A 72,089-nucleotide genomic window follows, 5' to 3' on the forward strand; every position below is an offset into this window, starting at 1 on the left:
TTTTTCACTAGGAGCTTTATTCATTGACTAGAGTGAACCAAAGCTAATACAGACCAATTAAAATATTTCCAAACACTCTTTTACCAGATGAAGCCCATGCTGGTCCCATAGGCAGAGGAAGCTTGATTTGGGATATACATAGTATCTGCTTAAAGAAAGAATCCAGCCTAGACTTTTCTGTTTTTCTTTCATAGGCATTCCCCAATGATCCCTGACAGATTCTGTGCCCAACAACAATCTGCTTCTGAATCAAGAGGAAAAAAGAAACACACAAACCTTGATTTTTGGTGTTTCCGTAATATATTTTATCATCTTCCAGAGGTTTAGCTGAAGGTCACAAAAAGGAAAACTCAAATACAACACACAGAATAGGCAAACAGCTGGGAAAGCCCTTGTCCTAGTTTTCATCCACACTTTTGGTACCAACCAATGGAGTACCAAGGCTTGATTTTTGACCAGAAACTTCTAGAGAATTTCTTTCTTAACTCTTAGCCAAGCCTTACCAGTTACTTGGCTAGAATGATTCCCAGAGGTTTTTTGGTTTTTTTCTTCCGGTTTGAATTTATTCTGTGACTATTATTTTATTGGGTAACATATACATAATATGAAATCTACCGTCTTAACCATTTTCAGTGTAGAGTTAAGTGGCATTAAGCACATTCATATTATTGTACAAACTTCCCCATCGTCCATCTCCAGAACTCTTTTCATCTTGTAAAACTGAAACTTAGCACAATGTCCTCAAGATTCACCCACGTTATAGCATATGTCCATATTTCCTTCCTATTTAAGGCTTTTAAAATTCCATTATATGTATATATGTATAAGGTTATGTGTATACATTTTGCTTATCCATTCATCGGTCAATGTACACTTGGATTATTTCTGAGCACTAGCTATTGTGAATAATGGTAGTATGAACATGGGTGTACAAATATCTTTTTGATACTCCACTTTCACTTCTCTTAGGTATATTCCCAGAAGTGGACTTTCTGGGTCATACGATAATTTCGTTTTTAATTTTCTAAGGAATGGCCATCCTGTTGTGCAGTGTCTGTACCAATTTACAGTCCCGCTAACAGTACACAAGGATCCCAATTTATCTACAAACGCTCCAACACTTTTTATTTTCTGTTTTTTGCTTGTTTTGTGTTTGTTTGTTTGTTTGTTTGTTTGTTTATAGTAGCCACCCTACTGAGTGTGAGTTGTTATTTCCTCATGGTTTTGATTTACATTTCTCTAATTATTAGTAACGTTGAGAATCTTCTCCTGTGCTTATTGGCCATTCATGTATCTTCTTTGGAGAAATGTCAATTCTTTTGCCCATTGTTGAATCAGGCTGTGGGTTTTTGTTGTTGAATTTTAGGAGTTCTTTATATATGTTCTGGATATTAATCTCTTATCAGACATAGTTTGCCAATATTTCCCCATTCCATAGGTAGCCTTTCACTCTGTTAATAGTGCCCTGTGATACAGAGTTTCATTTTCATGAAGTCTAAGTTGCCCGTTTTCTCTTTGTCTTTTGAAAGTTTGATAATAATGTGTTTCAGTGTGCATCTCTTTGAGTTCGTCTTACCTGGCATTTGTTGGGCTCCTTGGTTGTTTATGGTCACATCTTTTGTCAAGTTTGGTAAAGTTTTAGCCATTACTTCTTCATAGATTCTCTCTTCTTTTTCTCTCTCTTCTCCTCCTGGAACTCCAATAATGCATGTTGGTCTACTTGAATTTTAAAAGAATTACATTGGACAAAATTTTTCCAATCCTATTGTTGTTTAGGTGGGAAGACAAATTCCTACTTCCTAGGAGTAGGTGCTTCCTACTCCATCATCTTCCCAGAATCCTGTCCTCCAGTTGTCATTTTGAGCACACATATTTTATCTTCTACGTGTGTCTTCAGGAATCTGATTCAGATTTGCATAGAACTTATCAATCCTAATGATCCATTGCTAGAAAAGACCAAATGAGATGATATGTGTGTTTACAAAATATTTACAAAATAAATGAAGAATTTCTCGCTCACACTCTTTACAAGGAAACTATACACTTAGAAAGTGAAGAAGTAGCTATGGTAGAGGCATTCCCTTTGGTTTCTTGGGGTCATCTCTACCTTATCAGTTTGTATTAAAGGGATGGGGAGAGACTAAGAAGTTTCCTCAAAGAATAAAAACGTTTCTTAGACAGTTATGTCTCTTTTGAGGATACAGATTTTATTATATCCCAAGAACTTACAATCATATTATTCTGTGTGTTCCTAGAAGTCTGCCTTAAGTTTTTCTCTCACCTAAGAGAGAAGTGAATCAGTCTTGTTATAGTGTCGTAAGTTTCCGTATTATCAAGCACATTGATTACAGGAAGATGAATTTTTCTTTTAGCCACTATTTTGGCTACTCACAAATGTTTCTGAAACATGGTGCCAATTTATCAGACAAGCCTACATTCCTAACTCCACTCATGTCAGGAAACAGCTAGAACTACTTGTTTCTTTGTATTTATTGTTTTTATTTTGTAAAGATTGAAACATAGGCCACCTGGAACTTGCTTCTTTCTGTCTCTCCTTATCATTACATTCAGGTATATAATTTTTAGCCCTGATGTGTTCAGTGAATCATGATTAAAACGTTACTTAACAAGTTAAAATAAGCTAGTTTGCAAAACAATAGTACTAAATGAGTTACTCACAGATCTATTGTCATACACTATTAGAAATAAGTATTTCTTACTGGCATCACTGTCTTAATCTTTTAGCTAGTCTGTAGCGGCTTAGTGACATTGTGTTTAGCCTATTTCCCAAATGGCAGTTGGGAAACCGTCTCATGTCTTACTTAGTAAAGGTTTCGCTGTGAAATCTCCCTGGCTTGTCTACTCCTTGACTTCTGTCTCCACCTTTCCCCTGCCCTCCCCACACCTTTCTAGAAACCCTCCATCCCTAAGACCAATGCTTTTCAAACATTCCCTGTGTGTTTGTACAGTGCACAGTGAGGAAGAAATGATTAAGCAGCCAGATGTTTGAAGCCCAGCTAAATGCCTGGATTATCATCTGTTTAACTCTTTCTTATCTTGAACTGTGAAGGGCTTAATGGCTGGGACCTATTGTTCTCCGTTTCTTGACATTAATGAAGAAATCAGAGCACTCAGCTAGTTTCCTAAGGTGGCTGAGAGTGACCTGCTGAATTGACTTATTCATCCTCTGTTTTCCAGGACACTTCTAGCTAGACCAGAGCAATGGAGGATGCAGTGTTGTTAGAATAAATACACATGAGCATGTGTGCTTGCACACACAAATACAAGCACACCACCTCCATCCACACTCAAACCAGGGTGTATTTAGCCTCTAATAAAAGGATTGAAGGGGCTTGTAGATAGTCTGCTTAAGAGACATACCTCTAGGGGTGCCTGGGTGGCTCAGTCAGTTAAGCGTCCGACTTTGGCTCAGGTCATGATCTCGCGGTTTGTGAGTTCGAACCCCACATCAGGATCTGTGCTGACAGCTCAGAGCCTGGAACCTGCTTCCGATTCTGTGTCTCCGTCTCTCTGCCCCTCCCCTGCTCACGCTCTGTGTGTGTCTCTCTCTCCCTCTTTCTCAAAAATAAATAAACATTTTTAAAAATTAAAAAAAAAGAGATAGACGTCTAGTTTATGTTCTACTTTCTCAGTAATTAAGACTCCTTTCAGCAACAGCCTGCAGCTGCTCTGTGTAAAGCAGACTTTCCAGTTCAAACCTGTATATCATGGGCTTAGGTGTTGTTTGAAAACATACTTGATTATACTAGATCAGAAGGTTGTCTATTCCTCATGTTTAATAGTTAAAAGAATTCTATTAACTTTCATTTTACAAATTAAGAATAAAAACTCCATTTTCAGTCTTAGCAATATGGTGTGTGTCCCTCATTACCTTCTTTCACGATCATATGATTACAGAGAAGCGTAAAGATATATCGAACATTTTCTGTCATTGTTCTTGAAAAATTGGGTAATATTATATATCTTGCTTTTCTCAATAAATTGTGAGGTAACTCCTTCTAAAGCCACTATTACAGATCCTGCTTCTGTTTAATTTATGCCTGATATTCCCTGGCACAGCTGTACTACAGTGTATTCAACCATTCCCTGTCGACAGGCATTCATTTCGCTTGGTGTTTTTCCCACGAAAAAGAGCACAGCATTCTAAAAGAGGTAATAGTAACATGGATTCTGAAGTTGAAATGCTTGGATTCAAATCTTCTAAATCTACTTCACAAGTTTTTGATCTCTGGCAAGTTATGCAACCAACTGTCTGCCTCATCTTGCTTCTTTGCAAAAACGGTATTTTACCTCTCCCTGTTTCTTCTACAGCAGGGCTCACCACTTGCCTCACCTTAGGGCAAAATAATTCCACTCATCTGTTTAGCTATCTAGTTGGAAGGAGGAGTCAAGGTAGACCTTCGGGCTGTGTCCTTGGCAGGACTGGACGGGGCTTATCAAAAGATCCTGTATGAAGCCTCAGGACTTTAAGTTGTGTGCATTTGGGGCCTGATGGGGATTCCATCCGTGTTTCCCCAGGTCTCTTCATCCACGTCTTACCTTCAGACAGGCAGAGCCCCAAACCTCCCTCCCACCATCAAGGCCTGTCTCACCCAAGCAGTTGCTCCCTACTTAGATTTGGGTTGAGAAGGGAGGAGGGCAAAATGCTGTAATACATATTCTTGAAATCCTGTCCAGAAGATAACTATCTTTCTAGACTTGGCATCGCAGAAATATATTTTTCTGCTTAATAGATTGAAAGTGGAACATGTCTTGAATCTACTTTCAGTGCTGGATAATTGAACCAGAATTTATCTTGATAGCTATGTAATTGTGCTTGTTAGTTTTTGTAATGCTATGCAAGGCCTAGGATTGCTTGTGTATGTACTGGTATCATATGAATAGGTACTAAATTAAACAGGAAAAAGAGCAGGAAGATTTCTTATGTGGAATTCTGTCTCTTCTCCCCATCAGGTCTTTCTCGCTGGCATTATTGTTAATGTTACTGTATGTCTTTCTGTTACTTTTCATTTTCATTGTGTATTTGAGAGAATCTTCTTCTAGACAACATAAAGTCTCCCCCAAGCCTTACCCCCACTGGTCGTATTTTTTTCACATTGCTCAAAGCTTAGTATTTCTGGGAGGAACCGAATGAGTTAGTTGAAGAAGATTCTAAAATCTAAAAATATCTGAAGCATGTTTATCTCAAATAATGACTAAGAAAAAAGTCATTGCATTAGGAAATTACTATTTATTATATATTGTTCTTTTATGTCTATTATTTCAAATTATAGTTGTTTCCTAAAAATTTAAACAATACATGCTAATGGCAATGACTTTAGAAGTTATAGAAAAGTATAAACATTACAATAAGCTATTAGATGTGGCTATAAAGGAATAGCATGAGGGAAGTTCTTTGGCACAATGGAACCATGCTGTATGATTGTCATTGGGGGGGAGGGGGGTTACAGGAATCTATACTTGTGCTAAAATCCACAGAACTATATATCCTTCCCCCCAAAAAGTTCACTTTACTGGATAATTGAAAAAAAAGTTAAATACAAAATGAAACCCCCTATAATTCCTCCCCTAGTTTAATGATTTTGAACATTTTGGTGTATTTCCTCTAATATTTCTATAAATATAGCTACTGATGCAGTTCTCTTTTACAAAATTGCTATTATATGTTTATGGATATACTGATTTTTCTTGAACATTTTTTTGTATCATTAAATATTCTTGTAAACCATTTCTATATGGTTGGGTAATATCCCATCATAATTTATTTAACTGTTCTAATGGTAGTATATTTCCTCGCTGTAACTTCAAAAATTGAATGTGCTACAGAAGTTACTAATTTAAGAAAACTTTTATTCATACTAGAATTGTCCTCAGAAGAAAATTCAGGCTTCAGAATAAAAATGCTTTTCTTTTTTTTTAATAATTTTTTTTAACATTTATTTATTTTTGAGAGACAGAGAGAACAGAGCATGAGTAGAAGAGGAGCAGAGAGAGAGGAAGACACAGAATCTGAAGCAGGTGCCAGGCTCTGAGCTGTCAGCACAGATCCTGATGTGGGGCTCGAACTCACAAACCATGAGATCATGACCTGAGCCAAAGTCAGACACTTAACTGACTGAGCTTTCCAGGCACCCCTAAAAATACTTTTCTTATGTGGGCTATGAAGTCCTGCAACCCAAACTCAGGGCAGTCACCCAGCCACACCTGTGGCCCTTCAGTTCCCAGAACTCCCTGAAGGTGGCCTAAGTTTGGAGTGCTAGAGTGTCTCTCTTTCCATCCAGTCTTGCCTCCACCTCTGTCCTTTCCCTCCCTCCCATTCCACAAGACTGATAGCTTTAAGCTTCAGCTTAAAAGTCCCCCCTCTCTTCCCCCCATCTCAGTAATTATATTTTTACATTTACTTGTTTAATGTCAGATTCTGACACTTAATGCTAAGCTCTTTTGAGGGTAAAGACCATGTCAGTTTTGCTGAATACTGTATACCTTCTGGTTAGCTCAGTGCCTGCTACCTAGCTCTCTTAAGACATTGACTTAGTGATTACAAAAATATGTTTGGAGAAATTACATTCAGATTTTAATATTCTTAATCAAATTAACTGTAAGTGGCATTGAGATTAGTGACTATCATTGTATTTAATTTAATAAAAGGGGTTGAGACTCTCTTATTCTACACTGAAGTATTTTAAAATCTAAAGAAAGGCTTTTTCTTACTTTCAGTACATTTCTATGTTGGTTTTGTGCCCAGCTCCCCACCCCTATTGTCTCTCTCTTTCTCCCTCTCTCTCCACATACACACTCACACACACATACACACGCATGCATGCATGCATGCACTCACATACATTTGTTGGCCTATGTATGTCAATATCTATGTTTTTAAAAAAATTTTTTTTCAACGTTTATTTATTTTTGGGACAGAGAGAGACAGAGCATGAACGGGGGAGGGGCAGAGAGAGAGGGAGACATAGAATCGGAAACAGGCTCCAGGCTCTGAGCCATCAGCCCAGAGCCTGACGCGGGGCTCAAACTCCCGGACCGCGAGATCGTGACCTGGCGGAAGTTGGACGCTTAACTGACTGCGCCACCCAGGCGCCTCAATATCTATGTTTTTTAAGTTACTACTGGTTTTACAGTTCTCAATTTCTTTGGAAAAGAAAAGTTTTAAAGTCTTTTTTCTCCCACTACTTTCCCCTGTTTTTTTGTTCTTTACTTTAAAAAAAAAAAAAATTTTTTTTTTTTTTTTTTTTTGAGAGAGAGCATGCTAGCACCAGTGGGGGAGTGGTAGAGAGAAGGAGAGAAAGAATCCAAAGCAGGCTTCTTCCTATCGGCATGGACCCCGATGCAGGGCTTGATCTCACGATTGTGAGATTATGACCAATACTTAACCAACTGAGCCACCCAGGCGCCCCTCTCCTTTATTAAATTTTTACTGTTTTGGGGACTCCTGAGTGGCTCAGTCGGTTATACATCTGACTTCAGCTCAGGTCATGATCTCACAGTCTGTGGGTTTGAGCCCCATGTCAGGCTCTGTGCTGACAGCTCAGAGCCTGGAGCCTGCTTCGGATTCTGTGTCTCCCTCTCTCTCTGCCCCTCCCGTGTTCACACTCTGCCTCTCTCTCAAAAATAAATATACATTCAAAAAAAATTTTAATAAAATTTTTATTTTTAATTTTTAAAGGTTATTTATTTTGAGAGAGAGAGAGAGCAAGCACAAGAGTGGGGAAGGGCGGGGGGGGGGGGGGGGGGAAGAGAGAGAAAATCCCAAGCAGGCTCTGCACCACCAGCCCAGAGCCTGATGTGGGGCTCACACTCACAAACACAAGATCATTACCTGAGCCTAAGTCAAGAGTTGGCCATTTAACCAACTGAGCCACCCAGGTGCCCCTCCTTTTTTTTTAAAGTAGGCTCCATGCCCGGGGTGGAGCCCAACATGGGGTCTGAACTCACAACCTCAAGATAGATCAAGACCTGAGCTGAGATAAAGAGTTGGAGGCTTAACAGACTGAGCCGCCCAGGTGCCCCTGTTCTTGCCTTTTTTGTTGTTACCCTTTTTTTTTCTATTCTGTACTCTCCACCAAATTCTGTTGCTAACGTTCTATAAAGTTCGGCTGACAAGCCTCTAACTTCATTTCTCTTCCTTCAACTGTATAGAAGATTTTAAAGTTGTAATTAAGTAATTAAATTCAATACTAGGTAAAATTTGGCACTAAGTTATTGCATGTGGGTTCGCTTATTTTGTTGTTTTTGTTGTTGTTGTTATTGTGTGTTTGTTTAATAAATCACTTAGTATTTTTTGCCAAGAGAAGCCAAAGCCAAAACCATCACTGCAAAGCATAAAATAGATCCTCTCCAGGGCAAACATTTGGGTGTAGATGGAACAGTACAGACACCCTTTGTTTCATTGTACTTCACTCTGTTGAACTTCATAGATGTTGAATTTTTTTTTTTTCTGGTACTATTTTCCCAACAACACTTGCTCACTTCACATCTCTGTATCACATTTTGGTAATTCTCACAATATTTCAAACTTTTTCATGGTTATCATGTTTGTTATGGTGATCGGTATGATCAGTGATTATGATTCCCTGAAAGCTCAGATGGTGGTTGGCATTTTTTAACAATAAAGTTTTTTTTTTTTATTTAAAGTGTGCACATTGTATTTTTATTTTATTTTTTAAAGTTTATTTATTTATTTTGAGAGAGAAAGTGAGCAGCGGATGAGCAGAGAGAGAGAGAGAGAGAGAGAGAGAGAGAGAATTCCAGGCAGGCTGCACGCTGTCATGGGGCTCAATAACACGAACCATGAAACCATGACCTGAGCTGAAGAGTTGGACGCTTAACCGACAGAGCCACCCAAATACCCTTGCACATTGTGTCTTTAAATAAAGTGCTGTTGCACACTTAAAAGACTACAGTGTAGTGTAGACTAACTTTTATATGCACTGGAAAACCAAAAAATTTATTTGACTTGCTTTATTGCAATATTTGCTTTATTGCAATGGTGTGGTAGTGAGCCTGCAATGTCTCTGAGGTATGCCTGTACTGTTCAGTATCTGACATCAAATGATATAACCTGTTTCTATCCTTCAATTTCTTCAATTTTTTATTAATGCTTCCGAGAGATTCTTTATTGTCTGATCCAAAGTGGATCAAAGACCTAGTGCTAAAAGTTTTGGATTCCTGCTCCTTCCCATGCAGGTGAATGAATCATTCCTATTCTTTCATGATTGGTGAGCCCAGGTATAAGCTTGGAAGTCCCCAAAGACAAAGTTAAGTCAGGTTCCTTCTTGAAGCACATACTAGTTGCCTAGTAAGATCGCAGAAAGGAGGAAAGAACACTGATTTCTAGTGAGAACCAGGCGATAACAAAAAGGCAGTAACTATCAATTTTACTAAGGGCTTTTTTGCCCTGAAAATGGAAAAAAAAAAAAAAGGTGAATATATACACACACATCAGAGACCCCACTTTCCCTTTAAAGCAACTAGAAAGCCACATGGCCAGAAATGTTAAATCCAAGTTAACCCTTGAAGATAAGATAATTGGATAGATATATTATAAATGGAAAAAGTGGCCTTAGAATATATTTTTAAGTGATTAAAAAGTTTTTTACTTTTATCTTCCTGGCCAGTCTCTGTGGTTAGAAAATGTGATTTTTTGGGGGTGCCTGGGTGGCTCAGTCGATTGAGCATCTGACTTAGGCTCAGGTCATGATCTCGCGGTCTGTGACTTCGAGCCCCCTGTCGGGCTCTGCGCTGACAGCTTGGAGCCTAGAGCCTGGACCCTGCTTCGGATTCTGTGTCTCCCTCTCTCTGCCCCTCCCCTGCTCATGCTCTGTCTCTCTGTCTCTCAATAATAAATAAAAACGTTAAAAAATAAAAAAAAAATGTGATTCTCGGCTGCCTTATCAAGATTTCAGCCGAGTCAGGAACTATCCCATTAAAACACCATCATAATTATGACATCACTCAGGTGAGCAAGAATAACGGCATCAGCCCCCAGAGAAGTGGCTATTGCACAAGCTTCAGCAGGGAGATAGGGTGTCCGTAGGCTTCAAAACTTGCATTAAGGGTCGTAAGTCCACGCTTTTACTGCTTTCCCTACAATATGTGGTTAAAAGAAATTAGTTTCATGTTAGACTGTTTAAAAAAGCAAACAAACTTTATTTAGCATGGTAGGTTTTCTTCCTGGTGTCCAGAACTATGCCCTCATTTATTGTGGCTTATTCAAAACAGAGTATTTTAAAGCAATAATTACAGAATAGATGATCAACAAGGCTAAATATACGTGCCATGCTAATCTTTGTCCAATGTTCTGAGAAAATAATGTTCTTCTCTTTTTTTTAGCGGTTGAAAGTAAATATTCTTGGTAAAAGGCTTGTTGACATTCAAAGCACTTTTAGTCACAGGAACAATGGAGGGACAAAGGCTAAGTCTCCGTTGGCTTTTGTGTGGCCATCCTTGGTTGTCTCTAAAATGTAGTGGGTACAATACAGAGTGGTAAGAATCTATTTCCTTGTGCTTCAGTCTGAAGGGGGAACAGGGAAAGATTTAGAAGAATTTGGATTTTTAGAAGAATTTGGATTTTTTTTAATTTTTATTTTTTAAAGTTTATTTATTTTGAGAGAGCACATGCTCAAGTGGGAGAGGGGTAGAGAGAAAGAGAGAGAGAGAATCTCAAGCTGGCTCTGCATTGTCAGCATGAGCCCGATGTGGCCTTTGAACTCTCCAACCACAAGATCATGACCTGAGCTGAATTCGGACACTTAGCCAACTGAGCTACCCAGGCACCCCAAGACTTTGGATTTTTAAAACTCAAAATGAATGTAGTGTTTCCTTGGCAAAGGCCAAACAAAACCAATGTTTGTGTTGCAGACAAATGTTCCAAATAAGCGTCTCTTCTCGCCCAGCTGAGCTCACAAGACAGAAGCAGAGCCCACTTCAGACTCTCACGGGTGATTTTATTATAAAATACACTCTCACACCCGGTTCCATCAGTTGTCTCACATTTTTCACCTTGAGTGACACAAGAATGCCAAACAAAAACAAAAACTTACCATTGTTAGAGGAAGGGAAAGTATTAGTCCTGATGGTAGCAGATCTCCCTTAGAGAAGAAACACACACACGCACAGGCACACACCCTTGGTAGGATGCTAATCAGGCCTATTCAGAAAAGCCCTAATTAATGTAATTAAAAATGTGTCAGATCAAACTGAGTAGCCTGATGCTCAAGCCAGAGTAGAGGGAGTGGGGCTCCTGGGGAGGGGAGGCAGTCAAGTTGGGGTTAGCTTTCAGTAGAAGGAGGTGGTTGGTCTTCAAGGTGATCAAAGCAACTTGTCTTTCATTTCTCTGGAATAAGGACAGTGGGTTCTCAGCCGCAGATCTAGTTTCCTGCACCTCTAGTTCCTGGCATGTCCTGAGCCCTTCAGGTGGGAGAAGCAGGTCCTTTCTGGGCTGTGATGGAAGGCGCGGGAGAAGCTGCTTGTCTTCCCTTGATAGCTAGAATATGGATGAAGCATTTTCCATCCCCTGGCCATCCCCTGTCGCAGTCTTTGGCCATGACCACTGACACACCGGCAGGAAGGAGACAAAGGCCATGTCATGTGATTGTCCCGATAGAGCTGTTGACACAGGCCTCTTCTGCAGATCCGCATTCTAGGGTAGGAGAGCGGCAAGTGGCTTCTTCCCAGCCGCACTCTGCCTTGGGGGAGCCGGGAGAGCTTTGCTCCAGGGAGCCCTTCCAGAGCCCAGGGAAGAATTCCAGGCTGCTTGAGTGGAAAAGTGAGTATTACATCAACAGTGGGAGAGAGCCTTATTTGAGCCAAATTCAAAAGGAATGAAAGACAAATAAATTCAAGGTTAAGAAATTGTCTGAGCTTCTAATTGTACCCTGGAAAGATATTCTTTCTTTTGGAGGAAAAATGATGTTCTTCCTAATAGCAGCTATTCTGAAGTTTCAGATAAGATTGCCATAGGTATTTTTCAAGTTAGAAAAACAAGACTCCCTTAAGAGGTTGATGATCACTATATGAAGTGATTTATATGATCTCTCCTGGTTTTTAACAAACTAATAAATACATAGGACCAAGTGTCCCAGGTCTTCCTAATTCTTCAGGCACATCGGATCCATTTTGACTTCTCTGCCAACAGCTCTATCAGAAATATTAGGAAAGGAAAAAGCGTAACTGATGGAGGTGAGGGAAGAACTTGAAATCTTTTGTTTCCTTGATTGTAGGTACTACATGGAACCCACCCCTCATTTTTAGTCTGCTCAGCAACTGAAGTCTATGCAAGTTTGTTAGCTCTTGAGGGCAGTGAGAGAAGTTGTTAAGTTGGGTTTTATTGGCATAGTACAGTTGAAAAATGGTCTTTACCAGTGAGATAGGTCTTTGGAGGAAATGCTCATAGGGAGACAGACAGACACATGAACAGCTGGTCAAAAGACACGTTGAGAATTGCATATTTTCTTTTCATTGTGTGTGGATTAGCTAATCACACAAGAGTAAGATCTAAAGAGGTAAACCTTCGATAAAGGAAGTTGACTGGGACTTTCCAGGGGGGGAATGTGTATTAGGATCGCCACTGCAATTCTCCTGTCAGCCGTATCTTTAGAGGTACATTTTGCTGCAATATCTTTAATGGTTGCACCAAAGGAATAAGAATTACATTAACTTTCACTAAAATTTTAAAGACTAATAAGAAAATCACCATGGTAACTGGGAGATTAAGAGCCAGAAGTTGAGAACCCTGGATAGTTGTCAGTTTTCGCTGTTGATTAGGCAAGTGAGAGCACACCCTATACCTCGCTGATCCTTGGTTTCCTGTACGACTTCAGATTTGGTACCTCTTAAACAGCTAATGCCAGGGGCGCCTGGGTGGCTCAGTTAAGTGTCTGACTTCGGCTCAGGTCATGATCTCGTAGTTCGTGAGTTCGAGCCCTGCGTCAGGCTGTGTGCTGACAGCTCAGAACCTGGAGCCTGCTTCGGATTCTGTGTCTCCCTCTCTCTCTGCCCCTGCCCTGCTCATGCTCTGTCTCTCTCTTTCTCAAAAATAAGTAAACATTAAAAAAAAAAAAAAGTTGACACATTTCTACTTTCTTTAAAAAACAAAAAACAGCTTATGCCAGAAATTGTAAAACATAGTGGCATTAGCAAATGAGTGTTAGGCCTTCGTTTATATTTTATTTGGTATGAATGACTAGAATTTGGATAAATTCCTCTCTCTTTTCCAGACTTCTGATGGCACGGGCCCTGCATGTGTCAACAACAGTACCTCTGGAAGGAGCAGGGCGTGAGTGGGGACGGGCAGGACGTGGGTGCTCAGACCACACTGCATTATCGCCTTGTCAGCAGTTCAGCTGTGTCCACACCTGGACAGATCAGGCTAAGCCAAGCCTATATTTGACTTAGCCCCCTTTTCTCGAAATTTCACAATTTTATGGCTCTTCTGGTTGCACTGATATCCTTGAAAAAGACAGCTTAGTTCAGTTAGTGAACCTGCAGTAAAGGTTGCCTGGTCAGCACAGGGTCTTATCAGGAGAGAAATGTGTTTTATGGAATATTGAAGGCCAGGAAGGTAGGGGAAGACATTTCTTTCTTTTCCTCGGTGTTACTTTGGTCTTGTTTCAGAATTAACCTCTTCCATTCCTTAGTGTTTTTGAGCTCTCTTCTCTGACTAGCAGGGAAAGGCTTTCCAAGTTTATGTTAGCACTTTTGTAGGCAGCCAAGTTTGGAGAAAGGGGAGTGAAGTTGTAAAGAAAGTGACCCTAGAAAGCAAACTAGTTGTAGCCCCAAAAGCTGCCTCTGCTGCCTCTATAGTTTTTACTGAGTAGAGCTTGTCAACAAATGTTGACATGTATAGCTTCCTTTTACCAAGAACCCTTAGGTAGCTGACCTGATTTTAAACACCTTATTTCTATAAGGATGTGTTTTCCATTCATCCCTCGAGTAAATAAACATTTCCCTTCCCTCACCTTCGCCCAGTCCTTTGCCCCCAGTCGGAAGCCTCGGTCTTTACTTTGTCTCCTGGTGACCTCTCTTCTCCCTACTCCCAACCCCTTTCTCTTCACCACACCACAGAGTAGGTCAGCTTCAAAGTTCTGCCCAAAGTGACTTTTCCAGACGTACTTCCCACAATCGTGTGAGATTCCCAAATCCTTCGTTTTGGCCAGTGTGGATGGGAGAGAGAGGCCTGCATTCTTTCTCCCTTGCTCGTCCAGCTGCGGCCACTGGGATCCATGCTCGGTGCCTCCATCACTCACCATATTCTTGGAGGCTTGGCTCAGATGACACCTTCTCTGGCACCCTGCCCTGATTGCTCTTTCCTCTCTGCCTCTCTTGTGTCGCTTGTGTGGCATCTGTCACATCCTGCCTAGGACTGTATGCACATGCATGTACTGTGCCAAATTGGAACCTTGTGCCCAGAAACAGTGTCCTAATTTGTCTTGGCATCTTTCTCAGTACTTGGCACCATGTCTGTAATAACTTCACTGGGCGAATGAATATAGGAAAGAATGATGAGTGGCTGCCTTTACCCTTTATTTCAGTTTGGCTCTTCCTTTCCCTATTTCTCCATTTTTCTTTATTTCTCATCTCTTTGGCCTAAGAACCCAAATTCAGGTGATCAGGAATTTCAAACACACACTCGCCGCCCGCCCCCCATCTTTGTGCTGCTTTAGTTCTCCTACAAGTGCAAAGTAATAAATTATTTGAAATTCCTAAACATTAAGACTTGGTGGAGAGTAATGTAGGCACTGAGTAAGAAGCTAGCAGACCAGTCTCAACTCTGATGCTGGTCCACTGTGAATTTGGAGAAGTCACCTAACCTTACTGGGCCTCTGTTTCCACTTCTGTAAAATGAGGGGATCGGACTGACACACAGTGGTTCTCAAACTTGGGCCCTGGGATCGCCATGTTGCGTCCCCGCCAGATTTCTGCTTTTATCTATTTTATTTGTTCAGATTACTTAAGATTTCAGTAGATTTAATATAAGGGAGAAAAAAAAAGAAAAGACGATCGGTGGTGGTTCCACTAAAAGATGTTTGGATACTGTTATACTCTACTGCATTATCTCTAAGTTTCCATAGAACATTCTAAAATTGTGTCATCTTGAAAGAGCACCAGAAGAGCTCTACTAAAGTTAAAATGAAAGCCTAAAAGAGAAATATCGCACAAAGGGATTTTGTTTTTATCCAGAGTTTTGTGTAGTACGAGCTCTGTGTAGTACGTTAGGATTTGAAGTGTTGAGATTCTTTTTAAGTTTGATTGATTGATTGATTGCAAAAACAGATGAGATCATTTCATAATAATGTATATTCTTGAACTGTCAGGTTTCTGGGTGTGCTAGGTTTTCTCCCTCCATCCATTTTACTTACCAGGACAAAATTTCCTTCTCGACTAAATGTTCTCCATAGACTTGCTAGTTTTGTGCACTAGATGTCTTAGGTTATACCTTCAAAAACATATTTTGTCTGAGCCAGTAGATTTTGGCCATTCATCCTTTCTTTTTTCTTCCTTGAGGTAAAAGAAAGCAAACCAATATACTCATATCCGAGGGACTGAAAGAAACACTACTCAGAAGTTACAAGTAAAGGAGAACATTTTTTTTTTTTCAACGTTTATTTATTTTTGGGACAGAGAGAGACAGAGCATGAACGGGGTAGGGGCAGAGAGAGAGGGAGACACAGAGTCGGAAACAGGCTCCAGGCTCTGAGCCATCAGCCCAGAGCCTGACGCGGGGCTCGAACTCAGGGACCGCGAGATCGTGACCTGGCTGAAGTCGGACGCTTGACCGACTGCGCCACCCAGGCGCCCCAAGGAGAACATTTTTAAAAGTCATGTCATCAAAAAAAGAATTGTGTACTTTTTGTACTTATAATCTAATAACAAGTTGTACCTGGAGAAAATGTTATAAAAACATATTTGGAAGAAGTTCGCTCATAAAATCTTTACACCTGATTGGTTGATTTTGCTGCTATACCTTTGGGTTGTATCCGTTTCAAAAACAAAATTCTTTCTAGAAAAATCAGATTTCACCTGTCCTAAGTCCACAGTCTTAACCATTCAGTTTGCGTATTTTTCGCATTCAGATTCTGTGAGCCCAGCTGAAGAGAAGCTTAAGAAAGCTCAGAAAGCAAAAACATCTCCTTAATTATACCTAGGAGTGAAAAGCATGGCAACAAGAAAATGTGACATGTAATATGGCCCTTGTTAATCGTTAACTCTTTGAGTGGACCTGGCTCCTTAAACAAACATAACCACAGTGGAGTGGGTCTTCTTTTCCCTGTAGACCCAGGCTTATGGACTAAGCTGGAGGATTGAGGAGGCCTCTTCCCCAGACTTAGAGAGTGGACTCACAGCAGGAGGGCTTTCACTGTCTCTTCAAACAGGAAGAGAAGGAATCATGTTACTTCAACTGCTATTTTCACATAAAGAAGGCAGGGAAGGGGGACTGGTTCTGTAAATGTCTTTCAGATCATAGGGTAGCTGACCTGGCTTTCTCAGCTGTTATTTTGCTTGTTTAACTGACCCGTTGTCTGAACAGGTGTGTGGTGCAGCAAAGGGTTGCTTAGGATAGCTGGCATAACTTTCTTTTCCAGGCAAGAAGTAGATCACAACATGGCTTGTCCAGGAAGATTCTGAAGTCTGAGCCCTTCAAGGCGAATTGATGCTGAATCTTGAATTTTCTGTAGAGAAGGCAAAAATTATTTTTGAAAAGGTGAGTGGGTGGCTGATGATGGTTATGCTGTATTTTCAGAATGGTGTTGCCTTTTTACTTTCTGGGCTTAACAAGTTTGTTTTCTTTTTTCATATGTAAATTGGAGAAGTAAAATTTATATTTCTTTAAAGAAGTGACATGCTCAGTGAAATAAGCCAGACACAAAAGGGTAAATACTATATGATCCCACTCATATGTGGTACCTAAAATAGTCCAACTTAAAGAGACATTAAGTAGAATAGAAGTTACCAAAGACTAGGGATAGGAAGGAGTGGGGAGCTGTTTAATGAGTTTAAGGATGATGAAAAAGTTCCGGAAGGTAGAAAGTGTGATGGTCTCAAAACAATGTGAATGTACTTCATGCCACTGAACTGTATGAACACTTAAAAATGATTAAAATGGTAAACTTTCTGTTCTGTATATTTTACCACACTAAAAAAATCAGCCATTATAAATATTGTTCAAAGACATTTTTATTATAAGATATACCAAAGGAAACTTGTAAAAATTGGGTCCAGTGCATTGGAGGTTATTGTGATTAAGACATACTTTTTTGTTCGTTGAAATGAACTGAGTATTTTGGCAATATTTTTTACTCTATGGGAAAGTTTTTTACATCATCTGTGTTAGAGGTCTTCTTGAATTTCTAGGTGACAGATGCCTTTTGTATCTGTTACACTGTATATGCTTTACATTTAACTAACAATTCCAAAAATAATTATCAACTTTATTTAAATAACATATATTTTACCTCATCAGACTGTAGCATAGTAAAATATCCAACGTATTAAATTCAACATTATTTTGGATCCTTTGTTGGAAGAGCGACTATCTTCTTGTTAGCAATTGATGATGCATTTAGTGGGATGGCAGATTTACACCCAAGTACTTCTCTTTTTTTAACTTTATTTATTTATATTGAGAGAGAGAGAGCATGAGCAGGGGAGGGGCAGAGAGAGACGGAGAGGGAGGGAGAGAGAGAGAGAGAGAGAGAGAGAGAGAGAGAGAGAGAGAGAATCCCAAGCAGGCTCCATACTGTCAGCGCAGAGCTCAACAATGCCGGGCTTGAACTCACAAACCGTGAGATCATGACCTGAGCCCAGGTCGAGAGTCCGACGCTTAACCAACTGAGCCATCCAGGTGCCCATACACCCAAATACTTCTTAACTATGTGTGTCTACATTATATAACTTAAAAAACCCATGGTCATCCTTTGAGGTAGTTAAAACCTGAAAATTATAATATATTATTATTTTCTACAACTTTACTTTTTAATTTAAAGTAGTTTTTAGCATAAAATTTTATTTTAATTAAATATGAGTTTTAGAATACAGTTAGTCTTTTATTTTATTCACTTAACTCAATTTCACTTCCTGCTTCCCCTGATGATTTTATTTATACCAGTTTTTGGAGGATAGTCAGTGAGTTGACATTGGCCACCCCCTTCTTCTCTACTCTCCCTCTCTCCCCAAAAAAGAAAAAGCTTTTTGCAGTGTAGGATCAAAAAATTTAATTTGAATTTGTAATCAAAACATCTTTGAACCTGACAGAAGATCTCTTAATAAGATCTTAATGAAGATCTCTCCATGGGTTTTTAAAGCTATATAATCTCTTAATGAAAGCTAAAGCTCAATCAAAAATTAAAATTAAAACACTCAGAGGTGCCTGGGTGGCTCAGTCCGTTGGGCGTCCGACTTCGGCTCGGGTCATGATCTCTCAGTTCACAGGGTCAGGCCCTGAGTCGGGTTCTGTGCTGACAGCTCAGAGTCTGAAGCTTTCTTCGGATTCTGTGTGCCCCCCCTCTCTGCCCCTACCCCACTCATTCTCTGTCTCTGTCTCTGTCTCTGTCTCTCTCTCTCTCTCTCTCTCTTTCTCTCTCAGAAATAAACATCAAAAAAAAAATTGAAACATTCAAATTAGGATGAAGCAGAAATAATAAATAATAAGTAATCTCTTTTGAGTAACATTCTCCCCTTTACATGTTTTTATATGTTTCATTTACGATAAAAAAAAAGGGGAGAGAAAACACCATTGAGACCCAGACTATAAATACATAAATATACTACTCTATTGCATCCTGATTCTTTTAACTTTTAACTATACTTTTTATTAGCACCTAAGGATGCTGCAAAACTTTGAAATGCCAGAGTTCTAAAGTGGTTTGCTTGTCCTTGTTGGGACCTAGCTCTTGAGTAAACGGGTTGAAGTCGAAATTGAGTCCCTTGAACTGAGAGAGGCTCCTTGAATAAAAGTGTCGTGGCTAATGTCCTTTTTTATGGTTTATTTTAGCAGTAGCTCTGTGCCTCCCCCAAATGTTTACAATACTCTGGGTAGAAAGTTCATGCCTTCGAGCATCCTTAGCCCCTGGTTTACAGAGTGGTGAGGTAGTTTGAATGAGTGTCTAGAGTACAAAGGTTATGAACTACTTGTAACAACTTCCAGAATAAAAGCCCCTCTGGGGTTTCACTGCAGAGCTTGATCATTGGGTTGGTCTCTTTTTTTCATGGAATGAAATTCTTGGATCATAGGTCATTTGCTTGCAGCATCAGTCTGCCTACTGCTGGATGAAACGGCTGACCCCAAAACTGACAGCGCCCCAAGGTAGCTGTCATTAGTTGATTGTAGCAGACAAATAGAGAACAAGATCATCTAAAAGGTTTCACATAGTTACGGTATAAAGAAAACCGAAGGAAGGTATAAACTCTGATATTTTACAGAAGGGTTTTTCAGTGCCTTTTGACCTCAGGTAAATGATTCGCTTCTTTCTTCTTACAAGGATTTGTAAGTCTTTTGTGTGTACGCCTGGTTGTACTTCTGCTCTAAATTGCAAATCAAATTGCTACTTGTTCCCATCTGTCTGTATCTGTCACCTAAAACTAATTCTGAATTGTGTGTGTTTTGAGGATAGTGGGGGAGCAGGTCCTTGGTGGTATTTGGTTTTCTGTCAAGATTTTCTTTCAAAAAATGTGTCAAGTATTTAAAAGACCTTTTCATGGATAATAAGCATAGCTCTTCAACTAAAACAGTAAATGTTATGTGTTTTCTTTTGTGCTTTACAAATTAATCTATGGAAGACTTAAACATTTCAGCCTAAGAGGATCAGTGTCAGATTAATGTATAAGCTTTAAGATAAGGACCATGTGTATTTTAATTTCTTCAGGTAGAATTAAGGATAGCTACATGCAGCTTAATCAATTACTTTATGGTGAATGGTAATGAATCGTAGCTGTACTTTTTAAGGACAAAGGAGAAGGAAGCTTGATTTAATGCTTTTCAAACTTTTCTATGCCGAGAAAAGATATACATTTCTTTTATCTTTATGAGAATAGTGTGTATGTATTCTTTTATAAGCAAAAATGCCTTACTTACTGACCCTTTCACAAAGGGAACATATATTTTGAACTTATCGTAAAGGATATGGTTTTGACATTTTCATATACACCATTTTGTTGAAGACATCGCTATCGTGGATACTGGCACTTGGTTTGTACCTTTGGAACAAATGAATTGAAATGATCTATACTGCTAAAGGATTTATGACCTGGGTTTCATCAACTAACCAGCACTTCTTAGTGTGGTCGGTCCTGGATTCTCTGAGCCAGGGAAGGAAACCATTCCCTCTAAGCTTGGCTCCTCCATGAATTTCCCCACATTAATGGCTTAGGACTCATTTCACCACATCCGAACTGTTTACCTTCTCTGAGTGTTGGTGACTTTACAGAGGAGTTGTTGCAAAGGATGACCCTTCCCACTCAACACTTCTTCGTTCAAAACATGTCACAGAGTTATGCCCCAAGATCATTCAACAACTAAAAATCACTGCCAAGTGAAACTTTGTATACTCTGGCTGGTAGGAGACTGGGTGGGGATCTGAAATGTTTATCTGCTAAGACCCTACTTTGCAGTTTGGTGAAACAGAAAGACTTGACTTTTGGAGGAATATTGTTTTCATTGATTTAGTTAAAAAATTTTTTTAATATTTTATTTATTTTTGAGAGAGAGACACAGTGTGAATGGGAGAGGGACAGAGAGAGAGAGAGAGAGAGAGAGAGAGAGAGAGACAGAATCCGAAGCAGGCTCTGAGCTGTCAGCACAGAGCCTGACACAGGGTTTGAACTCACTAACCATGAGATCATGACCTGAGCCAAAGTCTGATGCTTAACCAACTGAGCCGCCCAGGCACCCCGATGTAGTTTTAAATGTAGGAAAAAATGCTGTTCTTACTCTGAGAGGATGCATACATGTCCTGCATTATTATGTATATGAAACATTTTATTAATCTGGTTGGGGCCCAGTGTGTGATTCACGTCCTGGTTCACTAGTACAACTAGTTGTCTGTGTGCTTCTTATGTTTTATTTACTTGTTAGAACATTTAAAATGGCAAATGTTTGCCATTTGAAGATCTGAAATCTTAAAAAAAAAAAAAAAAGAAGAAGAAGAAGAAGAATGGAATATGTGTCCCTTTGAAACGCCTGCAGATTAGATTATCGGCGCAGTTAATACTTCAGGGACCTTGTGTCTCCCTAACTTGCCAATATCTATTTGTTGAGTGTTGCAAGAGTTTGCTAATTAAACAATCCATACGGTGTTTTGAGCAGAACTTGTGGACATTCCACCAATTGAACGATTTATTGCCGCAGTTGAAAAAAGTTAGTTGGTGTTTATTAACTAACTTTCTTGCCATGTTTATGGAGAATCATGGGTGCAGTTCCTGGCTCCTAACTAGATTTTTTAAAGGGTTCACAGTCATTATTGACATGTTAGTTGCCAGTGTGCCTGTGGTTACTTCAAGACCCAGCCATCTCTTTGCTGAATTTGCAAGTTTAGAAGTAATAAGACTCTTTTGACTGAGAGGTCAAATAAAATTAAAGCTGTATGTATGGGAAAGGAATTGGGAGAGGGGTTCAGTCTTGAAAACAAACATCATATTTTTCACTCCAGGAAGAAACACATTGTTTCTGAGAAAGGTAAAAATTGAGGTATTCAAGATTAAAAGAAAACGCTTTGAAGTCAAGAACTTCTATATCATAATTCTTAACAGATGAAGCTACAAAGCAGTTTTATTTCATTAGTTAAGCGCAAACTTCCATCCCCAACCCTTTGTGGGTGCAGTCCAACAGGATCTGGGGTATCGGCCTTCCTAACTGATGTCCAGTGAGTGAGTCCTCCAGGTTTGGAGGAAGGAAGCACAGGGGAGTTTGGGCTGGGACCCCCCCCCCCCCACTCCGTCCCCTCAGGGGGTAAGGGGAGTTTCTGGTCTCTCCACCTTCCTGCCCCCTCTCCTGTGCAGGTGATCCGACTTCAACTAATTGGCCATTCCTAAAATGCAATTAGTAGAAATATTAATCTAGGCTTGCCAAGAGTGGAAAAACCATCTCGCTCACCAAACAGCATACCTTAATCCCCTCCGAGGTGTATGAACTGGCTTGGATTTTTAATCCCTCAGACCCAACAGCCCGTTTTATCAGCCACACACGAACCCCTCAGAAACAGCGAGAGAAGCTGCTGCAGAGGAAGTGGGTTTGAGTCTATTTGCCCTTTGTTGTGGTCAGTAAAGGAACTACTTGTGCTTTTTAATTAGAAGGGTGGGACCAGAGTTGTCTTAATTGCAATTTGAGCTATAACGTGAAGCATTTAAAGAAGAATGATTTTTTTTTTTAAGAAATTCACTCACATTCTAGCCATTCAATCCCTAGCTTTTTCTTTGAAATGACGTCTCATTTTTCACTTTTGACTGAACTCCTCCTTCAGAACGTACTCTGTTTTCTCAGTTCTGAATAAGGTTTTGAAGCCGCAACCCTGCTGGTGTGTAATTGAGGTTGTGAAGGTGCCCAAAGCAGGCAAGACCCTGGAGGATGGGAACGCAAGGACCCTGGGTGTGCCTTTTGTTTTTTGGAAGGGGGATTCAAAAGTGCCCACAAAATAAGACTTCAGCAGCGCATGTTCAGAACAGCCAGAGAGGGTTCGTCAGAAATTGCAGACAGCTGCTTGTGCTAAGTACGACTTATCCTTAGAACTAGACAAGGAAATTTGTATTTCCTGTTTTAATTAGAAGGGACTTTCACAACATAAGAATAAAAGGCACGGTTTGCCCCAAAGACACGCATCTGCTTTATATAAAAATAAATGCATTATAAGTGTGAGAAATTGCTTGAAGATGGCCATGATATTGAGAATATGCTGTGTATTTACTTTATAGTCATCTGAGGTTTTCTTTTCCAGTAAGGTTAAGAACCTCAAGAATTTTTATGAGTGGTTTAGGGAAAAGCATGTTCAAGCTCTCTTGTTAATGTTGTATTTGTACAGCAAGGTCAAAAGAAGCTTTTTTACCTCATACACCTGCCATATATATTTACATAAATGCAGCTTTTTCTTGTAGACCTTGAGGGGAGGCAATGTTTCAACTGTTGATTTGGGATTCATACTATATAGTGTATAAGTTGAAAGGAGTATATGTGTGTGTGTGTGTGTGTGTGTGTGTGTGTGTGTGTGTGTGTGTCCTCCTGAGTTTGTAGGATACTTTACTGGTGTATTGCCTAATACTGAATTTTTTTTTTCAATAAATCAACTTTACATATCTTTATGCTAAATTCACTGTATTTCAAAGGGAAGAATGTCAAAGAGCCATTTAAAATTATTTCGAGTGACAGGATTCCTACCAGAACCATAAATCCTCTTTTAAAATGATACTGGATGTGGGGTGCCTGGGTGGCTCAGTCAGTTAAGCATCCAACTCTTGATTTCTGCTCAGGCCCTGATCTCACAGTTCGTGGGGTCAAACCCTGCATCAGGCTCTACACTGGCAGCGTTCAGAGCCTGCTTGGGATTCTCTCTCTCTCTTTCCCTCTGTCTCTCTCCTCACTCACGCACATGTACACACACTCTCTCAAAGATAAATAAATAAAACATTAAAAAAAATAAAACGATACTGATGTAATAATCATTTGGTCCCTAGTCCTTACTCTATATAAACTCAGCTTACATTTCTGTACTGTTCTAACTCTAAGAAAATGGGTCTCAGATCATTTATGTTCTTTTTAATATTTAAATATAGATAATTCAGAAAATAAGGAGAGGTGTATTCTGAAATTCATGGTTTAACTATTGCTCTTAAAAGTAGGTAGCACTTATACTTACCTGGCAGGGGAGATACCATGATCACGAAGGTGGTTTTCCCAGGGCGAGGCTTATCCATTGCACTCCGGATGTGCTGACCCCTGCGATTTCCCCAAATGTGGGAAACTCGACTGCATAATTTGTGGTGACCCCCTGAAGAAGGGGAGGGGCTTGGGGAGCCCTACCTTATCATGTACCATCAATAAAGTATACTGTATCCAACCAAAAATAAATAAATAAATAAATAAAAGTAGGTAGTACATGATGCAAATTAATTTATAGTCTTTTTCCCTTGCCCCATGCCAGTTCCTCCTGACTTTCCCACTTGCGCAAGGGGCACCTCTCGGTTGTACAGATTTACGTTCTTGACGGGTTTTGTGACTCTTTCTCTCCTTGGCTTCTTCCTGCATTACATACCACCCTGCACCAAAATTTGGCAAGCGTTCTTTTTAACTCTCAGACACTTCTTGGATAGCCTCAGAACAAGTGATTCTGGCCTCCAATTGCTTCCATTTTCACTCTCTCACACAAGTTGCTGGTCTATTTCTTTAGCTCCTACTTCATGTCAGTGTTTCTGTTCAAGAAATCACTGTGCTCAATAATCACTCAGCAAACGAAACTTAAATTTGTAGCATTCACATTCTCCATCCATTTATTCATTTAATAATTCCTTCATCCAACAAATGTGTCTTGAGTACCTACAAGTACCAACCAGTTTTCTAAGTGCTAAGGATATGGTGTTAAAAAGACACACCCAAAAAGAAATGATATTCTGTAATGTAAGCCCAGTGGGGATTACATTCTTTCTACTGGGAGAGACAGATAAATCAATAAACAAACAAATTATTTAATACAAATTCAAATATTTTAAAATGTTTATTTTCAGAGGTGGGGGAGCATGCAAGTGCATGTGGAGGCCTGCACACCTGAATGGGGCAGAGGCAGAGAGAGAGAGAGGGAGAGAGAGAATCCCAAGCAGGCCCTGTGCCATCAGCATAGAGCCCATGGTGGGGGAGGGCGGGTTGGGGTTCAAACTCATGAACCGTGAGATCATGACCTGAGCTGAAATCAGTAGTCGGTCATTTAACTGACTGAGCCACCCGGGCACCCCACAAATTCAAATATTTGATAAGAGATAGTGATCATGGTAGTGGAATTAAAACAGGGTAAGTGTATGTAGCGAATGATGAGATAGGGGGCTATTTTAGATAAAGGTCAACAAGAAAGGTATCTCTGAGGAGGTGGCATTTAAGTATAGACCTTAATGACATGATCCATGTAAAGGTCTAGTGAGGGAATGGTACAGATACGAAAGTGAGAATAAGCTGGTTTGGTAGAGGAATAGCAAAATGACCAGTGTGACTAGAGTCTGAAGAGCCATTATGATAACAAAGAAGATGAGATAAAAATGAAAGGTCTCCTATACCATGGGCAAGTAAGTAACTTAATTTTATTCTGAGGATGATGGAAAGCCCTTGGCCGTTTTTCTCATTGGAGTAATGTGGTCTGATTTATGCTGTAACAGGATCTCTGGATGCTGGGTCAAGAGTAGATAGTAAAGGACAAGATGGAGAGAACACCTGCTAGTGGACTCAACAGTGCGGGCAAGAGATGATAGTGTCTTGGGCTAGGATAGTACTGGTAGAGATGGTGAGATATGGTTTGGTGATTTGGGATATATTTGGAAGGAAGAACCAGTAAGACTTGCTGAAAGGATTGGCTATAGGAGGAGGGGATAGAGAGAAATGGGAAATCATAAAGAATTGATGACTGCTAAGTTTGATCTTGTTAGATGGAGATACCATTCACTGAGATTGGAAGACAGGGAGAAGAGTAATTTGGAGAGGACAAAATCAATTCTATTTTGGACTATTAGGATGGAGATGTCCACAAAATGTCCAAATAAAGATGTCAAGTGGGGGATCTGGTTATAGATGTTCTGGGAGACTCAGGGGAGTTTTTTCCAGCTAGAAATCTAAAATTGGGAATTGACAGCATTTAGAAGGTTATTTAAATCCAAGCACTAGATGCTCAGCTAAGCCTTAGGTCACCTTATCTTTTTAAGGAGGAAGATGAGGATCCAACAAAGGAGACTGGAAGCAGTGGCCAGTGAGGTAGTAGGAAAACAGGAGGGTGTAGTGCTCAGAAGTCAAATGAAGGATTTTCTCAAGGAGAGCATGATTGTATCATGTACTGCTCAGAGACAAACAAGATGAGAACAGAAAATTGCCCATTCATTCGCCAAGATGGACGTCATTTGTGAACGGGAGATTTGATTTCAGTGCAATTGTGGGAATGAAAGCTTGTCTGCAGTGGACTGGGGAGAGTTTGGAATGAAAAAGAAGTAGAGTCTGTAGATAGAGACAACTCTGAGTACTGGGGATTGGGGTAAGTATGACAGAAGAGGGACCATGCAACTGAAAATTATATGCAAGAGAAGATAGATCATTGACTAGAAGTTGGTTGGTGAGGGGAGTCAGGATAAGGTAAATATCAGAAAGTGACAAGGTAGGGCAACTTGTCATTGAATTGGAAGATTTGATGTGACCTGAGGAATTTTTGGAGTCAGGATAGTAAAGACAATGTGGGAAGATTGGAGAGGAGGAGATTAGAGAGAGGCTTGGAGGAAGTATGCTTCTCGTGTGATTCCATTAAGTGGAATGGGAGTGGGTGGGAGGGGTGGAAGGTGAATGGGAAGAGGAGATCAAGTGATATCAGAGGTAATAAGAAGTAACAGGGAGCCAGATGCAAAAGTCTTCAGTCAATAAGGGGGATAGACCAGGAGTTCTGTGGACGATGGAGATGAGCTGAGGTTTAGCAGATGCATGATGTCTTGTTCCTCAGAAGAAGGATTGGAGGGGGAAAGAGATGATCTAGAAGCAGCACAAGAAGCAAGAACCCCAACCCCAACCCCTAATGCCATACTCCCTGTCCCTTTTTGGGGGGTTTAGCCAATGTCAGCCCAATGTTCAGCCCAAACAGTTAAACTAGTTCCAGTACCCTGGACTGAACATCTTCCAGCAATTCGTATCCTCTCTGTCCTTAAACATCTGGCTCAAGAGTTGTCACCCCATCCAGAATGTCCCTGGCTTTCCTTCTGACTGATTTTTCTGTGTTGGGCATGATAGTTATGTCTCATAACCCCAGTGTTATTTCAAGTATGTTATCTAGTTTGCAATTAGATTCTAAGTTCCTCCACTTCATTTCAGCTATCTCTAGCAACAACTACTGCGGTATAAGGGCACTCTACTTCTTGTTAAGTTTGAGGGTCTTAATAAGGAAATTGAGGCTCAGAGACATTGAGTGATGTGCTCAAAGCTTTCACCTAATTAGAGGCAGAGGTCTTCATGCATTTCAGAGGCAATAGGAGATGGTAATAATATCCAACAGGCAAATTCAGCCCTGGCCTATCCACAATCAGTTTCTACCTTATTATTTTATTTCATTTTTTTTGTTTTATTTTTTTTTGTTTTATTTTATTTTGTTTTATTTTATTTTATTTTATTTTATTTTATTTTATTTTATTTTATTTTATTTTATTTTATTTTAAGTAGGCTCCACACCCAGCATGGATCTTGAACTCACAACCCTGAGATTAAGAATTGTGTGCTCTACTGACTGAGCCAGCCAGGTGTCCCAATCAGTTTCTACTTTAGAGAAGGGACTTAGAGCATAAACCTGTCCAAGAAGCCTGGAAATGAAGTAGAGAGGTCCTAAAGCACACTTGCAAGATATATTCAGGAGAGGATCTATCCTGATATGAAACCAACCACCCCATACCATTTTGCTTGTTGGACTGTCAAAAGTAATGGCTGAAAGATGCCAGTATAGGCAAGAATGGGGGGAAAACGGCTGTTGATGAAGTTGTAAATAATACACTGATCAGTAGGACGTATCTATCAAAACAGAAAAACTCTTAGCCCCAATTCTCTACATATCTTGCTTTTTATAACTCTCTCGGGATATTGGTAAAGAAGTTTTTGATTATCTCAAATTTGAAACTAGCTGTAGAATCTTGAAAATACATTTTTGCTACATATGTTGGAACACATCATTGTTAAGTGTAGTTAGTATTTCTTTTTATTCTTTGAGATCTAATTTCCAAGGGGTAATTTTCTATGTCTTTGTTCTATAGAGTTCATTCTAACCCCTTCTTCCATGAGATTACTCCATAACTTGCAAACTCCTGTCTTGAAATTGACCTTTCCACTGACTTCTACTACAAAACAAGTTGAGATGCATTTCCTTAGTGCTCCAGACACCACTGCCAGTAGAGTTGCTGATGGGGGTGTGGGAAAGCAAAATCTCACCAGAGTAATTGAGGTGCAATGTATACAAAAAATATTGGCTGCTCCTGGCCATTTTCCAAGAGGGAAACAGCCTTGAAATGGAATTGTTCTGATGGGAGATATTCCTGTATAGAAAAGGTTATGAATCAATTTAGACCCTTTTACGTTTCCTTTGCCCTCCCCCAACACATACACTTTTTAAAATTGCAGCTTTTGACTAAGTTGTGGCTTGCTGCCGTTCACCTTGCAACAGCTGGTTAATAGGAGAGCTGCTAATGTGTTAGGCCAGGTTGATTCTCCGCTGGTTGCCCTGGGAGGATTTGGTGGGGGGCACTGTGGTTGAAATGAATAATCACTGCTGGCTTCTGTTTTTAAGAGCCAGAGGAAATGGCAGTCCCCTTTCCTTCCACCCCTAGCCCCCACCCCAAAAACAGCCTAATGAAGATGAATGGATTCCCTTCCCCCTAAAGGGTAAAGAGGATGCCCTCCGTCTGCGAAAAGAATGGCGGGGTGACTCTTGGGTCCCCGCAAATGCAGTCCTTTCCTCGTGATGTTTTCCCGGGGCTTTCTGACTGTGGTCACTGCTCGGCTCTTAAAACCTCTACCTCCAGGTCAGGCTGAGGTCAGTGTAAACTAACTCAACACCTCCTTTCCAGATCATTCTTCAAATGGCAAAAAAAAAAAATTGCCAGGGGAAATAATGCGCTTGGATTATCAAAAGCTGCCTTGTACAAGTATTTGCACCGCCAGTATTTTCACATCTTGGCTACAGAACAGGCAGTCTTGGCACCAACTAGTATGATCTAAAGTTGGTAGAGGTTTTCTGATCTTAATCTATACTCTGCCTCCAACTGTCTCCCACTCCACACTCAATAAATGAACAGACACATTTAAAAGCAAAGACACGAATTACTAATACGTCAGGCATGAGTTTTCTCCACATTTCCAGGTATTTAAGAATCAGGTGCGATTGCCTGCTCTGGGTGATACATTTTTTTTTCCCTCTAAGGCACGATTTCCTGTATAAAGATAACGAATCAATGTAGCAATTCCTGGTTCCTTGAAAAATAATTTCTAAAAATTAGAAAAATACAAAAGATAGGCATTATGATCAACCAAAAAATATTTATTGGTCAATTCTAGAAATTCCATTTTAAGTTTTCTACATGCTGAATCAAGTTCTTGATCAAAGCATTTGTTGTTCTGAGATTCAAAAGAATGGAGTGAGGATAAACTGAGAAATGGAGAGCAGGAAGCAGAAATGCGTCAAAAAGCTTTTTTGTCATTTTCATTAATTTCCCTCTTGTGCGCTAGTCCAATTTAAAGCGAATTATCTTCTGTCATTGTGTCAAGAGTATGGCTGGTGGGGATTTAGCCTATACTCTGTTTACTTCTGCATTTTAACAGAGCGAGCTTTGAATTTAAAACTGTCTCAGGGAACTCACTTTGCAAAGAGCGGTAATGCCCTTCTACTAAAATCTTACCCCAACGCCAGCATCTGGGATGGACCTGACTGGAAGAGGAAGTACATCTCTCATAGATGAAAGGGAGAAATCACGGTCCTGTCTAAAAATAGCATTGTGTTTCCACCAATGAATATCAGCTGGAGGCAGGATTAAACAGTAGTTGTCTAGGAGAAAGAGACGGTAATTCAGTTGTGACTATTCCTTTTGCGAGGCCAGCCCCGGTGGTGAAAGTTAAGTCTTGTCACGCAGATAAGGCCCGAGGGAGGTTTGCCTGAATGTCTATGTGGCTGTAGTACACTGTGTCCTCTCTGGGTGTTGAGCTGGAGACAGACAAAATCCAGGCCTGTTTGCAGGGCTGCAATGGCGATCGCTCTCACAGGTTGTCAGTGAAACGCTCCACTAGGAGGGAAGGGCTTGAGCTGTTGAAATGCAGGTGGAAGGTTTTGCAATGGGTCCAGGTATAGAGACTTGAAGAGTACTTGCCACACAGCTTGCATCTGATGTCTTGGGGAATATCTGAGTAATCGTACTCCTGTGTGAGACTGGAGGAAGAAAGTGCGAGAACGAGTGCGCGTTGTCTGAGCACGTGCAGGCGGTGCTGGGGGTATCCTGGCCTCTGTGCAGGAAAACCCTCTGTCCAGTTTTCCAGGCAGTGCAGGCATAAGTTGGGTCCTGCTGTTCCAGACGTTCCCATAGCTGGTTCTCCTTCGTGACAAGGAAAGAATGCTCACTTAGCCAGAGTTCTCACAGATGCAGAAATACAAGCTTGCGTGGATCAGGAATATTTCCACTGGGGTGGGGCGAGAGGAAGAGCAGGGGGAAAGGCTTTTGGTGCCGCAGAGGTCTGGGTAGGTTCTCACCCCAATCATTGAATTGTTCTTTGAGCTTGGAGCAATTGCTTACTTGAGTTGCTGTATCCTCACCTGTAGAAGAGAGATGAGGCTCCCTGCTATGTTTTTAGCTCGTCTTCAGCAGGACCTCTGCCAGCCAGAGCTGCTGTTAATGTGACTAACCTTGCATAGACCACAGGAATGATCAAGAACTCCCATCAAATGTAATCTTATCTCCAGAGTATTGGCAGGATGTCTACAGCTTTGAAGTCTTTTGGTTGAACTTATTTATTTTTTATTTCTTTTAATGTTTATTTATTCTTGAGGGGGAGAGAGAGAGAGAGAGACAGTGTGAGTGGGGGAGGGGCAGAGAGAGAGGGGGACAGAATCTGACCAGGCTCCAGGCTCCGATCTGTCAGCACAGAGACCGATGCAGGGCTGGAACCCATGAACTGTAAGATCATGACCTGAGCCGAAGTCGGACACTTAACCAACTGAGCCACCCAGGTGCTCCTAGTTGAACTTATTTATTCAAAAATAATTTGTGCTCCCACACAAATCAGTCTATAAGAACTAGACCCTAGATGACGGTACATTTTCCAAGAGCATCCTATAATCATGCCCCTTGTACAAAGCCTCGTGTTGTTAAGCTGCAATGAAACGTGACTGAAAGTCTTGAGGGAGGAGATCATAACCAGCAATTCAGTTTTCCTTCTGTGCATTGTTAGCATCATGTATCATCAGCAGTGCTCAGGTTACTGTGAACATGTATTAAGAGGGCTACACTTTTGTATGCAAATCGCTATCCAAAGTATGTTTTTGATGACTGCACAAAAGTTCATATGTGCCTAGGTTGCCTTCCCAGTAATGACATGTCAACATTGCAGAATATAATTACAGTGTCATCTGCAGTTTATCAGTTTATTTTCAATAAAAACTGGGTCAACAGGCCTGCAGATAAGAGGTTAGGATAAAAGAAGATTGAGACTTCATTGCTTCCATAGATCGAGCCTATGACTTCCAAAATCAGGGGCTGCTTGGTAATCCTAATGGATTGACTTCCAAAATTCCTTGGATTTGCCCTGCTGGACTTGTCTCTGTAGGGCTTAGCTGGATCCCTGCAGATAGATATTATGGTTTATATACAGTAATTCCACTTAGTCCCGCGGTAAATTTAAGTCTATTGTATTACTATAACATTGAAAAGCAGCCTCACTCACGGCCGTGGAAAGCTGAGCCTGTCTTTCAGATGTGTTTAGCAGAAAATCAAGGATTTTCAATTAGTTAGTTGAGAGGCCCTTGGAGAAACAGCCGTCCCACGTAACCACACATTGTCTATAGTTTCCACTTGCTCCTTCCAAATGGGACAAGTGAAGAGATTCTGTTCATGGTCATTAATGGGCAAGCTTTGGAGGGGGCTTTGTTCTTAAATGGGGGCTTTATCTTATCCCTGCTGGTTAAGCCCCTCCATGCACTCCTCACCTGTCATATCTGTCATACATTTAATTCATCACACTGCTGGACAGGAGCTAGCTGATCAAGTCAAAGGCGGGAGGGAGCCAGGAGGAGGGCTTAGTTAAGTCAGTCTTAGAACTTTACCATCAGAGATGATTACCGGATTTTAATAAAGATTTTTTTAAGAAGAAAATCTTTTTTTAAAATGTTTATCTTTGTTTTGAGAGAGAGAGAGTGAGCGGGGGAGGGATAGAGAGAGAGGGAGAAGGAGAATCCCAATCAGGCTCCATGCTGTCAGCACAGAGCTCAACTTGGGGTTCCTTCCCACAAACTGTGAGATCATGATCTGAGCTGAAATCAAGAGTCAGATGCTTAACCGACTGAGCTACCTAGGTGCAACTAATAAAGATTTTTAAATAAAATTTTAACCAAGTAGACAGTTTTGTAAAGGAGAATCTCCTGCTACATGATTCTCCCTCAAAGCATGTTACATTTTAGAATCTAGCATTTCTGGTGATAGAACAACAAAAACTCTCTAATTTTAGGAATCCAAATTAAAATGTGATAGGTGTTTAAAAAATAGCATTCTTCTGCTCCTCTCCTAATTTTTTAAAAAATTATAATTTATTTATTTTTGAAAAAGAGAGAGACAGAACATGAGTGGGGGAGGAGTAGAGAGAAGGGAGACACAGAATCCGAAGCAGGCTCTAGACTCTGAGCTGTCAGCACAGAGCCCGACGCAGGGCTCAAACTCACAAACTACGAAATCATGACCTGAGCTGAAGTTGGATGCTTAACTGACTGAGCCACCCAGGCACCCTTCCTCTCCTAATTTTTAACTTCTTTTCTGATTATAAAAGTAATGCTCATTCTTAAATATTTGAAAAAAATGCAGAAAAGAAAAAAATGAATAGTATTTCTACAGCCTAGTTATAATTGATTATTAAGATTTTGTATATATATTTCTAATGTTTTTCTGGATATACATATATGCATATAAACACACATATATACATACATATACACATACACACATTTTTACCAAAAATCATTATAATAATGTCAGCTGTAAATACAAGTATTTTCTCTGTTTTCACATATCTTCTGCAACACTGTTCCTTAGTATAAAATGAGGACATACTTACTGTAAAGTATTCTAACCCTATGTGCAGACATTTTTAAAGCACATTCCATGTGCCAGGCCCTTTTTTTTTTGGATGTATTAACTGATTTAGTCTGATAATCTCCCAATGAATTTACTGCAATTATTATCTCCATTTTGCTGGTGAGGACTTTGAGAAGTAGAGAAGGTAATTAACTTGCCTAAAGTCAGACACCACATAAATAGTAGAGACAGGATGACCTTGGAGCCAATTCTCTTAACCACTAACTCAAATAACCTCGTCCAATTTGTTTGTATAAATAATACATTTAATCTATTCTATACCATTAATCATTTGGTTTGTTTCTAATTTTTCAATATTAGAAACAGTGCTTATGATCAATAACCTAGTAAATAGTTCCCTGGGGGCATCCACAATTACTTCCCTAGACTAAATTCCTACAAGTGTAATTTCTGTTATACTGTATGTGAGTTTTCTTCCTCAAAAAGCCTGACAGAAAATTACCATGTAACCCAGCAATTCTACTCCTGGATAGACACCCACAAGAATTCCAAACAGGGACTCAAAAGGATCCTTGTATGCCAGTGTTCAAAGCATTATTCACAACAGCCAAAAGGTAGGAACAACTCAAGTGTCCATCAACAGATGAACAAACAAGTTGGTATATACAAATGGTATATGGATAGATGGATATGGCAGACAGATAAACCAAATGTGGTCTGTCTGTACAATGGAATATTAGCCATGGAAAGAATGAAGTTCTGACACATGCTACATGTGGATGAGCCCTGAAAACATTACAGTAAGTGAAATAAGCCAGACACAGAAGGACAAATTCTGTATTATCCATTCTTTTAGGAACCTAGAATGGGAAGGCAGAAAGTAGAATAGAGGCTATCAGAAGCTGGGGTAGGGAGGTGGAGGGGAATGGGAAGTTATTGTTTAACAGGTACAGAATTTCTGTTTCAAGTGATGAAAATGTTTTGGAAATAGATACTGGTGATGGCTTTACAACTGTATGAATGCAATCAATGCCACTGAACTGTATATTTAAAAATGATTAAAATGGCAGATTTCTTTTAGCTACACACAGAAAACTGATGGTTCTCAGAGGAGAGGTTGGCAGGGGATGGGTTGAATAGGTGATGAGGACTAAGGAGTATACTTGTGACAAGCACCAGGTGTTGTATGGAAGTGTTGAGTCACTTCTACACCTGAAACTAATATTACACTGTATGTTAACTAACTGTAATTTAAATAAAAACTTGAAAAGGTAAAAATAAAATGGTAAATTTTATGTTCTATATATTTTAGCACAACACAAAAGTGTGATAAGTTTGTCAGGTTGCCCTGAATCAACATTTAGCATATCTTGGGGCATGTGGATGGCTCAGTCGGTTGAGTGTCTGACTTGATTTCAGCTAGGGTCATGATCCCAGGGTTGTTGGATCGAAACCCTCGCGGGGCTCTGTGCCGCAGAGCCTTGCTGAAGATTCTCTCTCTCCCTCTGCCCCTTTCCCCAACTCCCATGTTCTCTCTCTAAAATATAAATAAATAAATGAATAAATAAATAAATAAATAGATAGATAGATAGATAAATAAATGATTTAGCACATCTTTAGCAACATTTTTTTTTTAATTTAAAGGAATTTATGTATAGTTTATCTAAGTTGTAATTAATTGCTTTTGCACAGGTAAATATATTCACATTACTCAAAATCTGAAAGTTGCCAAAAGGTGTACCATGAAAACCCAACACGCCCCCCCAGGACCCAGTTCTTTTTCTGAGGTGACACCTGTTTTCAGCTGTAGCTGGATGGCTTTCCATATGTACATATGTGTGCGATGTGTATATTCACCTTCCTTTTCACATAAGTCTTGCAATTCATTTAAGTTTAAACACAAGTTCAGTTAAATTTATATAAACCTCTCCCACTTCAACTCATGCATTTCTTTCTTTCTTTCTTTCTTTCTTTCTTTCTTTCTTTCTTTCTTTCTTTCTTTTTAATGTTTATTTATTTTTGACAGAGAGAGAAAGACACAGAGCATGAGCGGGGGAGGGGCAGAGAGAGAGGGAGACAGAATCTGAAGCAGGCTCCAGGCTCCAAGCTGTCAGCACAGAGCCCGACGCGGGGCTCGAAGCGGGGCTCGAACTCACAACCGCAAGATCATGACCTGAGCCGAAGTCGGACGGACGCTCAACCGACTGAGCCACCCAGGCACCCCATCATGTGCTTCTTTAAAGCACGACTGAGTGTTTTCTCTCCCATTCATGGTCATAGAATTGAATGCTGTTATCTAACAGGCTGTACTGAGCTGGGGGGTTTGGGCCATGAGATGGATATCCTGGCCTGGAAACACAGTGCAGTCTTGGGGTAAACTTTCCAACTCTAGATAGGACGATAGCCTCATGTCACCTCCTGCGAAGAGAAGACAGGCATTTTCTTTTCCTGCATGAAGAAATTCGCATTGTCCTCTCTAGTTTGTTTTCTAATGAAAATAGGCAGTTTCTTTAGGAATTTGTTCTTGGTGAACTTTCTCTATTTGGAGGCTGTGGTATGTCCCCACCTTCGGCCATTGTTATGTCGGCATAGACGGGGTCTTCCTCAACAGCAAGTGACTTCCGGTCACTCGCTGTTCTTTGTGCCTGATGGGTTGGCAGCTGGGGCTGCAGAGATCACACGGGCACACGGGGGTAAAGACTTCAAATCTGGCACCAGTTCTGCCTCTACCAGCTGCCACTTTTGGTGTGTTACTCAGCCTCTCTGAGAAAATGAAGGAGAAGATGATCTGTGGGGTCTCCTCCAGCACCTGGAGTCTACTAGGAGTTTAGTGGCTTAGCGTAGGTCCAACCCATGAAAACACTTGAAACATAAACAAATTCAGGGACTTGGTTATAAATAGAAGTTTCAATAGTGTTTGTTTAAAATAAAATAACGGCTCCTCGTAGGGCATAAATGAAGAGGCTGACACTGCCTTATGACGCAGAGCTTTGTTTTTCAGTCAAGGTTATCCAAGATTGTTTATAGACTTAAGCAACTCCAGAGTGGTGTGGAGAGGGGGAAAACTGGAAGCATCTTTAGCATGTAGGGAAGATTTCATAGGGTTTTTCTTCTGATAGTGATAGATAGCTAGAAGGTCCTTTTATAACTGTATCGGTCGTGAAAAGAAAGCAAACTGGAACCTGAGTAAAATGCCCAATTTGTAAATCCAGTTCCTGTGTATCTTAACCACGGACACAGTGACATTACTCTCCCTCAGTCGGGCAGCCCTCTCCACTGCTCGGGTACCCTGGAGAAAGAGAGACGAGCTTCTCAGATACTCCAAATGACGCGTGCCAAACACGAGGAAGGTAAATCCCCTAATTCAGTCCGTTCTTCCAGCATTCCCTGGCAGACAGCCAAGCTAAATATTTCTGCTGGATAAAAAAAAAAAATGCACTCTTGTGTGCTGCCCTCTTAACTGGTTGCCTGACTTCAGTGGAAGGGCTTGCCTCAGTGAGGAGAATGGGGAATCAGGAATTGGCTTCCAGAGCCCCGTGTGTGTTTTTTCACCTTAAACTTTTCTCTAAGCTATTTATGAGCTGTGATTGGATTAACTTCTGCTTGAAGGAAGGAGAAAAATGGGAAAACAGATTTAATGCAATTCTTCCGTCTCCTCTCCCCCCTCCTCCCCCCTCAATTTGTTTTTAATGATTATCTTTTCAGATTTCCTAGGTGGCTGTCATTTTGTGTCTGTTGCATGTTTTTTAGCTAAATCAGTTTTCAAAGGCTGTCACATTTGGTTGACTAAAGAGGCCCAACATATGGACCAGCGGGTGTGTGTCAGATGAGGATTATAGTTAATTGTAATTTATGACAACACTGTTGACTTCATTAAGACTAATTAGAGGAATAGAATTGGGAATCAACATTCAGATATTCCCTTCTAGTTGTTTGGAGTTTCTCTCTCACATAAAAAACAGGACATTTTTAGTAGTTGTAAAAAGAACACGAATGGAATCATGTCATAGTACCGTTTTGCATCCTGCCGTTTTCATCCAGTGGTTTATCACAGGCATTCTCTCATATCACACTTATTTAAAAACTTATAATGGGCCCGTAATACTCATATCATGTATCATGTGGCCGTATAATACTCTGTTTAGCAGCTTCTGTCAATATGAATATTCAGACTGTTTTTTTATTTTGTCATGATTGTACATAATATTGCAATTCATATGTTTATGTAACATTGCTCAAATTATTTTCTTGTCAGCATAGTCCCATAAGTATAATAATCTGATCAAAGGTTATGAATCTTTAAGTCTCTTGGTATATATTGCTAAATTTCTTTGCAGAAAAGTTATGCCAATGCAGTATAGTTTTTAAATACTGGCCATTTTGATTTAACTTACAATTTCAGACCTTACATATTTTAATATTTTTCTCTATGTAAATATTGGTGGCATCACTAATATTTGAAAAATTGCCTCAAGGCATAGTGCTTCTATCATTTGTTCATTTCATGAATATATTTGGGCCCTGGCTTATGTGCTAAGCACCATGCGATACCCCAAAGAGTAGCTTTTGCTATTTTCAAATATTTATTCTTCAAACAATCTTGCAGACCATTTCTTTAAAGAATCACGATTTCTACTGGTAGGTTTGATCTGTCTACATTAAGATCTGTCTACATTTGATCTGCATCTTGATATGACCATCCATGCATGTTGTAATTCAGAGAATGATCAGAATCCAGTCTGATAAGAGCAATAATATAAAGGCTGACAAAAAACTAATACACGTAGATGACCGTACTGACCCACTTTCAGTAGAATGTAGAATTGTGCATTGATTCTCTAGTATCGAGTATTGCTTTGTTGTTTACCCATCTACACTCTCGGTGGTAGTTTCTTTTCCTGGCCACAGTATTCATCCATAACTGGAATTAGGGACATAATCTGTAGCCATAGACCCAAGCTAGCCTAAGTTACCCCTGTGAGTACAGAACTCATGTCCTTGGCCTCATTGTCCCAGTTCTTTGCTAACTTCAGAAGAAGATTGTTACCCAGTGATCAACTGAAGTCATACATTCAGGTGATGTTCCTGTGAATGTTCCATGACCACAGTACATTTTCTTTGCCAGGGAAGGATTGGGGAAGGTGGTATTATAAGTGTATATATAATCTAAAAGACGGGCATCTGATTAGGTAAAGCAATTGGTTCCAAACTTGGCAGCACAATTGGAATCACCCAAGGATCTTTAAAAATTAGCACTGCCATGGGCGCCTGGGTGACTCAGTCAGCTGAGCATCTGACTTGAGCTCAGATCATGATGTCGGTGTTTGTGATTTCAAGCCCCACATCGGGCTCTGTGCTGACAACTCAGAGCCTGGAGCCTGCTTTGGTTTGGATTCTGTGTCTCCTCCTCTCTCTGCACCTCCCATGTTCATGCTCTGTCTCTCAGTAATAAACGTTAAAATTTTTTTTTTTTTTTAAATTAACACTTCCAGCTCCCACACCAGCATTCTGCTTTAATTGGTGTTAGGTCCTACCTGGGCATCAAAATATTTTATTTTATTTTATTTTATTTTATTTTATTTTATTTTATTTTATTCCACTTTATCGTAAAATGTTTATTTATTTATTTTGAAAGAGACAGAGACAACGCAAGTGGATGAGTGGCAGCAGCAGAGAGAGAATCCCAAGTAGCTCCATGCTGCCAGCACAGAGCCTGGCAAGGGTCTGATCTCGTGAATCATGAGATCATGACCTGAGATCCTGAGGCAAAACCAAGAGTCACACGCTTAACCGACTGACCCACCCAAGCACCCATGGGCATCAAAATATTTTAAAGTTCCCCCAGCCGTTCTAGTATACAGAAATGTTTGGGGACCACTGAAGGCTTTTGTGGAGCATATTGTCTTAATGACGTACTATCAGTGTGTTCCATTTGCCACTGCCCTTGCCTGGGCTTTTACATTTATGTGCACACCAAGGCCTAGACATTGATCTTTACCTCCTGTGAGGGGAGGCTCTCCTTCCTATTTCTAGCTATTTCTTTGGGGGCAGGAAGAGAGGAGACCAGGGAGGAGTAAATTCACATCCTAAAAGGTAGCTACACCTAATTTAACCTGGAAATTATTCTGCAGGAATATTTAGGGAGTAATATATGGGATTTCAGATAATAAATGAGATAGAACTTCTTGGTCCTCTCTGCACTAAAGCACAACACACAATTGGGTGTGTCTAACCTGCAGTTAAGGTATTTCACATTCCCCAAATACAACTCTTCTCTCCTTTGTATAGAATTTGAGTATTGGTTCAGTGCAGGGAGGAAGGGAAGAGGAAAAGAAAAAGAGAGAAAGAGAGAGGAGAGGAAGAGAGAAATCAATGTCCTCTTCTTTCCCTCAACTAGTCATGCGGCTACTCTTTTCTCTGTAACCCCGCTCTCCTAAAAGTCAAGACCAGATAACGAGATTTCAGTGTGTTCCATTTGGGAGCCTTTGTCCAGATGTGTGTGTGTGGCTTCTCCTGTGTCTGTGGTGCTGTCTGTGTGGGGGAGCTGCAGGACAACCTTCTAACCATTTATGTCGTGAGCCCTGGGTAAATGAGAACAGAAACACGGTGGGGTGGGTTTAGCTCTTCCCTGGAAAAGGGATGGTTTCAATACTCCTCAACCCACACAGACTTCCAGGGGATGCTTTGAAGGGAACCTTATGCCAGCAGGCCTTTGAGCTTCCCCGGAAGACGTGGCCTGTTTTTTTCGTGTGTAGATTTGACTGGTGGGCCGGGGAGGGGGAAGTGCAATGCTAAAGGGCGTGGTAGAGAGGATGAGAACTGTCTGCGGGCTCTCCTCCTCACCAAGCAGCAACCAGGAGGAGCAGACATCTAGACTCTCAGTGACAAATGAATGTGTGGGCCTGTGTGTATGTGTATCGTTCTCAACCCACTGTGTCTCTGCATTTTCTTTTGACTGCGTACGTTAAGGGCCATATGATATAATAGCATATCATGATATTTCTTCGATTTAAACAGTGATTGAGCTGTTTTACTGTCCTTGTCTTTCGGTCAGCTGAACAGTGTTAAGGAACTATGATTTTCACTTATTGCTTTGCCGAGATAACAGGTGGCTTAGTATCTTATTATTGTTTAAAACTTGTTATTTTCAAATTTATGTAAGAAGAGAAAATATTAAAACTTAGTAACTGACTTCAATGGATATGTTTGTTTGGGCCACAATCAGTCATGCACATGGCATTGCAGGCCCAGTGACCATCTGACGAAGGGGACCTTGCTCTAGAATTGTCCCCGATGCACATCCCACTTGCTTGTCTACATCCTTCGGGGCCCGATGTGATGTGATTAGGAATTCAGAAATTTTCAGATTTTAAAGAAGTAATATTGATGCAAATACACTCAGTGAGATGTTCTTAGTGAAACATTAGTGCTTCTGCCCCAGAAAACAACACAGAGTCAAACTAATTGAGGCAAGGATGACAGACAGTCTCTAGTGGGCAGTGATGAGAGCCATGCAAGGTTTTCGGGGAAGGAAGGACTGTGGGAAGGCCGTGACCTAGAGTTATTTATTTATTTTTTTCAATATATGAAATTTATTGTCAAATTGGTTTCCATACAATACCCAGTGCTCATCCCAAAAGGTGCCCTCCTCACTACCCATCACCCACCCTCCCCTCCCTCCCACCCCCCATCAACCCTCAGGAGTGACCTAGAGTTATAATTCTAGTGGCAGGGGTGTTGATGAAAATTGCAAAGGAGTGAAACTGGAATTGGAGAAAGTAATTAGAACACCATTGTAGTATCTTAGTGATGAGAGTGAATGCATCGTACTGGGAATAAAAAGTGAAGCAACTTTTACTTTCCAGAGCTTTTTGGATTTGGAGACTACAAATAAGATATCATGGGCCTGTACTAGTAACTAGGTGACCAAAAGAAAAATACTTTTTTCTGTCTGGGAGTCAGTTTCTTCCCTTATGAGATTAAGAAGTTCGATAAAGGGGCACCTGGGTGGCTCAGTCAGTTGAGCATCCGACTTCGGCTCAGGTCATGATCTCACGATCTGTGAGTTCGAGCGCTATGTTGGGCTCTGTGCTGACAGCTCAGAGCCTGGAGCCTGCTTCTGTTTCTGTGTCTCCCTCTCTCTCTGCCCCTCCCCCACTCATGCTCTGTCTCTCTCTCTCTGTCAAAAATAGACTTAAATATATATATATATTTATATTTATATTTATATATATATAAAAGTTGGATAAGATTTATAGGGATATATATTTATATGTATATATGTGTATATGTATATGTATATGTATATGTATATGTATATGTATATTTATATAAAAGTTGGATAAGATTTCTAGGGATTGTTCCCTTCCACAGACTGATGCCCCTGAATTTCAGACTCGAATTGCCGGTTACTCACAACATTCTGTATAATAGTTTTAAAATACAGTAATAGGGTGTATTTGATCATTGATTAAATAAAACATGGTTATGATGTATGCACTTTGGAATACTCTATAGCAATTAAAAACGATGCCGATATAGGAAGATGTTTGCAGTAGTAAGTAAAAACTGGGTTATAAGATACTTTATAATATGATTCCATCTAGAAAATGATACTTAGGAATCTACCCTAAAAGGTTAACAATGATTATTTTCTTGGGGTTCACTTGGTAGGAAGGAGTAACTTAAACCATCTCAGGTAGAAAGCCTTCTGTTGAATATTTATGAACAAGGCATATCAGATAATCCCATGGGGATCTAAAAGCAAATGCAATAAAGTTGCTGTGGTATTTTACGAAATATTCATTTCTTGGGGCACCTGGGTGGCTCCTTGGTTAAGTGCCCGACTCTTAGCTTCGGCTCAGGTCATGATCTCAACAGTTTGTGAGTTTGAGCCCCACATTGGGCTCTCCACTGATAGTGTGGAGACTGCTTGGGATTCTCTCTCTCTCTCTCTCTCTCTCTCCCCCTCACTCTCTCTCTCTCTCTGCCCCTCCCCAGATCTCTCCAAATAAATAAATAAATAAACTTTAAAAAAGAAATATTCATTTCTTCTTTATTTATGGAAATTTTACCATGAACACTGATTGCTCGTGAATTAAAATAAAACACTAATTTATTTTTAAATGTGGGTTTTTTAGAGCTAACTACTAGCTGAATATTTCCTTTATTGGCATCACTATTGATTCATTTCCAGGTAGAACCTTAAGAGACATCTTGCTTCTGATTTGAGCTCTTCTAGTAACTATTTGTTGTTAAATTTAAGAAACACATCTCAGATAACTCTACATATGAAAAAGTACATATTTTTGTATGATGCCCTCTTAATTAAATATAGATTTTACAGTTTTATTTTATATCCTTTCACCTTTTAGATCAGAATGTTTATTTTATGGATTCTATCTTTCAAGTTTACTAGTTATTAAAAATCATTTTTCATAGTTCAGAAGAACTGTGGATAAAAAGGAAAACTGAGTAATATTTTAAAATCACAGCTCCTTTTTGGTTCTTACATTATCAACTTCTTCAAAGCAATTTACTAACCCAAGTGGGGTGATTAAGAAGAATTCAGTTATTGGCTGATCACCTAGAAATGCTCTTAGCTAACCTCACTAAGCCAACTTGCCGTATGTTTTTACATTCTCCCTACCCTCTGTATAACCACGGACTTTTTAACCCCATGTCTCTCTAGCTGGCATCTCTCTAATATTTCTGAATATTTATGCTTTGTATTTTCTGACTTGTATACTTAGCAAGAATTGTTTGTATTTGTTCCCAAACTTGATGATGCTTAGTTGTAATTATGTAATCTAATTAGATATTGTATAAACCAATGAAATATAAGTATTAAGAGTTGACTCCATTAAAAATACTAGTTGAAGAATTCTATAATTGAAATAAATGTGGGTGAAACAATGATAAAATTTCAGAGGGGTGGGATATAAATCTAGGAGAATTTTGCACCCAGGTTACTTGGACTGAAAGGCAATACATTATGGGAAGGATTATGCAGAAAAGACACTGGAGATTGAAGAAGGAAGAGGTTCGTTCTCAGAGCCCCTGGCCCTGCATTAAAGACAGGGAAATGGAGATGCACTGATATATTGTTAATTTCAAATACAATGTTTAAGATTAGTATTTACCATTTTCATGAGTCTTATTTAACCATATAATTTTTATTATTTATTTATTTATTTTTATTTTAGAGAGTGAGCAAGCAGAGGAAAGGGGCAGAAGGAGAGAGAGAGAAAGAGACTCTCAAGCAGTCTCCATGCTCCAATGTAGAGCCCAACCAGGGGCTTGATCCTGGGATCATGACCTGAACTGAAATCAAGAGTTGGGATGCTCAACTGACTGAGCCACCCAGGTGCCCTCTGTTTGTATAATTTTAAAAATTTGGTCTCAATTGCATTGAATAAGAAAGCATCAACTATATTGATTATTGACCAAATGGGGGGGGGGGTATTTTTGACCTTAACAAGCTAATTTTGATCATAACAGAACTTGGTTTGTATCATTAAAATTTCTTAATGTATCAACATAGAAATTTTCTCCAAAACCAAATTTTTATTAATTGTGCTATTTAAAAAAATTTTTTTAAAGCAAAGACAGTTTGTTATTTAAAGGAATCCTTCAGTGGCTTCATTTTTAAAGCAAACAATTTTCAATACCACTCATTTCCTATACTAGATTAGATTTCTAGATATTAAAGTAATACTCTAGCCATGGTTTTCACTCTGGTTTTTCACCAGCTTTCTATATTTTGAGACAATTGGATTTTTATTTCCAGTGATCTCTGTCATTGAGAATTAAGACATAATACTAAGCAACAGTGACAAGCTTAATACAGCCTTATTCTATTAACCATTACCTGTCCCTGGATCTGATGAGCCTTTTCTCTGACCCTCAGGAACTATTGTGTTTGTTTTCCTGTGGATTATCCCAGTTTTAAGAACACTGAGAATCTTATTACTGTCAGATGCGGATTAGAATTTATAGAAGTGGAAAGGAGATCGTACATTTTAGATTGAATGTAGGCTTTCCCTTTTCAGGTAGAGTTGGAGGAAACTTGTTTTTCCTTCATTACCATGTTCTTATTCCACAAGTCAAGGGAGTTGGTATAAGACCATCATAAAAATCACTACAGGTAAACCAAAGTATATAAAAAACCAAATATATGCTAGAAATTTTATGTGGCAGTAGTTTTAAATAATTAGCAAAACATCGGAATTGTGCTACATTTTTGGGGTGTACAGAAAATATAATTTACAGTGATAGTGACTATGTACAAATTAGACTTGAAATCACAATATTTTTCTAGAAGGCATTCAGGAAATCAGGTGGTATTATGTTTTACATCAATCTTCCATTTAAAAAACACTGAAGAGATATTTACTTATTAGTAGAAAAATGAAGCACTTCTCTCTGAATCATTTAAAAGTCTTAACACTGGAATAACAATCCAAATTTGATTCATTAGATCTGAGTTAATAGTATATGAAGGGTGCTGGGTGGCCCAGTCAGTTAAGCATCTGACTCTTGATTTCAGCTCAGGTCATGATCTCATGGTTCATGAGATGGAGCCTTGTGTCTGCCTCCACACTGACAGTGCAGAGCCTGCTTGGGATTCTCTCTCTCTCTCTCTCTCTCTCTCTCTCTCTCTCTCTCTCTCCCCTCCACCCCTGCTCTCTCTCTCACTTTCAAAATAAATAACTTTTTTAAAAAAAATAGCATATGAAGAAGGCATTATGCTTAGCAAAATGTAGCTGAAATGTAATGGTAATTTTAGACTGCATTATTTAAGACATGAAACTGTGTTTCCCAGACACAAATGGATTATATGCAAATGGTTGCATAACGTATTTATCTTTGTTTTCAACTGCTATGCACATCCTAAAACAATTTTGCAATCAGAATTATCAGCCCACGAAGCAACATGGCGTTTGTTTTGTTAATTGCTCTTGTTAAATTTAATTACTATGGGGTGGAGTGTCTGTGTAGGGGAGGAAGGCCCAAAGATTGGCCCAAAGATTGGCAGGGAAAATTTTAGGAAGACGTCCAGTACTGGGACGTGCATATGTATGAGAGTGGGCACAGGCGGACCCCACAAGAACAATGTCAATCACTTATGCTTGGAAAACTGTTATGTTTCTTTTCAGTGGGCGAACTTCTTTTCAAGTGCTATTGTCAGAGGTAGGTTCCTCCTTTCCCACAAAAATATGTACATTTTTATGACTGTGACTTCTACCTGGGAACAGTTTTTTTTTTGTGTGTTTTTTTTTAATTCCTTGAGCAAGTGTTGAGCAGCAGTATACACTTTCTCTAGAAAAAAAGAAAGTTATCTCCAGAGCCTATGTGATGCCTCATTCACAGGTGGGACCTAAGAACCATTGCTAATCTGTTCATTCACCGCACATTAATCAACCATCCAATACAAGCCAGGCACTGCACTGAGTGCTGGCTTTTCAAAGTTGCCTGGAATTGTTCACAGGCCACTAGCAGACCACAGAGACAGGTCCTCATTGGGTGCATGGGTTCATTAGCAGAGCTTGAGGAAAAAGGGATACACACCAGCAAACAGAGCCCAGAGATCCATCCCGGACTGCAAGCCAGGTGTCTGTGGCCATGCCTACCACAGTGACCGTCTTCCAGCATCTAGCAAAGCATGTACTTCAATAACCCGATGTTGTATATTGACCATCATGCTGGTCTTTGCTGGTCGGACTTCTGAAATTAAGAATGTCTCAAAGAAGGCTCCAAATCGTGTGAATGAATGTGTACACTTAATATGCATGACCCTCTGAGGCATGATTTCTCACACTGTGGTTTCATTCCCAACAGGATTTTGGAAAACGTTCTCTCCTAAGAAATAGAAGAACAGTATCTTTTGAGAAAAACTTTCCTTCAATCGCACAGAATCTTTTCATGTTAGTGTAAACTAGTTGTTAATGAAATAGAAGTCTGTAGGGAAATAAAACTTTGATTTGTTTAAATATATTCTGGGTAGAGCATCAAGATGAATTGATGTCACTTGTCTGATGAGTGAAGAGCATTGGGTTTTGAACATCGAGTTAAGCAGTGAGGTACCTGTGATTAGTCCTTTCTTGCTGGGTAAATGTGTTTACTTTTTTCCACTGGTATTTATACCGGTTAATGTGTTGCACCAGATCAATCTCCTTCCTGAGTCCAGCTTTCAGCTTGTTCTCCTCTCTTTGGAGCTGACAAATGGTTGGAGTTTGACACAGTTTATCAGTTAAGCAGCCCTGCTGGGTGCCGCCAGCTGCTTGCTCGGACTACTGCAGAGGAAAAGGGAGTTATCTGCAATATTTTGATTCTACTCCCTCCGTCTAGAGGAGGATGTTTTGCTCAGGGACCAGTTCAGATGTCTGTAAGGAGTTTTACCTCCTGCAACACATATGTTTTCCACCCAAGACGGACTCCTAAGTCATTTCCTGGTATAGTCACTGTAAAATTTTATCAAATGAGACACAATTTTCAATTTTATGAAACTGGCAAAATTAAACCTATTTGGTGCCCATTGTCATGCCACTTATGCTAAGGGGCACTGCCCAGCACTGAAAAAACATGTCCCCTAAAATGAGTGTGATCCCAGAGATTGCTTCTTTTGACGAGGCAGGACCGGAGGCAGGTGCCATCTTCATTATATACTAATGCTTCTCAATTTAACATTTATTCACACTAATGAAAAGTGATAAGTTTGAGTTTCGCAGCATGAGAAGCTTGAGTGGGTCAGGCAGAACTTAATGTTTTATTTTTTAACCTTTTTATTAGAAAATGTTTTTAATACTAAGGACAATGGTATAATGCACCTTTATGACCCACTTCAACAATTATCAACTAAAGAACTGGGTTTTCATCTCTACCCCAACTTCCCTCCTCATGATTTTGAAGTAAATCCCAGAAAGCGTATAATTTCACCCGTAAATATTTCAGTATGTATATTTGAAATGTAGGGATTTCTTCTAAAAGCTACCAACAACACATTATTGTTGATTGTTGAAATTACTGTTAATTCCAAAGCTGTACTGCTTTTAAAGATAGTTTACTATATACCCTTTAGGCTACTGAGTGGGGAAGGGTTTGGAGAGGTGGCTTTATAAAGATTTTTCAACATTAAAAAATATACCCTAGGGGCGCCTGGGTGGCTCAGTCTGTTAAGCTTCAGACTTCGGCTGAGGTCATGATCTCATGGTTCTTGAGTTCGAGCCCCGCGTTGGGCTCTGTGCTGACAGCTCAGACCCTGGAGCCTGCTTCGGATTCTGTGTCTCCCTCTCTCTGGCCCTACCCTGTTCGCGCGCTCTTTCTCTCAAAAATAAATAAACACTAAAAATTTTTTTTTTTTAAGTATTCTCTAGAGGCCAAAATTGACTTGCAAAGATAATTTTGCTCCTTTTGTAGATTCTGGAAAGAGATTCTGCAAGGAGAGCACACACATGCAGGCAGGCACCAAACTGTCATTTAGAGCTCTGTTGTTTAGATAGAATTATATGCTTTGGGAGAATGAATGCTTTGCTCTGAGTAGCTGGTGGTGGCAGCATAATTAGTGAGACAGCTTCAAATAGAATCACTGAGGCATATACTCCGCGCGCGCATAAGCACATGCAGATTTGGCAGCTAGCACTGATATGACAGTTGGATCCACGTGTGCCCCTTGCCACTTGTGGAGCCTAATGCAAGGTGCAAGTGAGTCACGGGCGTGCCCGTGAGCACGATTAGCTGTTCCCAATTAGTAAACTGTCTGAGGCCCCAGAGTTAATACCTCAGATGCAGCCTTCTGTTCCAAACCCACCTCCCCCTCCACACCAACACCCTTCCTGCTCCTCCCCTCATGCTGTAAGGAAGAAGGGAAAAGTAGAAGAGGAAAGGGGGTCCAGATGGGAAGAAAAGAGTGCTGAAAAGATCCTTTAGGAAGTAGGTCAGGTATTTTGGAGATTAGAGTAGCGTGCTTCATCCCTGAATGCAGGAGCCAGGGACAAGTAGCATACAATTAGGAGGAATTAGAACAGCAACAAGTAGCTTGCATTTATCAGCTTTAATTGTCTATTGTCAGGACAGAGCTCTCCCCGGAGGATCATGGTGGCAGTCTACATCCTAATACTTTTAATGGACCTCCATTGTAGGATTATCTCTCCTAAAGACAGTGCCTGTTCTTTTAAAAGGAACTGTAGGAAAGCCAGCCCGAACAACCCCTGAGCTGGTGCTTTCTCTGTGATTGGTCCTATTCTAGGGTAATGCAGTGTTGCCCTTCTGTCCCCAGGGGCACACCTTCAGGGGGAAGATACCTATTGAACATTAAACCTTTCTGCTCCAGCTTCCTGTGGGCCTGCAGGAAACAATAGGCCGTAGATGGAGCCCAGATAAGCCAGGGCTGGTGGCTTCAGAATCTCCAGACTATCTTCTGGTTATAAGACGTTTCCTGGCTTCTTCCAAGTCAACATTAGAGAGGTTTTGAAAAGATAAAGTGCCTATTAAATGAGGTCTGTCATTGTATTACCGGTGCCTTCTCTTTCTTCCATTGCCTCTCAGCTCCTCAGATGGAGAAAAAGAGCATTTATGAGACCGAGTCACCATCCTCCGAACCCATGCACCGAGTTAGGTTGGTTTAATTTTATTAATGCCCCACCAGTTTAGCATTTAAAAGATTCTACAGCAGGTGCATCCCTTCCTCCCACGCCCACCCCCACTTTCTTGGCCGACTGTACCTTTACGCCCAGTAGGTCCTTACTAATATTTGAGGAGTCACGATAGACCTCTGGCCTCCTGGCTGGAAACCCCGAGAGCCAAGTCTGGTTTTGCCCTCTGCCTGAGCAGAGCGTGTCTATGGGCTGGCATCTACCAGGTTCCCAGTTGAACGTAAGATCCAAGTAGCAAAAGGAGGGCTAGGAGAGGTGACCTTTCTGCTTCCTGACCTCTGGCCCTCAGTTTCCTCAGCAGGAAATGAGGTGTTGGCTGGATCTGTGGTCCTCAAGTCCAGCCACCTACTAAATTCCCTTTGGAGCTGAACTAGAGCGTGGGGGGCATCTTTCTATCTTTAAACAAATTACAAAGGTCCTACCTTTCTTTTTCTTTTTTCTTTTTTCTCTTCAGTTGGGAGTTCAAATGATTTCACTACTAACCTTTATAAGTTTCTCTCTTCTAACTCACCCTGGAACATAAAAATCAAGCCTCTCCAGTCTTGAATCTTTCCTTAGAAAGGATGAGAGGAAATTGTCAGTCCCATTTTTAATAAGAAGTCCTTCTTCCTCGACCCTTTGCTTAACTTTGCGTGGCTTTGGAGAAGCACACAGTGGCAGGCCCAGCCATGGGGGCACTTTTCCTGTTCCGTGGGGACTGCCCTGCCTGGCTGGCACTGCGGTTCCTTCACCTCACTCCCTCCTCCTCCCTCTTCCTCTAGAAAACCATTCCTATCTACAACCTTTCCTTTTATTTTCACCAGGGGCCCTCCCTTTTCCAGCCACTATGAGGGCAGAGAAGCAAACTTTTGCCCGTGGTCTTCCTTCTCTTGTGTGAAAACTACTCTTCCTTTAACCGAAGCGAAGAGAAGGGTCAGAGAAACCCGAGTTTCAGACTGTACACCTTCCCTGTTGCTCTCTCCCTAATTTTACAGTTATATTCTGCTTTGTGTTAGTTTCATTCTATTCCTTTTCCCCACCGAAATGCAAGATTCCGAAACGTTTTCTGGGTTCAGAGAGGATCTTCCTTTTCAGTTTCCTTCCTCCTAGCCTTTTCAGAAATTTAAGTCCCTTTCTTGTCTGAATATTCACTAAAATAAAAACATAATTAGGAATAAAAACTAATATTGGAAAGCTACATTGGATTCCATGCATCATATGGAAAAGATAACTGCTTATTTATTAAGTTGGTGGATGTCAAACTCAATGGGTAACTTAAAAATAGATGAATGTTTCCATAAGAACACAACTGTCTGCCTGAAAGGAGTGTCTGCCTGAAGAGACGCTTAGGTGGAATGATCCACAGGTGGTTTTGTGAATACTGAGACCTCAGACCCCGTGCGGGTTTTATAAGGTCCTCTGGGTAGCGCTTACCAGATTTTTATTCCTAGTGAGGGCAGGGAGCTCGACTCTGGTTTTTCAGTTTACTTAATTTTTGTTTCCTTTATTTAGGAAGTCAAAACACTGACCTCATTTCAAAACATCCACGGCCTCCTAGGATCACCATCCCAAGGTTTAGGCCCTGAGTATGTTTGTCCAAAGTGCTGGGGCGGTGAGCCGTGTCATAAGAAGGAAGGCTTGTGCTATTTTTAAACTGATGCAACACATCATTGAAACATATCATACACATATCATACCAATGACACACAGGCCGCATTGTAACATAGCATGTGTCATACATACATTCTCTCTCACTCATACACATACTTGCTCTTCTTGTCCGGCTTTAAAAAAGGAAGGCAGCCAGAAAGCTGAGCCCAGTGAGTTGAGTTTGAAAAGGCTGTTAAAGTTTAAAAGCCAAGTGTCCCTCTAGTTCTTAGCCTGGCTTCGAGACATGTGGGAGGGCTTCAAAGCCGTGGCGCCCCTCTTTTAGAGCTCAGGCTTGCAGTTGGTCCCCAAATGTTTACCAGCATGAAGATGCCTAACTTACAGGAAGCGGGAAATGGGTGTGGGGGGTGAGGGTGGGTGGGTGGGTAGGGAGTGGGGAGAAGAGGGTGGGGGGTGTTCTCTTGATGTGGTTAGTCTGTCATTGACCTTGTTTGGGTATAGCAGGAGTTGAATTAGAAAATGAAAACACGTTTCATCTTGGGCACATTTCATCCCGTTTTTTACTTTCTTTAGGAAAAAAATCTTTTTTTTTTCCCCCAAGTGGAGTCAGGTCTCCAGATTTGGTACTCAGTTTCCCTTCATTCTATCACACCTTCCTCCCCTGACAGTCATCTGGCCACCTACACTGCAATTCCTAACTCCTCAGGGACTAGGCCTGGCCCAGTAGCTCAGACTGAAAGACTCGGGCTTGTTGAGCGGTTGTGATGAGACCATCAAAGGGAATAGGGGGGGGGTTTCCGAGAGCAGAGCTATCTGGATCGTTTATAATTGGCCGCCATTGTGAGCACTCTTAACGAGGGAATTCTGCCTGGCAAATGCTGACGAATAAAGGTAACTGAGGTTTGTTTGTTTGTTTTTGGTTTTGTTTTTGGCGTTCTAACGGAGAGAGAAATAATACAGTGACTAAAAATGCATCAAGTTGCTATTTAGAAACAAACATTCGAGACTTAAAATTCTAGACAGTGGCAGCCTTAGATATAGCTGTCTGTGCTCAGCTCTCTACCATCTCCCTGTTTTAGTCAGTATTCCAAATGTGATACTTGGGCCTTCTACAAGGGGTGAGTGGAGCTCAGAAGTTCACCCCTCTTCCTCCCCACCCCCCACCGTAACATCTTTGTGCTGGACCATACCTAAATATGACTATATGAAATGCTTGTTCTTATGGGGCATGCTTCCTTTATTCCTTCTTTCTTTTTTGCATCTTTGATTTTAAATTATATTTTTGCCTCTCCCTGACGGCTATCATCGCAATAAAAATGGTTTGATGGGGGTGGAGGGTGGGGTACTATTTGAGACCAGACACAAACAGTTGAAGGATTTTCTAGCCCAACACTGTGTTTCAAAATGTACTTTCCTTCAAGTTCCACTCGTGGTCTTCTCCAGTCCGGCTGGAGCACCTGGAACCAATTTTAGGGTTGCCTGGCTAAGCAGCACACTGGTATTTGAAGTTTGAGTCCTCCCCTAGACTCAAGCCCATTTCACCACCTCTGAAGGTGAGTGCAGGCTGATATTAATTAACAGTGAGTTGATTCACTGGCATCTTCCAGTCATTAAAGTAAATATTTGGCTTCAAATCGCCTCTTCCCACCTCAAACATCCAACTTTTTGCCTGTTCCCTTACTCCACCGTGGTTGACTCACCAGCACTTTCATGGTGTATGTGGCCCAAGAACAGAGTTGGACTCTGAAAGGGAAGTGAAATCCTCTTTAACATCTGCGGGCGAGACTGCTTGAACAGCAGGCCAGCCTTCAGTATGACTACATTGTTTTTCTGTCCATTGTGGCGCTGACTCAGCATCAGTTAATAAACCCTCTCGAGAAGGCTGGATTTCTCTTGTTTAATTATCATCTTAGAGCTTTCTGAGAACTCTTAGGAATTGTTCATTCAGTTTTATACCCTTAGCACATCTGCCGATTAAAAGCCCTGTTTCCTCTTGGTGCTAGCGTCCCCTCTGGCGTAACATGCAATAACAGTCCCCGGGCAGTCAAGCAGGGAGTGTGTGTTACTTATGTCCCCTAGTGGGAATGTAATTGTTCTGTACTACAGAGATTGTACAAGGACTTTAGACACAAAAAGCATTTCCTGGCAAATAATCTTTGCCTCCCACCTACCCACCACCCCCCCCCAAAAGAAATTCTAGAAAAGTTTCCTGAAAGAGAGAAAAGAAATGTTAAAGATAAACAGACATATTTTGATGATTGAGTTGGGCTTTTGTTTTGCTTTGTTTCTTCCCGTAAACAAATACTCAAATGTCCACTTCATTGTGTGACTAAGTTGGTATCATTAAGTTGGGACTGGGTGTGTATATGTGGGTGTGTGTGTGTTGGGACGTGGGTGTGTATGCACACGTGTATTTAAAATGTTAGAAAAGACATTGCAGCCTAAGGTTGAAGGAGAGATGATTTCAGAAACAACCACCTATATGAGGCAAGCAGGAAAAGTGGGAGACTGGTGTTTCAGTGATCTAAACAGTAATTGTAATGGGGTGCTTGCTATAAATGGACCCTTTGCATCATTGTTTCTCTGAATTAGAGGATTCCTTGCTGAAGGCACAAGACCATTGAAGGAAGTAAAGCATCTGGTTTGTTTTGTAATGAGAAGCAGGAATGCAAGGTCCACGCTCTTAATAATAAACAAACAGGACATTGTATGCCATCATCACAGGATGTCCTTCCTTCAACAGAGGACTGACTGGGGCTGGAGGAAAAGCCGGACAGGGAGTAGAACGAGCCCCACTAATTACTGCCTCCGTCTGCCCTCCACTTGCAGTGATCAGTTCAACATTCTCTTGAACTGTGAAAAGATTAATGCCCTACACTTTGCTTACACGCGCCCCTCAGAGTTTGGTTGTGGGTTTGGGGAGGAGAGCAAAGGCAAAAAAATTTTCATCTGTAGGATTATAAGTCTTCCCTATTTCCCTATTTACTAAAGAGTTGAAAGAGGGAAGTTAGTTCTGCCGAATGTGGATGTATTTCAGTTAGCAGGAGAAATGGAAGCTGACGAGTTTTGGAGGGGAAACGTGCATTTCACGGGCCAGAGCCGGGGGACTAGTCAGCTTCATTTTATTACATCACATGGAAAAATAATTTCGCATGCTCTTTTCAGGTAAATGGTGTACGTTCGTTAAAGTGTGGATTCGAGCCGAGGAACTACAAAATTTTTAGGTAATTTTTAGGTTCCCCTAATTTAAGGAATGTGCGCCCCCTTAGAAAGTCTCGGCAGGAAGGAGGGCAGGCTGAGTATTTAGAATACAATACAGCCCGAGCGAACGTTGAGGTTAAGTGCTTTCAAAGGGAAGTGAGAAGATTCCAAGTAAATGTTGAAATTCACATGCGAAGAGAGGAAGCTCGGGGCGGCTGGCGATCCGGGGGGAAAGCCCTGGGCCGAGCTCTGCGCGGCCCCGGCGAGTTCAGGTATGGCCACGCCCCCCTTCAGCAGCTGGTGGGAGTGAATCAGACGAATGGGAAATCTGCTGCAGGGAGGGGAAAGGAGCCTCCGGTCTGGTTAACACAGACTGAAAGTGCTGCAGTGACACTCAGCCCTCCAGTGCTGCGGAGAGGCAGAGCAGCGCGCGGCACCTGTCCGCGGCCGAGAGAGCCGGGACGCGGGCGCCGGGGCGGCCGTACAAAAGGAGGGATCGCCGAGGTGCGCGTCAGTCCTCAGCCCGCCAGGGGACGCGGAGGAAATGTGGACTGTGTAGAGATGAGCGACACTTATCTCCGATGTTGGATATTTGCTTGGAAAAACGTGTGGGTACGACCTTGGTAAGGAACTTGATGTTGTTTTTCATCCTGAAATTGATCAGAAATTGTTGTTGTTGTTGTTGTTGTTGTTGTTGTTGCTGCTGCTGCTGCTGTTGGCGTAGTCGCAGTAGAAACCAGAACTGCTTCTGCTTTAGGGCGCTTAGAACTGTCAAACATTTATAAGACTTTTTCCTTATGAATCATTAACCCCTTCAGTTCTAGGCATAATTGTCAATTCATTGAAACTTCGGTAGTGGCTCCTGCCCACCCCCGTCAAAGTAACTCCTCCGGGTTGGCTTTATTTTTAAACTTCGCTAGATTTTAACATTTATTTACCATCATGACTGTCCATGTGGGAACTAAATGAACACAAGCAAGTTTGCTTAAGTCGTAACAGGGGAAAGAGAACTTTGCATCTGACTTCTTTTTAAAAGAGCATCATGTTTAGGGAAGAAATAGAAGACTGTAGAAGAGAGCCACCTTGAAGGACTTCCGCCGAGTGCTGTGTTTACATTCTAAGGAGGACACGTTCTTACATGGAAATGATACCCGCGTTCCTACTTTTTTTTTTTTTTTTTTTTATCAAGCCTTGTCTATATGGGAAAACATTCCAGAAGTTGTTTACCTTTTTTCCTCTCTCTCTCTGGAAAGCACTTTTCCTGAGTGCAAGGGGGGGATTTGCGGGAATATCCTTATCAGTTTACAAATGGAAGCAGTGTCTGTCCTCGGAGCTTCTATATTTGTTATAACTTTAGTTACAGTAAACTGAAGCACATCAGTGACTTCTGGGAATTCGTACACTTTCAGATTTAAATGGAAAGTGCTATTTGTAGCTGAGGGCTCCTGAAGGAATTCTCTCCAGGGAATGCTATTGAAGAGTTTGTATGCTTTGTTGTTTTGCTTTTTCAAAATTTGGCGTGAGATGCCCACCAGTCCGAGGAAACTGCCAGGAGTTTTCCCCTTTCGCCCATTTCTCCTCCTCTTTTTCCTGTGCTCCAAATCATTTCTGAAAAGCTGCAGCTCAGGGATGCTGGCAGGATGCAACCCTTCCAGTCTCCCGTGTGAGAGGATGAAAGGGAGCCCTGCAGCAGAGGAGGGGGGGCGGCGAGTTGTTTTGAAAGTTGTTTTGCGTTGGGAGCTGGTGGGAAAGTTCAGTCTTCCCCATTTGGAAAAGGCCGGCTGGGTTCCGCTCCTGCCCCACACGCGCTTTCCATTTTTAGCTTCATTCAGAGGCAGACAGAGCTCCTTCCTCTTCCTCTCCTTGTTTGTGACACTTTTCTGAGGCAGCTTTTCCACAGCGCGGAGGGTCTGGCGGCCATGACCCCAGGCGTTCTGGGACATAGGACCCAGCGCCCACAGCATTTTTCTGCTGTGAGAGGTAAAGCAGGGATTGTTTGGAGGTGTTTCTTTTCTTTTTTCCACCCCCCCCCATGAGGTTGCCACAGTCCGTCTTTCTTTTTTCAAAAAACTAAGTAAGAGTGGCATTTTAAAACCTCGCTTCTTCAAGGCAGTCTTCTTTATACGGCTTTTTGGCTCTTACTCAACTGTACCAAGCACTCTTGCATCTGCTTTTAAAGTCTTCAGACTACTGTATTAGTCATAGCCTCTCACAGGGAGCCACAGGACAATGGGGATTAAAGGCCTTTCCCTTCTCTTCCAGGCTGCCCCGAAGTGTAGCTCCAGTGCTGTGAGGTTTCGAGGGGTGACCGCCGGGACCATGAAAATGGACATGGAGGACGCAGACATGACTCTGTGGACAGAGGCTGACTTTGAAGAGAAGTGTACATACATTGTGAACGACCACCCCTGGGACTGTGGGGCCGACGGAGGGACCTCAGTTCAGGCAGAGGCGTCTCTACCAAGGAATCTGCTTTTCAAATATGCCACGAACAGCAAAGAGGTAAGCCTCTGGTTTGTTGCTGGAGAAGATTGGCACCTGACGCCAAATCTCCCTACTTGCCCTTGCGGCCTCGTATATCCGTGAGGATCTGTAAGTATCAATACTTAATCGATCCCTTAATTCCCTTCTTTCGTTGCTTTCTCTTTCCCCAAGTCTGTCCTCCTCATTTCCTGCAGCTCTCAGCTGCTCCCTACTAATTAGTAAACAGTTCAGTCTTTTGGTGAGTTGACACATCTTGGGAAAGCTGCATTGCAGAAGGAGGTGGGCGAAATTGACAGTGACCTTGGAGAAAGCCACTGTCCACCCCCGGACTCCCTGACCCCTGGTCCTCCAATTGTACGGTAGCTTCTGAGGGAGAAAACTTTTTCTTAGGGGGGAAAAAAAAAAGTTTTTCATGTTTCTTTTGTCTCCTTTTGGTCCTGAGATGGCTTTATTCTTTTTAATGAGCTCGCTTTATTAGCTGGGTTTCTAAAATTATTCTCAAAACCTTGACGTGTTTATGAACTGAAGTGATGGTGTAGACCAAGAAGAGGTTCGTGTAAAAGTGTCCTCTGTCCGGATGACTTCAGAGCTAACCACTGTGTTTATCTGCGGCAACTCCTTTGCTGGGCTGGCAGGCCGATTCCTTACTGGCCTCTGAAGTGGGTACACCCTTTGTTGTTTCAAAGGGGCTGGAAACCCAAACTTGGAATGAGCAAAGGATTTGTGTTTACCCTTTTATATAACGATTATAGTGAGGCGTGATGTTTAGCTGTGAAATAACTTGCAGAACCACCTCTGGTTTTGAGAATTCAGCTACTGCGGTTAGTTGTTCTTACTAGTCCATAAGCTGAGCTGACTTGAGGGAATCAGCCCCCCAACAGACTTCCCACCACCACTACTCCCATAGGTTACTGTCACTTCCGTCACTGTCTTCAGAAAGAAGTGATTCCTTGCTGTAGGAATCCATAATTTGATACTGGGACAATTCATTAGAGCCATGTCAGATCACTTTCCTCCTTCCCCAAGGAACAGTATTTGAAGGAGTCGGGGAGCCTGTTTGGGAAATACTTTGTCTCTTTCCTGTTTGTGTCTGAGTTCAGTGTTTTCGGTGAGGGGGAGACACAGCTGTCTAAAATTAAATAGAGCAACTCTGCTTTGAGTTTCATTAAAGCTTAACCTTTTTTTTTTTTTCCCCTTGCTGGAAGAATGGAGGCAGATTTTTTTTAAAGCAAAATTTAAATTGTACTTGTACATGAATGATACCAAAAATTTAACCCCCAGAGGTCAGCCTTAATTATACCTCTTTCTGAAAGTAACCCTCTTCTCATTGAAAGTCTCATAAGATGTGGCCCGTGGAATCAATGTAGGATTTGTTTGGCTACTTAAGGTTTGACTGTGGTTTTAAAAGGTGTAGTGTGTTTTTTCCCATATCACATTTGACCAAATACTGGTCCGTTCTCAGGGTTCATTTTTGTGCTGTGTTGCCCTGTCCTGGCCATTGTTTTGAAATAAAGACCTCTATTCTGTGGTTCATCTTTGGCTTTTAATTCTATAATGTTCTTATCGTCAGTTCAGCTCTTAGCTTGTTTTTCAATTTCCATCATTCTGCTTAAAATCATAGCTCAATAAAGGAATGCCCTCAGATTATTAGTCCAAGGTTCAGAACGATAGTCACTTACCTAAGATGTATTGTGAGAAGCGTGAGCCAGGACTAGGAGCAAAGTTCTCTTGACTTCCCCAGCCACTGCTTCTTGATTATGCTACACTGGCCCCTCTTGGTGTCACTGTGGTTTTATTTATCGTCTTTACATCTTTCAGCCAATCCTTTATTAAGCTTCTTTGGTGTTCTTTTTTTTTTTTTTTTTTTGGTCTGAACATACAACTTCCTATTTCAGTATGTTCATGCAGTATCTGTATCCCTAAAGAGGGTCTTTTCAAAACTAACCTAATGAGAGATCAGGGCCTTCTATTCTATTTTCCCACATCCGTTCCTAATCATAAAAGCAACCAGGAAGCCAACTTAAATGTAATACTGTCTTACACTCACTCTGGAATTTGTACCTGTTTTTCTGTTTCTTTCTTCCTTTTTGCCCTTTGGGAGAGGACAATTTCCTTAAGGTGGTGAAAGAAGCCTGGGGAATTGAGCCATTGAGGGTGTGATACCTGCAGACAGTTCTAGAACAGAAACCTTCAGGATTGATGAAATGTTTACATTATCATTATTCAGTTAGTTCTTTCAGTCCCACCAGCCATGGAAAGAGGAAAAAAAAAAAAAAAAGCTTTCTACGTGGGGTTTTTATCTCACTGATTTATCTTGCCCTTCTTTACATGTTTTCATTTAAATAGCAGAAGATGTTACATTATGTACTGTTGTGCTGACATACTGGGGGATTTTTTTTTAACAAGACCATTTTTCATTATGAATTTGTGCTATGTGTCAGCACCTTTTTTTTTTCTTTGGGTTTAAAAACAAAACATACAAACCATATTTCTGATCTTGACCCTCATTTTTAGATTTGGTTTAGAATCATTCTGCACCTTTAATGAGGCTGTTCTTACTTCCTATTTCCAGAACTAAAGCCAAATATAGACCTACTATTCAAAACTTTTAGAACTTTTTTTAACTGATGGGTTATTCTTTTAGGGGGATTTTCCCCTTGTCCTCCTGAAATAATCTTTTGTGAATACTTGAATACAGCAAGATCAATTTAAGCATTTATATTTTAGAAGCGGTAGCCTGTGTTGAGTTTGCTTGTATTCAAGAGGCACAGTGGCTCTGAGTCTGACCTCCCAGAGTCATGCGGTGATAAACATCAGGCCAATGATGGGGACTCGCTGAATGTCTGTTTTGATTGAAGTCCATTATTAACTCAAGCCATCTGTAAAAAGTATCTCTCCATAACATGCAATTCCCTCTTCTTCATAGTGCCTTTTATTTGTGAGACAATGTACCATGTTTCCTTTAATACAAAGATAATTATGGAGGAAACCTTCCAAAAACATCTCTCATCCATTCCACCCCCTTTTTAAAAAAATGAAGTGAATTGCAAGCTGAAGTCCTAGTCCACTACACAGTTCTAGTTATCTCAATCCGAATATCCTTGTCTTCAAAATAGAATTTTAATCAAAGAAATCATTTTTATAGGGGCAAATCTGGGGAGGGGGAGAGATAGCTAGTAATTTAAATCATCGTAATGTAATTTGGGGTGATGATGCTCATACCACATTTAAACTTGAATAAGGTTTCTGCTTAAAGCACGCTGCTATGAGTGTGTATCTGTATATTCCTTAAAGGAGGAATTGCTTAAAAAAACAAAAAAAAAAACCAAGTTTATATTCTCCTTGATATCAGACTTTGATTTAGCAACCCCCATCCTAAGTTGTGAAATCTTCATTTTGTATGATGGAAAACAAGCCCTTTTTTTTTTGTCTGGAAGCCTCAGACATCAGGGTGTGTCCTGTAACCGAGGCCACTGACAGAGACAGATCTGCCCAAATGGTGGAAGGATTGGACCCCAACATAATGCATGGTATGGAAGAGCTTGGCCGGAGGCAAGAGAGGGGCAAGGATGTGTAGAGGCCAGGGTCTTGTCCCTGATAGGTTAACGGGAGGCACACAGCAGCCTGCCCCTAGTAGTAATTCTTTAGGACCCTGGTCAGTTCCTGTGAAGTTTCCTTCTTGAGATAGGTGAACACATTCTTAATTAGTCTTTTTAGCACTGTGAAATCCAAGGCACACACCAGGTTCCTCTGTATCATGTGCTTGCTCCAAGGATAGAATGTTGTTGGCTCGGGTTCACAGCTGGATCTTTCTAGGGCCAGAGGGAGAATATGACTAGGTCTTCTACTTCCCATTAAAAATGACCTTGGTTTCTGTTGCCCCTCCACAGTTACCTAGCCGAGTACTGTAATCTTAAAATTGCAGCTTGTATGTCCTCTTTGAATAATGTCTCAGACACATTTCAGATGAAGGTATTTATCCCATATGAAAATGCTGGACTGGGAATGGATATAGATGGCATATAAGCCATACAATTCTTTCCAATCTTAGAAATTCTATGATTTTGTGTCTCTGTTTATCCACTTTTGTGTTTATATGTTTTCTATAGCTCTTGTATAATAGGAACTTAAAATAATAGGGCTCTGTCTCACTTGTAAAGATAATCCAATATTGAAGGCTCTTTGGCTCTTTTTTTAAATCAGAAAACTTTCACAGACCTCTCTTCTTCCACAGACCCTCCTCTTTTTAATTGTTCTCCTCTCTCCTCTCCTGCTTAATTGCATTTGTAAAGTTATAAATGGCAAATACTGTCTTATAGCGTCCTCGTGACTTTCTTATACTTGTACTCAAGTAGGTGCTGGGTGGCTATGTCTTCTGAAAATTCTTTTGTGGAAACATGATTCTGTCGAGTTTTTTGGCCATAAGAAAACCGTGTGTGTTTTCTTAGTATAAGATTGATAGATGAGAAGCAAGAGACCTCATTGGTTAAAAAAAGAGCAATTCAGAAGAAAAAACCTGACCTCAATATAATGCTACTTGTTGGTAATCAAGCTCTGACTCCCAAGACACTGTCTTCAAGAGACTATAATTTAAAACAAAGTTGATGAACCAGTTGAGTACCTTTCTTTAAATTACTGCTTTAAAGTGGATATGTTGAAAATATCCACTACTAATTATTGGCTCACCAACAAATGACATTATTTGTTTTTCCTGTTTGTCATTTTAATATTATGGAATAATCACTCAAATGTGAATGCCAAATGATTTGCGTGTCATAGAAGTCAATTCCATGAATTTTTCAAATTAATTAGGTGCAATAATGTAAATAACGAGCCTCTGAATAAGTAAGTCTACTTCAGCTTTAGTACAAATTTTTATCTCAAGACTGTTCTGAGGCACTCCTGTCCCCAGTCATTTTACTGCCAACAAATACCAATAACGATGAACTGTATTGAAAGGGCACGTAGATGTAAATGAAGGCAGAGGAGGAGGATGAAATGAACATCTGCTTTTTTCAGCTCTCTGCCAGAAATTCATAAAGTACCAAAAATAACACTTTAGCTCACAACCTTGTTTCAACTTGTGTTAGGTGTAGGAAATTTTCTTTCTTTCTTTCTTTCTTTCTTTCTTTCTTTCTTTCTTTCTTTCTTTCTTTCTTTCTTTCTTTCTTTTTCCTGTCTTTTCAGTCTGGGTACGCTCCATTGAGGCTTGTATATTGAATACCAAATTGTTAAAAAAAAAAAAATCATTGACTGATGAGAAATGTACACGAGAAAGATTGGACTTTACAACCATGTAGATGTGCTTATTCCATATCCATTTAAACAGATTTAAATTCTTGATGGAGATTTATTGAGGTACCCACGTACATCACAACCAAAATCTGAGAATCCCCTGTGAACATTCACTGATACATATATTGGGACCTACCATTGCGGGTACACAATTACACAGGAGCCACCGGGCTTCATAAAACCTGGAAATAAATATTCTCTTTTACCTCCCCTCTTGGTCCATGTCAGTAAGGTATTCAGTAAGTAAAAAGTATTCAGTTTTGGACAAGAAAAAAATAAAAATGGGAAAGTGACTGAATAAAAACCAAAACAAAACTGTAACTGCAAAACGTTGCAGAGGACCCCTTACAGAATTCTTTTGAATAGTGATGAATTGCTTCCTGAATCGTGGTTGGTGATTTTTTTCACTCCCTTAAAGAAATTTACGATCAAGGAGGAACTGGCATAGTTAACATGTTTCTTTAGCAAGGCTCTGGTGTGATACATCTAGTCTGAGAAGGTCATTTCCTCAGATCTTAGAACCCACAGCTCTCCTCGGTATAAATTCCATTTCAAAGGATAACTTTTGACCACTGTTGAGTAGAAGATGCTAGAGGAGAACAAAGTTACTTGAAGATCTTTCTTCTATTAAGGAGAACTTACAAGCTATGAAAAAAAAGAAAAACCTCATCTGGAATGAAAAAACATATAATGTGTTTTGCTTCTGGTTCCTTAGGTCTTTGTGGAACAACCAAAGGGCATTATTTTGGTTTCTGAGGTTAAAACTATTTTATTACCCTCAAGCATGCTATGTTTATAGTTTGAGGGAGAAGGAGAAATAAGAAACTAGGAGCAGGCTGAAGTAGTTTACTCTTGACAGTCTAATTCTGCAATATCTGATTCTAAAATCAGGTAAAACAATGATTATCTTCTCTGTTTTTCTAGCATGAAAAGTAATAATAAAAATACAGGACCTTCAGTCACCAGAGAATAATCCTTTAGATGATTTTCATGCTTGGTTGGGTATTTGCTTACGATCCGGGAGTTTGAAGGATGGCCTCCCCCTAAGATGAAGCTTGTTATTAAAATTATGTAGGCACCATTAATATCTGCTCTCCATATCATAATTTTGTCATTGTTGATTGTACTACCACTTGACAATTCAATGAAAAAGTTAGTGAATATTTTACAGTTGAAGTAATTATCTCATATTTTACCCCCTATAGGTTATTGGAGTAGTGAGTAAAGAATACATACCAAAGGGAACACGTTTTGGACCTCTAATAGGCGAAATCTACACCAATGATACTGTTCCTAAGAACGCCAACAGGAAATATTTTTGGCGGGTAAGTAGAGAAAATTGTTTCAAACTCTTTAAGAATTAAGGGAAAAAAATGGAGCTAGAATTGCTGGGTCACTTCCTTTTTCAACCTATACTAGGGCTCACCACAACATTGGGGCCCCTGTGGACGCAGGGCATTGTAAGCAAATGCGATTGAAACTGGTTAAATATGTGGCTCTAGAAAAGCAGCCTGTAGGTGATTAGGGATGGAGATATGGACTGTATGTGAATCTTAATTTTTGCAATTCATTAGAGCTTTGTGATGAAAGGAAACAGTTTGCTGCTTGTTTCAAGGGTAGGTTCATTTGCATTTCTCTGCAAGGAAGTAGTAATGAGTCACCAAGCCTTAGATTTCACCCCTTCTTGATTTCTTGCTGAGTTAACTTTAATTGAATGGAAGAGTAATCGTAAATGAATTAGCTTGAAAATACATGCAGTTAAGGAAGGATGCGTGGAAGATGCCACTAGGGGAATGGAGATGACTAGGACTAGTCATGCATCTACACGTAAAACTGTTGGATGTGACTGTATGCACATTGCTCCCATAGCATCAGGGAAATGCTTACAGTCATGGGAGAGCATAAAGGTCTGGCCCATACAATTTCCTTTGGAATATCAAGATTAGAAAGGACCTCAAAGATAAACTAATTAGATGGATTTTTGAGTAAAAGGCTCTGAATTAGAAGGGAACAGAGAAAAAAATTGGACTGCTCTCCATCTTCCTGTAGATTTCTAGGATATTCAGTTTTCTCAATTAGAAAATGAGAATATGCTTATTAAATTTAAAAGTAATTTTTTTATACATACTTGCATAAAATGATCCTGACTACTGGGGAACCATGGTTTGAATTCTTTTATGAAACAGCTGCATGATAACAACAAAAACTGGATTATACTTATTTTGGCCAGTATTTACCGAGGATGCCTGTATCTTTTGGACAAGTGTCTTTATAAAAGGCTTCCATTTGGGGATCAGTCAGAAGCTGTTCCATAGAAACAGGATTTTTTTTTTAATTCAGGAAGTTTTGTGTTTTTAGAAATTTATTTTGCTATTTTCCAAACGTGAGAAAATGCTAAGAATTGTGTGCTCACAATTTTTATTTAATATTTACACATGCTTGGGGCACCTGGGTGGCTCAGCCATTTGAGGGACTGACTTTTGATTTCAGCTTAGGTCATGATCTCACAGTTCGAGAGATTGAACCCCACATCGGGCTCTGCACTGACAGTGCAGAGCCTGCTTGGGATTCTTGCTCTCCTTCTCTTTCTGCCTGCCCCTCCCCCACTCATTCACAAGCGTGAGCTCTCATTGTGTCTGTCTGTCTCTCAAATACACTTTAAATTTTTTTTTTTCCCAACGTTTTTATTTATTTTTGGGACAGAGAGAGACAGAGCATGAACGGGGGAGGGGCGAGAGAGAGGGAGACACAGAATCGGAAAGAGGCTCCAGGCTCTGAGCCATCAGCCCAGAGCCCGACGCGGGGCTCGAACTCAGGGACCGTGAGATCGTGACCTGAGCTGAAGTCGGAGGCTTAACCGACTGAGCCACCCTGGCGCCCCAATGTTTATTTATTATTAAGAGAGCGTGAGCAAGGGAGGGGCAGAGAGAGAGAGGGAGACACAGAATCGGAAGCAGGCTCCAGGCTCTGAGCCATCAGCGCAGAGCCCGATGCGGGGCTCGAACTCACAGACCGCGAGATCGTGACCTGGCTGAAGTCGGACGCTTAACCGACTGCGCCACCCAGGCGCCCTTCTCAAATAAACTTTAAAAAATCTTTAAAAAAATAATTACACATGCTTCAAATATATTTACTTCATGACTTCTAATGGGCAAAATGTCAGTGAGTGCATCTTTGCCTTTCTTGCCAATAAAATTTTCTCAGAAATGAGCCACAGAAGTGTGTAATTCTTGGAGTCAAAGGTCTGAATTAACACATGCCAGCATAAGACTTAATGATGTGTGGTCATTTTTTTTTAGAAGGCAAGAAATACCTAAGAACCTCCTGTCTCTGTCCCAATTCTCTGGTTCATTAAAGGTTCTCTATAAGTAACTGAAATGCTTTCCTTGGGAGGATTTATTTGAAATCAGTCTTTCACATACAAAGGATATTGTAGGAGAAAACTCCCCACATGTTGTTAAAAGCATCCTGATTTTGCTGGCAGGAATGTGAACATCTGTTGTAAGGAAAGAAAAACTTCCATCCAGATTACACAGGCAAAGAAGAGTAGGGATGTTCAAGTTGAGAAACCAGTGAGTGACATTTCTTGTAACTGTACTATGAGTCAGCACATTTTTAATCTTCCTGATAATATATGGCAATGTAGTGAGGTAAGAGAGAGCAGTGTTCATTTGACGTATGCATTATTTTATTTTCGAGTGTGTGTGTGTATGACTTCATGGCATTGACATTTCTGTCTTTTAAATGAGGATAACAGTAAATTGTAGTCCATGGATGGCTGACTGGAATCTCATACCCGTAGCTTTAGAAAGCAGTCTCCGCCCAGCGAAGAGTGCAGAGCGATGGAACCCCATGTTCCTGGAAGTTTGCACATCAGAGTAAACAAACTTGAAAACCCCTCTTGATAGCAGAATTCACCCAGCCTTGTTCCATTTTCTCTTAACAAAACACACCGCAAAAGCTCTCACAAGCTGCTTTGATGAAGCCACATGTATTTCCCCCTTCACAATTTACAGGAAGTTACTCTTAAAAGAAAGTGATTCTGGTGTTTACTGCCCGTGTTAAAGGGACAGAGTTCCTTTTTGTTTCTGATAACGTTTGAGTGAAATACAGAAACGATTTATAGACTATCATAGTCAGTATGTGACTAGGAACAAAGCAATAACCTGCTGTCCGGTTAGAGCAAAATTTCTGCTGTGAACAGTGCCCTACTACGCGAGGACTACAAGTTGCAGATAACCAGGTATTGATTATAGATGTATAAGGAAATTTCTTAAGACTGAAGAAAAAATGGCCCATCTTGAAAAGAGGGAGAGAAAAGCTTTCTGTGGAAGCGGAAGGAGTTTGTTTCTAAAGTAGTTTCAGCAAGACTGTAGGTTTTAATTTTTCCTCTTCTTACCTCTGCCTTTTCACTGAGGAGCCTGAGTGCGTGTGTTAACCAGAAAGTAGTGGTACTGGGGGGCAAACTTTGAATTCTTCGTTATGCGTTGCCTTTAAAGAACAACAAGGCTTATTCCTGTTCTTTTTTGAAAAACGCGTGCCTGTGGCCCTGTGGGTGGTGTTTTAGCCAACCACCCTTCAGATAAGAGGGTTCCCTCTCCTCTCCTTTGGCTTGAAAGACAAGCGCAAGGCCGAACATGTTTATCAAGAGGAAAAGTGACTTCTCAGTAGACTGTCAAATTCTGGCTTCTGTCCCGGTGCTCACTTTGTTATGGCAGGTGAAGTTCACCTTTGCCCCACCCAGTGTTTCCACAAAAAGGCAAGGTTCCAAGTATTCTTATGAACAAGTGTTACTTCTGGACTTGGAGGCTTGGGGGTGGAGGATGTTTGCATAGTTTAAGCCTTGGGCGGGGGTGTAGGAAACGGCAAGTACAGAGGCCATAGAAAAAGCTGAGAGACTCAGTTTGACGTATTCAGTTGACTTGGTCTTCTACCCAGTGACTCAAAGCATTAAAAGTCAGCATAATCGGAACTAAAGTTAGTAGCGTCGCCCATTTGCCATTCACGGCTGTAGCAAAAGTAATACTCTCTGGTGGTTTGGTCCGCCTGAGGCGGCTCCTTAAATGAAATGTTGTGTTTCATTCTTCTGTTGTTTTTCCCCAAACATGAAAAGACGATAAAACTGAAATGGAAAAGGTAACTGACAAAGTGCGCCTTACCTGTTTCTGCCCTTACTTACGCTGATTCAAGACCACTCTGGCTAACCCGATTTCGTTCTTTTTTCTAACTGGGCCACAGGGAACGAGAAAGCACACTCCTCCGTACTTGCTGTGTTTGTTCTTCAGGGTGCCGGGGAAGCTTTCCATTGCTTTGGGGCTGACTTTCTTTCACACTTCTGTCTTTTCATTTGGACAGATCTATTCCAGAGGGGAGCTTCACCACTTCATCGATGGCTTCAATGAGGAGAAAAGCAACTGGATGCGCTATGTGAATCCGGCGCACTCTGCCCGGGAGCAAAATCTGGCTGCGTGTCAGAACGGGATGAACATCTACTTCTACACCATTAAGCCCATCCCTGCCAACCAGGAGCTTCTTGTGTGGTATTGTCGGGACTTTGCAGAAAGGCTTCACTACCCTTACCCCGGAGAGCTGACAATGATGAATCTCAGTAAGTGGATTATAGAACAAAAAAATAAAGTAAAATAAAAAATGCCAGTAATGTCAGTTCTGCCCCTATGAGCTAATAACATGTTGTTTAATTATATGGCTTCATTTGTTGGGCCAAGTAGGTGGCTTAAACAAGGGACTAGGAAAAGGGAAAACAATTTTTTTTGAGTCCCTGTTCTCCATTATGAAACTCGACCATGTAAACTATTAAAAGCTATTTTGAGTGTTTAATTCAGAAAATTGGAGGAAGAAATATATATCCAATTGTAATCCTTCCAAAAGGGGGCAGGTAGTAGTATAAAAGGGATTGGTGCTGACATGCCTAGTCTTTAAGGGATAGCCCTTGTTTGTGGTGATTTGTTGGTGCTTAAAATGTGTGTTGAAATATTATAGAGATGCACATTTGGTTATCAACTCACGGTCTGATGTAGAACATCCAGGATTGTCTCTGGAAAAACTCACAGCTACAATTTTAAAAATATTCTTCTAAATGGATAACTCTAAATATTTTATATCATACCTTCCTTCCTTATGGCAGAAACCTAATCCTAATTATCTAATCTCCTGATCCGTATTACAGTAAGCCACCTATCATTTTTAATTTTTTTTAAACCTTTTAAATTTATTTTAAAGTTTACTTATTTATTTTGAAAGAGAGAGAAAAGGCACAAATGGGGGAGGGGCAGGAAGAAAACCCCAAGCAGGCTCCACACTGTCAGTACAGAGCCTGACTTGGGGCTCAAACCCACAAATTATGAGATCATGACCTGAGCCGGACATTCAGCTGACTACGCCACCCAGGCACCCCTATCACTTTATTTTAACAAATTCTCAGTTCCTTAGGTTTATAAGCTTTTACTTTTTTATTTGACTATAGTTAATGTCCTAACCTCTCTGGAAAGGGCTACCTCATTTTAGTCATTCTCAAGTGATCTCTAGGAACAATTTAAGAATTGCCATAAAACTCCAGTCTGTTGTAATTATGGTTGTATGTTCTTAGACTGCTAAATTTTAAGGAAGTTTTTAACATTAAATCCTTCTGGCTTAAAGTTTTGGCATCTAAATTCTGAAAATTTGTAACTATTTGTTTTGATATTATTTCAAACTTACAGAAGAGTTACAAGAATAGTACAAAGCATTCCCCAGATATACCAACTATTGATAATGAGGTCTCAGTTGCTTCATCTGAAGGCTGAATGACTTTAGTTCACGTTTTCACCTTTGAAACATTTGGAATGAATGTTAACATAAATTAGAATTTTGAATTTTGACTTTAATTTGGGGACCTGTTAACAAACCAATTACCTATCCTACTCAGGTGTAAGCCAATTCTGTAGCTATTTGGTGCTCATCCCACACTGTCTAGTTTACTTGATCTCCCTAGGATCTCAATACTGTGTTTGTCGCTTTCTGAAAAGGTGGGGCTGTAAAAACTTACCAACCTCCCTCATAGGATCACCTTTTAGGTTTGCATTCGTGGTCCCAAACTGCCCCCCCCCCCCCATACACACACACACAATCATTGCACCCTTGAGCTTCAGGAAAAGGTCTTGGACTCATTGGAAACAAGACGGCTTCCAACCTGAGCATGAGGGGGGAATCAGGTCCTGATGAAAGGTGTCTGTTCTTTTCCCTCATGTCTCTTCAGAGCTCCCAAGAGTCTGTCACATGTGCTGAGCACCCCAGGAGCCATTCAGCTGTTTGGGCCACTCCCCACGGCCTGGTGGTAAAAGACAACTTCTATTCTAGCAGCTGCTCTCACTAGAGAGGATGTGAGGAAGGTGTGCTGCTTACTCTTGACTTTCTCAGCATGGCAAGTCACTTCTTGATGGTCTCCTTATACTCCTTGATCTTAATCATTCATGGATTCAGAGAAAGACCTTGGTGGGTTTTTTTTTTTTCTTCTTCTTCTTTTTCTTAAACAGTAACTCTGTTTGAAGTGACCCACCCCAGTGACTTTGCCCCAACCATGAAGAAGCTTTCTCACATACATCCTTCACCCTGTGTGGTTGCAAAGCCCCTGCATTTTTATTCCCCGACGAAAGGCTTTTCACAGTATCTAAAATTCAAGTGCTTAACTCTTTGTGTACAGAGCAACTTGTGTGTATACCGAGAAATGACACTTTCGTTCCCACAAATGTCCCTTTTCGTCTGTGCAGAAATTTTTCTAAATGGAGGTTTAACATTTTCAGATACCCTTTCCTTGTCCAGGATTCCTAGTCAAGAATGAGAGTGAACAATAACCAGTCACATTAAGCCAAGACTCCTGCTGCAGATTGTGAAACCAGTTGTCCTAGGTGTGGTAGCTGATGATTGAGCCTCTGATCAGGAAAATTTCCACTATTTCATCAGGTCTAATAGGTAGATTGTGTCTTCAAGTGAGTTGTGTTGGGTTTCCATGCTTCAAGCACAATAAGAGGTCTGTGCCAAAATCTCCGTGAGGACTTTAAATGGCAGTGATGGTTCCAATGGGAGAATTTTGAGAAGAGATTCTAATTAAACGGAGGTAAAAAAAAATAATAATAAGTAGCCAGAAATCACAAATTGGTGTTTTTTAAAACTAAAAGAGTAGAAACTATTAAATTTAACTCTTAACCCCTCCCAAGTTTTTTGGTATTTTTTTCCTATGTATCTAACCAACCCATCTAGAAAACAGTTGACCAAATTATAGACTTCTAAATGTTAATCTGCTTTCTCAGTTTCAGTTGAAAACAGACTTTGTTTTGCCTACTGCAGAACTTCTAGGTTCTTTCTTGTAGTCTTGGGGGTTCTTATTATAGATCGAAAATGTGAGTCGGCATAATTAAGCCATTCAGAGCCTTCAGAAGCAGTTCACTCTTGAAATGACTCCGTCCGCCTACAGCCATTTAAGATTTAAGAACAAAAACAGATCTTGATTTTCTTCTTCATGTTAACTCAAGCTGCTGCTGAGTGGGAGAGTCAGAAATGACACCAGCTCTACTGATTACTCAGCTGCTGAAGGATGATTTTTTTAAAATGTACCTTCACAGAGATAGACTCCATGACTTCCACCTTAGAACATCTTAGGGGACTAACGTTTCCCTCTGGATATTGTTTTGGAAGAAGATACAAATTGATTTCTATAAAGGTAGACATCTACTGTGATCTTACTCTAGGCCAGGCCCTGTGCTAATAAGTATTTTGCATAGAAAATGATAAATTCTGATTTTCCTATCATTCGGCCTAATCATTAGCTCTGTTTTCAGTTTATTTTTTTATTTATTTTTTTAAATTTTTTTTAACGTTTATTTATTTTTGAGACAGAGAGAGACAGAGCATGAACGGGGGAGGGGCAGAGAGAGAGGGAGACACAGAATCGGAAACAGGCTCCAGGCTCTGAGCTGTCAGCACAGAGCCCGACGCGGGGCTCGAACTCACGGACTGTGAGATCATGACCCACGCTGAAGTCGGACGCTCAACCGACTGAGCCACCCAGGCGCCCCTCTGTTTTCAGTTTAATAACTGAATTATCGGGGTGCCTAGTGAGAACACCTGACTAAATATACGAGGACAGTGCTACTGATGGGACTCCCGCTTCTTGCTTATGGTTTTAATCTGTTGAATTTTAGAACCAAGAGAGTATTGAAGCCACCGGAAACATTATGAGACTCAGGTGTAATCTGCCACATAAAAATGGCAGAAACAGGACGGTGAGGTTTCTGTATGTTCATCTTAGGAGGGTGACATCTTTTTTTAAATGTGGTCCTACGTGGGTGCCTTCAAATTGTTCTTTTTCACCTCCATAAAATTCCTTCCTGTGGCTGTGAGATGCCTCGCCTATCAGTTTTCCAACTTCGTTGTCTCTCTTCCTTTACCATTTCAGCTTTAAAAAACAAAAGTGACAATTTGAACTTCCTGCCTGCTGGGCCTCACTGAAAGACTGATATTGGCCCGATAAGGGGTTATTTATTTTGGTTTAGTGGCTTCAGAAATCCCTCTCCCTCAACAAGCTCTCCATCACTGTCCCCATCAGCATCTTCCCTGATAGTGTCCTGGCTGTGTTTATTCTGGGGCTGCCGGCTCACCCTGGAGTAACTGATAACAGCTAGCAGGAGATAACATTCTCCGAGGGCCTCTCACACTGGAATCGAATCCCTCAAGTCTGTCAGCCCAGAGAATGGATTTGAAGAGTTCAGAGTCTGGACTTCCACAGAGTTCATTTCTAGACCTATCAGATATCAGGCCTGGAGTGCTTTCTCAGTGAAATCAAACGGAAACTTTTTTTTTTTTTTTTAAGGCGACGACGAATGATACTTTTACAGAGGCTTCCGCATGGTCCCCCAAACCTGTCCTCTTACGATGCAGAGGCCAAGAGCTCTCCTGCCTCCCAGAGCATCCGCACACATGGGAGGGTTCATGCCTTCAACCTACTCCTACTCATGGGGCAGCTGTTCGGTTGGAATGATCGCCCCTCTGATAACCAGAGCTCCAGTGAAGGAGCGTTAAGTTTTACTTTTGATTTCCAGGGAAGGCTGAACGGGTTGTTTTTGGTGTTCCCTGCTCTCACTGGTGTTTTCCCAAAGGCATCGTTTGTTCAGTGTATTCGGAGGGGCAGGGCTGGCGATGGCCCGAAGAGTCTGGAACCGTCCTCATTGCTGCTGTTCCTAAGTAGTGTATTTACCGAGTAATAATATAGAATAAATGCTTTCATCTTAGCTGCCTGTTTTCTTTGGTGCTCTAAGTAATTGAACTGGCTCGGGAAGTGCCTGTTGTGGTTTGGCAGAGAAGAGTAGGTCACGCCTTGTGATTCCAGGGGACAGCACTGCTGGGAGCCTGGTTAGACCAGACAGAACCTTGGTGCAGTTCCTGTGCGGTCAGCAAATCGGAGGGGAAAGGGTGGCATCCACATTGCTAATCTATTTGGCACAGGCAGTTTGAACAGGGTTTTATCAAATTCGTATTAAACAAGAATCGAGGCGAAAACTGATGACTGCTTGTTACTTGAAATGAGTCTTAATCTTTCACATCTAGTTCGCAGGGTGTGCTGATTTCCTTTCCGTATACTGTGAACATCAGAATGACTTTTATTAGCCTCTGACACCCCCACCCCAGGATTTTTCCACCCCCATTTTAATGGAAGCTCTCCTATTCTAGCTTGAACAGCACTTTGCCATCATACGGTTTTTACTAGTAGAAACAGAAAAATCCAGACGGTGCTCTTCATTTGAGATGCTGCCACTGTCCCCACTCTGCTGAGAAGGAAACCGAGTGATGTGTGTAAGC

At 40.7% G+C, this 72,089-nt stretch overlaps 1 protein-coding gene, 1 long non-coding RNA gene and 1 pseudogene across 5 annotated transcripts in view; all 3 read left to right on the plus strand.

Annotated features, from left to right (window-relative positions):
- The first annotated feature begins 23,865 nt into the window (after positions 1-23,865).
- LOC111560704 lies at positions 23,866-24,018 on the plus strand (annotated as a pseudogene).
- LOC123385495 lies at positions 23,881-24,774 on the plus strand. Its single transcript, XR_006598132.1, has 3 exons — positions 23,881-23,997; positions 24,107-24,109; positions 24,741-24,774. It is a non-coding gene; the product is annotated as an uncharacterized LOC123385495 (long non-coding RNA).
- A 28,409-nt stretch (positions 24,775-53,183) lies between these two features.
- PRDM1 (PR/SET domain 1) overlaps positions 53,184-72,089 on the plus strand; it is a 24,105-nt gene continuing 5,199 nt past the window's right edge. Inside the window, exons 1-4 of one of the 4 annotated variants that reach the window (XM_003986416.6) lie at positions 53,184-54,082; positions 55,722-55,961; positions 62,444-62,563; positions 66,594-66,846. In XM_003986416.6, the coding sequence (XP_003986465.1) occupies positions 54,041-54,082; positions 55,722-55,961; positions 62,444-62,563; positions 66,594-66,846 (655 nt within the window). In that variant the 5' untranslated portion in view covers positions 53,184-54,040. Of the gene's footprint in view, positions 54,083-54,153; positions 55,440-55,721; positions 55,962-62,443; positions 62,564-64,280; positions 65,482-65,515; positions 66,375-66,593; positions 66,847-72,089 lie in introns of those variants that run through there. The other 3 variants (XM_019831032.3, XM_045057891.1, XM_045057890.1) reach the window with 3 other exon arrangements.

This window comes from Felis catus, chromosome B2, assembly GCF_018350175.1.
Source record: "Felis catus isolate Fca126 chromosome B2, F.catus_Fca126_mat1.0, whole genome shotgun sequence".
Classification (NCBI taxonomy): Eukaryota; Metazoa; Chordata; class Mammalia; order Carnivora; family Felidae; genus Felis; species Felis catus.